This window comes from Spea bombifrons, chromosome 11, assembly GCF_027358695.1.
Source record: "Spea bombifrons isolate aSpeBom1 chromosome 11, aSpeBom1.2.pri, whole genome shotgun sequence".
NCBI lineage: Eukaryota > Metazoa > Chordata > Amphibia > Anura > Pelobatidae > Spea > Spea bombifrons.
The window spans coordinates 14,790,991-14,863,079 of NC_071097.1; the positions used below are offsets into that span (position 1 = coordinate 14,790,991).

The window sequence follows — 72,089 nt, forward strand, 5'->3', positions numbered from 1 at the left end:
CTGTGATGAGGTGGAAGCTTGTCAGCCCCTTTCTTTTCGAAGACGTCAGAAAATGAACGGTACACCAAAGGAAGACAAACAGGCGTTTTGTTACATGGTAACAAGTCCAGAGAAAACAACCGACCCAATGGTGGCTCTTGTGGTAGAAGGCAGGCGTCCAGACAGAAGTGAGAAGAGAAGGTGAGGGTCCCAGTCTCCCAGTTGATGTGTGGGTTGTGTTGTCTCAACCATGGCAGTCCTAGGATGACTGGAAACAATGGTGACTGTACCAGATCAAAACTAATCCGCTCGTGGTGTCTGGTACCAAGGTGCATCATAAGAGGTACAGTCTCTTGGGTCACGGGTCCAGAGGCCAATGGATTGCCGTCTACCTGGTGTATGAGGAGCGCAGTTGTCTTGGTGTGACGGGGTATGTGGTGTCTCGAGGCAAAAACAGTGTCCATGAAGTTACCACTGGCTCCTGAATCCACCATGGCCATGGTGGTTATGGAAGAATCAGTCCACTGCAGGAGAAGAGAGATGGATAAATGAGGGGCTGAACGGGAAACAGTAGGAGGTACAGCAGTGTGGATGGACAACAGCTCACCTCTTGACTTGTTAGGTCTCTCGGGGCATTCACGGAGTACATGTCCAGCTTTGCCGCAGTTAAGACACAAGTGCAATATTCTTCTTCTGGAGCGTTCCACCGCTGAGAGAGGTCCCCTGAAGAGTCCTATCTGCATGGGTTCCTCGGTTGTCTGTGCGGTGGTTGATGATTGTTAATGAACAGGAGGTTGGTACACACGGCGCCTAGGAGGACTAGCCCCCATGGAACGTTCCTGTCTGCGTTCACGTAGCCGACGATCAATCTGTATGGATAAGTCAACTAGGGCCTCTAGTGATAATGGAACACCAGTGAGCGACAATTCGTCCTTCAGAGCCTCAGACAGACCCAAACGGAACTGGTCCAGTAAAGCAGCCTCATTCCAGGCGGTCTCAACTGCTGCTTGACGAAACTCTGTGACGTACTCTTCCACTGGTCTTCTTCCTTGTCGGAGATGACGTAAGGTATTCTGGGCAGAAGCGGCTCTGAGAGGGTCATCGTATATTTTCCCCATAGCATGGTGGAAAGAAGACCAGGACTCGAAGACAGGATCATTGACTCGTAAGAGATGATGAGCTCACTGTTGTGGTTCACCTGTCAGTAACGTAATCACAGTGTGTACCCTAATACGGTCTGATGCATAAGTCCGTGGCTTGAGAGTGAACATCACTTGACAAGCAGTAATGAAAGTACGGTATTGGGACCTGTCGCCAGAGAATTTATCTGGTAGTGCAACGGGGGGCTCAAGTGCTGTGGCCCCTTCCAATACCGCAGAAGGAGGCGTCTCGACTGGCAGGCCTTCGCCCTGAATGTATCTCCTGTAGTTGAAGCTGTACGTCCGCTTGCCCGGCCTGGAGTTCCCCCACGGTCCTATTCAGGGATGTAACTTGGTGGACCAAGGAGGTGATATCATCAGTTAACCCTGCGGACTCCATGGTTTGGCACCTGTGGTGTGAAGGGAGGAGGAGCCCAATATGCAGGGGAGACTATAAATCAAAAATCAGAGTCCATAGGAAAACCGAGGTCAAAGTTCAGGCAGCAATCAGCTAACAAGGTCAGTAGGGAATCCAAGGTCAAAGCTCAGGCAGCAATCCGTAAGCAAGGTCAGTAGGTAATCCGAGGTCAAATTCAGGCAGCAATCCGTAAGCAAGGTCAGTAGATAATCCGAGGTCAGGTTCAGCAAGGTCAAGTTCAGGAAACAATCAAACAGACAAGGTAACTAAGTCACTATAGGAACAGGAGCACAGAACTGAAGACACTCTGTAATGCACTGAGCGTCTCAGAATATCTGAGCACTGACATGATAGTGTTTTATAGACCCGCCCACAGACCCGCCCACAGTACAACCCCTCATACAGTTCAGTGAGGGAGCCAGTGCTGGGAGCACCGCCCCTCCTGTATAGAAAGCCTCCGTCCCGCCCCCTCTGTCTCTTTCCCCATGGACTGCAGAGGGAGGTGGTTTTGGAGCAGCATGCTGCAGCACCACCCCCCACCACCCCCCACCTCGGCGTTCCTGCAACCGCGGCACCCGCGAATCTCGCTCCCTCCGAGGACACGAGGAGAGGAGCTCTGGGGGACACAGCCCGCGAAGGACGCCGGCGATTAACGTGCCTGACACTGCCTGACCTTTATTTAACCCCTATCCCCACAACCACATGCAGCCCTGCCTTTCAGTTGAGCCAGGGCTATCCATACTGGATTTTTGTCTTCTTTTGGATCAACAGCAACACCAATTGACATACCGTATTTGCTTGATTATAAGACAAGGTTTTTTTGAGAGCAAATGCTCTGAAAAATACCCCTCATCTTCTAATCACGGTCATCTTCTAATCAGACCTCAAATGAGGTCTGACTGTGAGACTAAGATCCAGATCCCCAGCAGAGCTGCAGGGGACCTGGATCCTCCTGTCTGGTAACTTCAGCTGCTGCCGCCACTTACACCGGGCGTCTATCACCGCGCACCGGCGAAAGTGCCGGCAGCAGTGGAGGTTGTCTATGCGCATCGCGCATACCTTTCCCGGCTGCCAGAGAGGAGAATTCCCCACAGCGCTGCAGAGAATTCTCCTCTCTGCCAGCCGGCGAACGCCTGGTCGATGAATGCAGACAATCGCACTGGTAAGTGGGGGGGGGGATTATATGGGTGCCATAAGGCTTTTCTTGAGGCAGAGTGCACCATGATATGCCATTTAACCCCCTGTATGGCACCCCGCCTCCAAAAATGCCCGTTAACCCCATATATGCCACTCTGCCTCCAGAAATGCCTTATACCCCCTTATATGCCACTCTGTCCCATGATATGCCTCGTAACCCCCTAGATGCCACTCTGGCATTTTTGGAGGGAGGGTGGCATATAGGGGGTAAAAGGCATTTCTGGAGGCAGAAATATCAATAATGCAGCATTTTATGACTTCCATGTTGCTTTGACCAGCTATGAGGCTCCCAGGACCAGGGATTTTTAAGAAAATTTTGCGGATGACGAAGAACAGGGTCAATATTTTGATGCTGAGGAACCTGAACTCCCTACTCAGTGACTTTACTTTGCACTTTCCATTTGAGATCGCCACTGAATGTTGCGGACTGAACATAGTTCATAGTAGATAGTTTGTTAAGATAGCATTAAAGGACTGTGTTCTATTGTTATGTTGGTTGTGCACTGTATATGTATTTCTGTCTTGTTTTTCCCTTCCCCCTCCTACCCTCTCTTCGCTCTGCTTTCTCTCTCTTTCTCTTTTCTTCTTCTTTTCTTCTAGGACGCGACTGGCTGTGATCTCTCCACTCCTCTGCAGCCTCATCATGCGGTGCCACTATGTCAGCTGTCATGGCTAGTACTCTTAAGGTTATATCTCACAACGTCAACGGTCTGAAGTCGCCCCAGAAGCGTAGAGCTGCGATGCGTTACTACCGTAAACTACACGGGGACATCTTGCTCCTTCAGGAAACTCACCTGCGTAGTGCTCACTTACCTGCCTACTGGGACAAGTCCTACGGATCCCACTTCCACGCCGTGCATCCAAGTCAAAAGAAGAATGGAGTCAGTGTGTTTTTTCGCTCTTCTCTGGGATTTCAACTGCAGTCTATACACAGAGACAAGTGGGGCAGATACATCCTGATCCTGGGGCTCCTTCAAAATAATCCTACAGCAATCCTGAATGTCTATGCTCCTTCTACGGCGGCTGCTGACTTCTATTCGCACATCACGGATCTCCTATTGCCATACCGCAAACACAATCTCATCGTTGGTGGGGACTTTAACACGCTCTGGGATGGCTATCTGGACAGGAAGAGTGACTCTCCTCTTTCCCATGCTCCGCCAAACTCTGGTCGCCTTAAGGACTTTGCCAAGACGGTGGCGCTGGTTGACGTTTGGCGACTGCTCCATCCTAAAGCCCTTGATTATTCTTTTTTTTCCCACCCCCATCGGACATATTCGAGGATAGATTACATTTTTGTTGGTCAACACATGGCTCGTTCCCTTCATGAGGCGCGGATCCATCCTATCATCTGGTCTGACCATGGTGCGGTTGAGTGTGTGCTGCAGCTCACGGATTGTCACGGAGGCGCAAGGCAGTGGCGGCTTGACGAGTTTTTGCTGACGGATCCGTCGTTAGTCTCTGAGATTACGAAGGACTTGTCGGAGTTTTTCGATTTTAATGAGACCCCGGGTGTTGATCCTCTTCTAGTCTGGCAGACACATAAAGCTTACATCAGAGGCTCCTTCCTCAAACTTAAAGCACGGCGCCGGAAACTGCGACAAGCTGAGATTGAGTCCCTCACGTCTCAGCTGGAAGCCCTGGAATCCCGTCACAAACAGCTGCTTGATAACTCGATACTGCATGATATAGTACGGACGAGGGGGGAGCTGAACCTTTTGTTGAGCCAAGATGTTCTATTTTCCCTGAACCTTACCAAACAAAAATTTTTCGACAAAGCGAACAAACCTGACGCCATGTTGGCTAGACGCCTGAGAGCTCAGCGGAAACTTCAGAACATTTCCAGAATTATTGATTCCCATAAGAAATGTTGGGTGCACCCGAAAGACATCGCTGACCAATTTGCCACCTATTATCAGGACTTATATGATGGCAATAAGGCTCCTCAAAATCTCCGGGATCACCGTCCTCTGCACTGCTTTTTGGACTCGGTGGCGCTACCACGTCTCTCGCCTGCTCAACTTGAGGCACTTAACGCTCCTATCTCGGAGAGGGAAGTCCAAGCACTGATCGCCACTCTCAAGTCCTCTAAGGCTCCTGGCCCCGATGGGCTCCCAGGTTCATACTATAAAAAGTTCCGGTCCCTGCTTACTCCTCGTCTGCTGGCTCTCTTTCAGCGTTTCCTCAGAGGTGAACCCCCATCAACTGAAATGTTGCGAGCTAAAATTGTGGTTATACATAAGGACGGTAAAGACCCCTCTGCATGTGGGAGTTATCGCCCCATCTCCCTCATTAATTCGGACATCAAACTCTATGCTAAATTACTTTCGTCCTGTCTAAGCTCGGTTATCTCCTCCCTAATCCACCCAGACCAAGTCGGTTTCATTCCAGGCAGAGAGGCCCCTGACAAATTGATTTGCTTGGGGCTGCCAAGGCCTCCACTCAAAGATCTATGCTGTTGGCGTTGGACGCCGAGAAAGCCTTCGACAGAATTGACTGGACGTATATGTGGGAGGTGATGCATCAATTTGGCTTTCAAGGCAGCTTTCTGGCTGGAGTCCGGGCACTCTACAGTTCTCCTACGGCGACGGTGGCCCTGATGGGTTGTGAGTCTTCAGTGCTGAATATCAAAAATGGCACGCGTCAGGGTTGCCCCTTGTCTCCGCTCCTGTTTGCCCTGTGCCTGGAACCTCTCGCGGCAGCTATTAGGGCCAGTCCAGATGTTCAAGGGATCATGGTCCACGGAGTCCAGTATAAATTAAGCTTGTTTGCCGACGACATTTTGCTCACGCTAACGAATCCCCAGATTTCACTCCCCAACCTTTTTCGCCTCCTGACGGACTTTTTCCGCATCTCCGGGTACAAGATAAATGACGCTAAATGTGAGGCGCTGGATGTCAATTTAGAGCCTTCTGTTCAACAGCTCATTGCTGCTAATTTTAAATTTGCCTGGCAGCCGTCCTCCATCACGTACCTGGGCATACGTTTGACCAAGGATTTTGGCACGTTGTATCATGACAACTACCCGCCTCTCTTGAGGACGCTGCGATCGGAGTTACGTGTGTGGTCCGGGTACAACATATCGTGGCTAGGGCGTATCTACGCCATCAAGATGAACTTATTACCCCGGCTTTTATATCTTTTTCGGGCGCTTCCCATTCCAGTTCTGAAGGATGAGATTGGGGCCTTTCAATCTGCTGTTTTCCAATTTGTTTAGGCCAATAGGAGGGCACGTGTCAACAGGTCTACTATGTTCAAACCTAAACACCTTGGAGGTCTAGCTGTTCCGGACTTCTTCCTCTACTATGTAGCGTCTCGAGTGTCGCAATTGGAGGCTTGGTCATTACCTGCAAACACCCTCCCGTGGGTAGATATAGAACGGTCGTACTTACCACATCAGCCCCTCGATCAGGTATTGTGGCAGGATAACCCGCTGGCACTCGGCTCTCCCACACCTGCAGTCTCTGGCGGACCTGGAGATTCCGTCTTCGCCTAGCGGGGCCTCTGTCCCCACTCACGCCGCTGTTGTCCAACCCCCTCTTCCCGGAGGGAATGCACCGGTTGTCGTTCCACTGGTGGTCGGAAGCTGGCTTATCTACTCTTGGAGACCTTGGGCGAGACGGTCGGATGCTTTCTTTTGCCACGCTCCGGGAATCCAAGCATATATTTCCTTATTGCGGAAACATTTCGCTATCTACAAATTCGTCATTTTATTCGTTCCCTGCTGGCTAAGGGCAGGATGTCAGCTCCCACAGTGTTTGAACGGCGCTTTATGGCTCGGAAACGACTTAAAGGATCGATTTCAGCGCTCTACTCCAGCTTGATCTCTGTTACCTCCGCCTCTCCTCCTTTATATCGTTCCCAGTGGCATGCTGACCTGCTTTCTACTTACCCTGACGACGTCTGGGACTCGGCGGCGACGACTTTGCACAAACTCACGGTCAACACGCTGGTTAAGGAAAGGGCTTATAAAGTCGTTGCGAGGTGGTACACTTATCCCGTGCAACTGTCCCGTATGGTTAGAGGTTCCAGTGATTGCTGCTTCAGAGGCTGCGGCAAACGAGGCACCTATTTTCATGCGTGGTGGGCGTGTGGAGTAGTCCAACCTATATGGTCTTCCTTTTCACTCCAGTTGTCGAGAGTGTTAGCCACCGATGTCCGCTTAACCCCTGAGGTGGCGCTTCTCTTGATGGATGTTCCGGGGGGCGCCTTGTCCGCTCCAAACCAGCAACTTATTCATAGGATCTGCGCTGCGATCAAACAAGCTATTGCTAGGAGGTGGAAGGGAGTCCCTCCGACCTTCGGCGAAATCCAGGCTAATATTTGGCATCTCATCTGTATGGAGAAGATCACCGCCAAGCTCTATGATAATATTACCAAGTTCGAGTCTATTTGGCAGCCTTGGCTCTCTACGTTTACGGCTTCTCGCCCGGTTCATGCAATACTTCGGTGGTAACCCGGCCTAGTCGGTTCTGCCTCTCTGCTCTCTCTCTGTTCTGTCTCTTTTGTCTCTTTCTTCTTTTTCTCTTCATCCTTCCCGCCCCTTTTTCCTTCCCCCTATCATGAGAAGTGTTTGACAGTAGGATGCTCGCCTTGCCTTACCATGTGTTGGCTCACTGCTTACACCCGGTACCCCCCGGGGTCTGGGAGTCGGTATCTGTATCCATTGATGCATTTATGTGGCTTTAATCTGCATTTGCCTGCGGTTTTGTAACATGGTAATGGTGCAGTGTTTATGCGTCTCTGATTTCTGCTCAGTACTGCTGTTAACACTTTGGTCTTGACATCTATTGCTTTTTTTTTATTCATGTTTAAATGCAAATAAAATACTTTAAACAAAAAAAATACATAGCATTAAAGGAGTCTTAAACTCATGTTCGCATTTTACTTCATTCTTTATAATATATTTTTATTTTATTAATGACAAAGAACGTTCACAAATTCGATGCGTTTTTCTATTAGGTGTCCAGTTTTAAACGGGACTGCCTAGTATTTGGGCATGGTGTCCAAGGAAAATGGTGGCATAAACTTTGCTGACAAGTGCAGTGTTTTAAAGGGAACATTTAGACTGAATAACAGTATACTGGCGTTTCATTTAACCCCTTGACGACAACTGATTAGTAAAATAACTAACAAAAATATTATGATCAGGTGTCAAAATTCCAAGTTGAAAAACTGCAATCCTCATGTCCCAAATGTTTCCTTTTAGTCCCCAACCTGATGGGTTCTCCATCAGATCGCAAAGCCTTCTTTGTTGTTCATCTGAGGTTGCATTTACCTCAGTTTTATACCTGCTAATCTTTCTATTTTACACAACTGTACATGGAACACACATGTCAATTTCCAATAGACAACACGCAGTCTCAAAACGTTTAATATTTTTATGATTTTATTATCAATGACTAGGTTATCACATATTCTTATAAGCTACAGAACTATTGCATGGTAGGGGGTACAATTTAGGTTTTGTGCTGTGCTCCACGTTTGTCTCTTCTAACTGGGCCACTTCTGCATTCATCTCCCACAGGCAATGATGACATAAGACAAATCTGTTGGACAGCTTCTTCTGTGGGAAGTTCTTAGGAAGCCAATGATTCTGTCTGTTCCACGGCAAGATCTGGTAATCTGGCAAAAATGCTTAGTGGTTAGTAAAAATTAAGTGTAAGAATTTGTGTATGTACAATGTGTTTTAATAACAGGTTTTAATGACATCTTAATGTTTTGGATTTTGTAATTTGTAATCTCTGTAACTGGTGTCTGAAAGGCCCAGTATGTGAAAGCAGAGTTGATATCAGGCTGTGATACTATGAAATAATTCAACTTAAGTCAAGTTACAAAGTGAGCAAATATTATACAGCAGTGTGGAATATGATACTACTATTTTAATTAATAATAATAATGAATAAGTAAAGGGCCAATCACACAAGACTGTATGACATTTACTGCGTATAGGGTGCCTTTTAAAATTGTTTTGTAGATATAAGAAAAGCTGTTTTATATATTTATAGAGTGGTCAGTTAAATGTACAATTACTGGATCATAATAATCTCAATCCAAACATTTAATAATCTCATGCAAGAAAGAAAAAATCAAACTGATATGTTTCATGTATGGAAGAGCACCTACTTTGAAACAGCCTGAGACTCCTTTATTGGGGTGAGCATCTTAGTCCCTTTCTCTGCCGCCGAGGTGGTAATTGCGGCTTGAAGGGCAAGTAGCAATGGCATCTGCAAGTAATAGAGAAAGATTTGAAATTCTAACAGTTAGATACCCAATTCACTTGATCTATCACAACTGTGTTCTAGGTTATTTTTTACCTGAGAGCATGAGTGTAAAATCGCTCCATCTTAATGAAAAACGTCAATAAGAGTACCACAATAATACCCCAATGATATTAGTGAGCATATGATGCCAGAGCCCTGACATCAAATGTGTAGATCAGGTTAAATATTTTATGCTCCACACCTGGTTTTAGAGAGATATACCTTTATGGGTACGTCCATGAGGTGGGTTCCATAAAATATAAGTATGAAAATAAACAATTGTAAAATTCAAGTAAATGTGTTGTGCTATTTAACTATTTCAAAAACATCTGTACTATAAATTAGGGTAATCTGACATTAGAGAGAGAACCCATGCATTGCACATACACAGCATACAAGATTTAACCCACAAATGACACGGGGGGCAACTGGGCATATGGTTGGAAAACAATATTTTTCAATATTATGTAAAATAAAAATCACACATTTTATATGGCAATTCTAATAAGGCCCAAAGTATATACAGTATATAACGTTATATCAACACATTACTCATATTCTAATTCCCTTCCCAGTGCTAATGATATGCTATCATACTGTAACGGCAGGTAAATCACCCTCATTATTCCAATGGTTATTCCAAAAGTTTTACATTCCAGGATTTAATGTTCTCTCCTCTAAATATGTCAAGCCTGTCACCTCGTCTCTTACCTGGCTGAAGGAGTCTGGGTGGGTTTTCCCTTGTTTTGTTGTTCATAGAGCCATTTTTTATATTTTTTTTTCATTACTTTATTTTTAGGTTTAATAAAGCATTGCATGAGGCAACAGAGTAAAATAAGAGCATAAATGAAGAATAAAATCCCCATTTTCACAGATTGCAAATAGAAATACTTGACCAGTCTCTATTCACTCGCAAGATATGGAATTGTGGCCAGGTGTCTGTATTTAAGCAGATAAGTGACATCACAGAAGGTGAAGCTATAACACAACAGAAGTAAAGGTTCTGTGTAACATTTATATTTTGATGTAATATGTACAGGGGAGGTAAAGTGACAGATTTGTTAATATCAAGGCTGCAAAAAATAATAAAAACAGCTAATGCTTATGTATGTACATATAGGTGGTGGTTAGTGAGGATACTTTATTTTCACAATGTTTTGGAGGAAGAGCTACCATCAGAAATATACCTGCAGCTTCTCTTCTAATGGATGCATATTTTACACTATAAAGTAACATAAAGGTCTAGCAAGAAAAACAATAAAATGATATTTTTAAAAAATATATTTGTTCTGTTATTAAATGATATTTATCAAGTGGATGAGTGGAACTGTCTCCCAGGTAGCGGCTGTGACAGTTAGGGAATTCACACAAGCATCGCATAGAAAAATGATTACTAGACTTCTGCGCTGGGAGAAAGTTCGTGTTTGCGTTGGGGGGGATTCCTTCTTATTCAATGTAATTCGTCGTACATTTTCGTTTTCGGAATTACCGTTTGTCCATCTGGGTGCCATGGAAACAAGAAATAAACATGCAGGAGCAGTTAAATTTAAGGACAACTGCAGTTGGGCTTGGGAGGTTTTCTTTAAATCGTTTAAACTGTCATAACCTCCGAGCTGCTGTAAAACTCATCTGCTCAGCTATTCACATGTAACAAAGTAACGCTGAACAAATTAGCATAAAACAGCAGCAGCAGGAGCCAGAGAATATGTGTGTTTGTATAACGTGTTTAACAGTAAAATATTCCTGCCCATATTTATAATATCAAATGAATAAAACAAGTCCTTTAGAAGCAACATGGGTGCAGGTGCATTTCTTTTCATTATGGGTGCAGTGGAAATTTATGTAGGTGCAAAGGGGGTACAAAGGGGATGCAAACTGGGTGAAAAGTGAATGCAATGGCAAATATTTATTTTCATTATGCGTGCAGTGGAAATTTGTGTGGGTGCAAAATGGGTGCGATGGCGAATCTTTTTTTTTATTATTTGTTCAGTGAGAATTTATTTGGGTGCAAAGTGGGTGCAATAGCCAAACATTTTTTTTTATTATGGGTACATTGGAAATTTCTACGGGTGCAAAGTGAGGACAAAGTGGATGCAATGGCAATGTATGTTTTTTTTTTTATTATGGCTACTGTGGAAATATGTGCATGTAAAATTGGAGCAATGACAAGCCATTTTGTGTCATTATGAGTGCAGTGGAAATTTATGTGAGTGCAAATTGGGTGCACTATGGGTGCAATAGCAAGTCATTACTTTCATTATGGGTGTGTGACATAGACCTGTACTCAAACTGAGTAGCGGCGCAGTAGAAATCCTCCTTGCCATGAATGCTCAGTTGCTCAAGGGTTAATCCTCTGTAACCAAGCACCAAGATTTAGTAAAAAAAGAACTCTCTTTACTGAGGACATCACAGATAATATTTCTACACAAAACAAAATAGGATTGGGAGTATAATCCCACCAACTACCAGACAGTCCGGCACCACAATAAAGATCTATGGCCAGCAATCCCCACCCAACAAACAGCCACTATTTCAGGATGATTCGGAGGGAGTGGCATCAATCCTAGGGTACCCTGGGCGTCAATCCCAGGGTACCAATTTAGACATCAGGGTCCGAGGATGTTATGGTCCAAAAAGCGCCGTGATCCGCCGTCTGAACCCTGAGCAACAGTCTCGGAAACTTTCCCTAGAATGGTCCGCACGGTTGCCAGGCCAGAGTTCCATAGGCTCGGTTGGGCCAACCCACGTCCTAAATATTGGTAATAAAACCAGTGTTACCAAACGAGGTCCCTCTTTTTAACCACCACTGGGCTGTTTTTTGGACAAAGATGTCTTCTGCTGGGCTGTTGAAAGTGGGGTCAAAGTTAACTCAGGCTGGGCTGTGTAGGGACAATGATGCCAATTCCTATGTGTGTAATCTGGGTGTTGGTCAGGTTCTTTGTTGGCAATGTGGACCACAGGGCTGGCCTTTGGCGTGTGCAACCTGTGATATATGCTGTACTGTAGGTTCTATATCTATACCTTTAATGCTGTTTTAATTTGAATTCCACTTGATCTATAGCTGCAAAGCCGGGTTTGTGTTGATCTATATTTGCTATGCTATGTTTCCATACATTATTTATGTATACATGCAAAAACAGGATTTGTATGTCTGATTCTGTTTATTTGATCTATACTTTCAATGCTGAGTTCGCATGTGAATCAACAATGTGCAATGCCAGTCAGCAGTTGCTAAGTGATAAGTAAGGTATTGTCATGTCTGAAAAGTGGATTCAAAATATAAATCTCTATATAAACCTCTTTATAAATCAATTATAAGACCACTCCTTGAATATGCTGAGCAATTTTGGGCACCTATTCTAAAAAAGGATATTATAGCAGTGGAAATAGTGCTGAGGCAGGCTACCAAATGAGTAAATGGAATGGAGTACTTTAGTTTAAACTGTTTAGTTTAGAAAAGCAGCGCCTCAGAGGGAATATGATAGCATTATCAGAGTCTGTACAGACGTTTCAACAGCAACTGAATGAAGACTTGCAAAAACATAATATTCAGGTATATAATTTTTAAATGATGGGAAAATAGCTTCTTGATCCAAGAGAGATCTGACTGTCATTCTGGGGTCAAGAAAGATTTCTTTTTTCCTAGTTTGTTGCAAAATTGGAAAGAGCTACATGAGCTGCAACAAATACTTAATGACATATATATAAACGCATTGTAACACATTGTAACCACATTACACTCTTGGTCCAAACCCAGGCCAACCACCCTAAAACCAGAATGTCCATTAACCACTGGTTCACCCTTTCTATTCATTAATATTTATATTTTTTTATATATAAAAAGGGTAACCTTAACCACAATAAAAGCCACGATAATTTAATACAAATCTCATCATAATAAACTTTTTTGCCTGCAAAGAAGCTCTTCCATCTTCTACCTTCGGCTCTCCTGCTATGCTGCTGATCACCAGACGCTCGTACGAGGTCAATGCAGACAGCTTTGCAATTTGCCTCAGGTATGCGCAGCACCTCCAAAACGGTGCTATTTATAGCACAAATTCCTGCCTTTTGGGCAGCGCGAGACACACGCGAGCACAAGGCGGGCAAAAAAACCCTGGGCAGTGCATTTTTTGTTCTTTTTTACACTGAACTTTTGACCCTAACCTGCCTTACCTGCCTGACCTTTATTTAACCCCTATCCCCACAACCACATGCAGCCCTGCCTTTCAGTTGAGCCAGAGCTATCCATACTGGATTTTTGCCTTCTTTTGGATCAACAGCAACACCAATTGACATACCGTATTTGCTTGATTATAAGACAAGGCTTTTTTGAGAGCAAATGCTCTGAAAAATACCCCTCATCTTATAATCACGGTCATCTTCTAATCAGACCTCAAATGAGGTCTGACTGTGAGACTAAGATCCAGATCCCCAGCAGTGCTGCAGGGGACCTGGATCCTCCTGTCTGGTAACTTCAGCTGCTGCCGCCACTTACACCGGGCGTCTATCACCGCGCACCGGCGAAAGTGCCGGCAGCAGTGGAGGTTGTCTATGCGCATCACGCATACCTTTCCCGGCTGCCAGAGAGGAGAATTCCCCACAGCGCTGCAGGGAATTCTCCTCTCTGCTAGCCGGCGAACGCCTGGTCGATGAACGCAGACAATCGCACTGTAAGTGTGTGTGTGTGTGGGGGGGGGTTTCTATGGGTGCCATAAGGCTTTTCTTGAGGCAGAGTGCACCATGAGAAGTGCCATTTAACCCCCTCTATGGTACCCCGCCTCCAAAAATTCCCGTTAACCCTATATATGCCACTCTGCCTCCAGAAATGCCTTATACCCCCTTATATGCCACTCTGTCCCATTATATGCCTCGTAACCCCCTAGATGCCACTCTGGCATTTCTGGAGGCAGGGTGGCATATAGGGAGTAAAAGGCATTTCTGGAGGCAGAGTGACATATATGGGGGGTAAAAGCAGGGAGGTAGAGTGGCAAGCCTGGGGGCAGATGTGCATAACTGGGGGGCAGGATGGCAAATAAAAACAATAACAATATTTTTCTCAATCATAGCTTTTAACCCCTTCGTGACAAAGGCTGATTTTACTTTTTGTACCCTTCGTGACAATGGCCGTTTTAACATTTCTGCACTACTCGTGTTTAGCTGTAATTTTCTTCTTTCCCGTTTACTGAACCCACACACATTAGATATTGTTTTTTTTTCAGGACAAGAAGGGCTCTCTTTTGTTTTGATTGTATCATATTATTTACTATTAAAAAAAAGTATAAAAAATGGTGAAAAATTTAGAAAAAAATGACTGTTTCTAACTTTTAGTTGAAAAATCTTTTACTCATCTGTAAAAGGTAATGAAAAAACCTGCTAAATAGATTCTACTATTTGTCCTGAGTTTGCTTTTTTCTACACATTATGGGGCAATATGTACAGGTAGCGTTTTGCTATTTCAAAGCCATTTTTTTCCAAATCTGGTAATTCTTCCCCCCATGTGCCATTTCGGGTATATTTGAAGCCAGCCAATGCAATTTACCCCATCAAGTCATATATTTTTGAAAACTAGACAGCCCAGGGTATTCCAAATGCTAGTATTTTAACCCTTTCCAATCACAAATTCTACCATCAGCCTTTTGCAAACTTTATAGTAGTAATTATTTTTTTTTTTTGCAATTTACCCCATCAAGTCATATATTTTTGAAAACTAGACAGCCCAGGGTATTCCAAATGCTAGTATTTTAACCCTTTCCAAGCACGAATTCTACCATCAGCCTTTTGCAAACTTTATAGTAGTAATTTTTTTGCATTTGTTTTTTCACACACATTTTACTTCAGGTATGAATAAACAGGTTCTGGTATATGTCACTATCATAAAACACCCCAATATGTGTTTAGCAACATCTCCTGAGTACAGCGATACCTCACATGAATGATTTTGCCTGGCTGTTTGGGGGCAAAAGGGCCACATTTGGGGCATGCGCATTTTTCAATGTTGAACTTTGGCATTTGGGGATCCACTGCCCATGCCCTATTTGGTACATCTTTGAGCCGGGCCATTTCAGTGTGCCCAATAAAGCCATATATTTTTGAAAACAAGACACCCCAGGGTATTTCATATGCTAGTATTTTAACTCTTTCCATGCACCATATCTACCACCAGTCTTTGTCAAACTTTGTGGTAGTCATTTTTTTGCATTTGTTTTGTCACGCACATTTTACTTCAGGTATGAATTAAAAGGTTCTCGTATATGTCACTATCACAAAACACCCCAATATGTGTTCAGCAACATCTCCTGAGTACAGCGATACCTCACATGAATGATTTCTCCTGGTTGTTTGGGGGCAAAAGGGCCACATTTGGGGCATGCGCATTTTTCAATGTTGAACTTTGGCATTTGGGGATCCACTGCCCATGCCCTATTTGGTACATCTTTGAGCCGGGCCATTTCAGTGTGCCCAACAAAACCATATATTTTTGAAAACTAGACACCCCAGGGTATTTTAAATGCTGGTATTTTAACTCTTTGCATGCACACATTTTACCACCAGAATTTTTTCAAAGTCTGCAGTAGTATTCTTTTGTGTGTATTTTTCCCCCACACACCTATGTTATGTATGAATTTACAGCTCCTGGTATATGCCGCTGTCACACGACACCCCAATATGTGTTCAGCAACATCTCCTGAGTACAGTGATACCCCACATGCATGGGTTTGTCATTTTTGGGGGGAACTAAAAGGCCACATTTGGTACGTGTGCATTTTTCGAATTGGAAATTAGATGTGTGGCCATCCTTCCCCCGTGTTAATTGGGACATTGTTGAACCCGGCCAATTCAATTTACCCCATCAAATCATACATTTTTTAGACACCCCATGGGCATTTAATATGCCAGTATTTTAACTCTTTCCATGCGAGAATTGTTTTAAGCTAATATGCTAATTTTAGGACTTGCTCACAAAAATATATTTTTTACATATATATTTTATTTTTTTTGCCTTTTTTTTAAAAAAAAATAACATTTTTTTCATCTTGAAGGTTTCCCACATCAGTGGGAAATTATTTTTATATTTTACTGTTTTTTTACTATTTTTTTCTAATTATTATTAATTTTTTTTTTTTTATTATTTATTTTTACTAATCACACTGTGATTAGAAAGCTGGGCTCCATTGACTTGCATGGTTGAATGCAGTACCTGTATTCAACCTGCAAGTGGAGCCAGAGTTCTCTAGAGGGTCTGGCGACCATCTAGCGAACTTTTTTCTACTTTATTGTTTTTTTTTCCCGGAGAGGTCACAGTCCATCCCGAGGTAAGTGTTTGGTGTCGCTGGATGCCTCCTGATCGAGGCATTCCAGCGACACCATTTAAGTTTAGGAGGCGATCGTGCCCGGACCGGCAATTGTCATCAAGGGGTTCAGAAATATGAAAAAATAGTTTATATGAATTCATATTTAATAGTAAAACTTTTTTCCTATAGGGTTGTCTTATATTCAGGATTTTTTCTTTTTTTCCTAAATGAATATTCAGATTTTGGGGGGTCGTCTTATAATCAGGGTCATCTTATAATCGAGGAAATACGTTATGCAAGAAAGGCTGAACATGATGGACGCATGTCTTTTTTCAGCCTATGTAACAATGTAACTATGATTCCAGCTGCAACATTCAGATGGCAGGGTTAGACTTTGGAGTAAACATCATGAAAGCATGGACCCATCCTGCCTTGTGTCATCTTTTAATATATATATATATATATATATATATATATATATATATATAATATATATATAGTGTATATGTAGCGTTTTATAATTGCCTCCCCACTTTGGTCCCTTGCACCCCTAAATATGACACATACAACAGGGAGGGAGGGATGAAAAAGGTAAAAGTGACCTTACTTTCACTGGCTGGTCCCTCTTCTCTGCACCCCACAACTCGATGGCCACAGCAATAGGAAAAAGCTTGAGTAAAGCCAAATTCTTGAAGATGTCAGATCCTAGCCATTCCATTGTCCACCGTTTGGCACACCTCTGGCCCTTAAAGTACACTCCCATACCCCGGGACCTAGCGGAAGTCATGTAGACAGCCTTTCCCGGCAACGACAGGCGCAACCTAAGCAAATAACCCGGCTTACAACCGTATAGGCAGAGGCCCTTCTTCCTCCGTTAGTCTGTCTCCTCCACTGAAAGGCAGGTGAACACCAGCTGCATCGGTTCTACCTGTTTGGAATAGTCAGGTCCAGGAGGCATGGGATGTGAAGGAGACACAGGAGGGGAAGACACCGGAGAAAGTGCCGGCAGCAGTGGAGGTTGTCTATGCGCATCGCGCATACCTTTCCCGGCTGTCAGAGAGGAGAATTCCCCACAGCGCTGCAGGGAATTCTCCTCTCTGCCAGCCGACGGACGTCTGGTCGATGAACGCAGACAATCGCCGTTACTGCTTTTACTTCCGCCGTAGCTCCTATGACGCAGCACCGGCATCACATGACCTTCCGGTGCTCATAGAAGTTCCGGTGGATTCTATGGGTGCCATAAGGCTTTTCTTGAGACAGAGTGCACCATGATATGCCATTTAACCCCCTGTATGGCACTCCGCCTCCAAAAATGCCCGTTAACCCCATATATGCCACATCTTTGCGGATGACGAAGAACAGGGTCAATATTTTGATGCTGAAGAACCTGAACTTTACTTTGCACATTCCATTTGAGATCGTCACTGAATGTTGCGGACTGAACATAGTTCATAGTAGATAGTTTGTTAAGATAGTTTGTTAAGATAGCATTAAAGGAGTCTTAAACTCATGTTCGCATTTTACTTCATTCTTTAAAATATATTTTTATTTTATTAATGACAAAGAACCACGGTTCACACATTCAATGCGTTTTTCTATTAGGTGTCCAGTTTTAAACGGGACTGCCTAGTATTTGGGCATGGTGTCCAAGGAAAACGGTGGCATAAACTTTGCTTACAGGTGCAGTGTTTTAAAGGGAACATTTAGACTGAATAACAGTATACTGGCGTTTCATTTAACCCCTTGACTGATTAGTAAAATAACTAACAAAAATATTTAATTTAAGATTATAAATAAGAGGAGGTAAAGTTCATTTTTATGAGCACTGTACTTTCACAAAAATCCTGACATAGAAAGAGTTTGGGGGCAGGATGATCAGGTGTCAAAATTCCAAGTTGAAAAACTGAAATCCTCATGTCCCAAATGTTTCCTTTTAGTCCCCAACCTGATGGGTTCTCCATCAGATCGCAAAGCCTTCTTTGTTGTTCATCTGAGGTTGCATTTACCTCATTTTTATACCTGCTAAAGAACAGATGATCATTGTTATGTCCTGATATGTAAAACAATACAATTCAAAGAGTGTAAACTTTCTGTTTTACACAACTGTACATGGAACACACATGTCAATTTCCAATAGACAACACGCAGTCTCAAAACGTTTAATATTTTTATGATTTTATTATCAATGACTAGGTTATCACATATTCTTATAAGCTACAGAACTATTGCATGGTAGGGGGTACAATTTAGGTTTTGTGCTGTGCTCCACGTTTGTCTCTTCTAACTGGGCCACTTCTGCATTCATCTCCCACAGGCAATGATGACATAAGACAAATTTGTTCGACAGCTTCTTCTGTGGGAAGTTCTTAGGAAGCCAATGATTCTCTCTGTTCCACGGCAAGATCTGGTAATCTGGCAAAAATGCTTAGTGGTTAGTAAATATTAAGCGTAAGAATTTGTGTATGAACAATGTGTTTTAATAACAGGTTTTAATGACATCTTAATGTTTTGGATTTTGTAATTTGTAATCTCTGTAACTGGTGTCTGAAAGGCCCAGTATGTGAAAGCAGAGTTGATATCAGGCTGTGATACTATGAAATAATTCAACTTAAGTCAAGTTACAAAGTGAGCAAATATTATACAGCAGTGTGGAATATGATACTACTATTTTAATTAATAATAATAATGAATAAGTACAGGGCCAATCACACAAGACTCTATGACATTTACTGCGTATAGGGTGCCTTTTAAAATTGTTTTGTAGATATAAGAAAAGCTGTTTTATATATTTATAGAGTGGTCAGTTAAATGTACAATTACTGGATCATAATAATCTCAATCCAAACACTTAATAATCTCATGCAAGAAAGAAAAAATCAAAAAGATATGTTTCATATAAGCACCTACTTTGAAACAGTCTGAGACTCCTTTATTGGGGTGAGCATCTTAGTCCCTTTCTCTGCCGCCGAGGTGGTAATTGCGGCTTGAAGGGCAAGTAGCAATGGCATCTGCAAGTAATAGAGAAAGATTTCAAATTCTAACAGTTAGATACCCAATTCACTTGATCTATCACAACTGTGTTCTAGGTTATTTTTTACCTGAGAGCATGAGTGTAAAATCGCTCCATCTTAATGAAAAACGTCAATAAGAGTACCACAATAATACCCCAATGATATTAGTGAGCATATGATGCCAGAGCCCTGACATCAAATGTGTAGATCAGGTTAAATATTTTATGCTGCACACCTGGTTTTAGAGAGATATACCTTTATGGGTACGTCCATGAGGTGGGTTCCATAAAATATAAGTATGAAAATAAACAATTGTAAAATTCAAGTAAATGTGTTGTGCTATTTAACTATTTCAAAAACATCTTCTTTAAAATCTGTACTATAAATTAGGGTAATTTGACATTAGAGAGAGAACCCATGCATTGCACATACACAGCATACAAGATTTAACCCACAAATGACACGGGGGGCAACTGGGCATATGGTTGGAAAACAATATTTTTCAATATTATGTAAAATAAAAATCACACATTTTATATGGCAATTCTAATAAGGCCCAAAGTATATACAGTATATATATATATATATATATATATATATATATATATATATATATATATATATATATATACATACTTTTGTATATTCTTGTGTTTTCTGTAATTGTCCTTTATGTACAGCCGTTATATAACTTTATATCAACACATTACTCATATTCTAATTCCCTTCCCAGTGCTAATGATATGCTATCATACTGTAACGGCAGGTAAATCACTCTCATTATTCCAATGGTTATTCCAAAAGCTTTACATTCCAGGATTTAATGTTCTCTCCTCTAAATATGTCAAGCCTGTCACCTCGTCTCTTACCTGGCTGAAGGAGTCTGAGTGGGTTTTCCCTTGGTTTGTTGTTCATAGAGCCATTTTTTATATTTTTTTTTCATTACTTTATTTTTAGGTTTAATAAAGCATTGCATGAGGCAACAGAGTAAAATAAGAGCATAAATGAAGAATAAAATCCCCATTTTCACTGATTGCAAATAGAAATAGTTGACCAGTCTCTATTCACTCGCAAGATATGGAATTGTGGCCAGGTGCCTGTAGCAGATAAGTGACATCACAGAAGGTGAAGCTATAACGCAACAGAAGTAAAGGTTCTGTGTAACATTTATATTTTGATGTAATATGTACAGGGGAGGTAAAGTGACAGATTTGTTAATATCAAGAAAAATAAAAAAACAGCTAATGCTTATGTATGTACATATAGGTGGTGGTTAGTGAGGATACTTTATTTTCACAATGTTTGGGAGGAAGAGCTACCATCAGAAATATACCTGCAGCTTCTCTTCTAATGGATGCATATTTTACACTATAAAGTAACATAAAGGTCTAGCAAGAAAAACAATAAAATGATATTTTTAACCCCTTAAGGACCGGGCTCATTTTTCGTTTTCTACCCTGTGGGACCGAGGCTGTTTTGACACTTTTGTGGTGCTTGTGTTCAGGTGTAATTTTCTCCTCACCCATTTAGTGTACCCACATAAGTTATATATTGTTTTTTTCAGGACAAGATGGGCTTTCTTCAGATACCATTATTTTGATCGTATCATCTTATTTACTATAAAAAAAATAAAAAAAACATGGTGAAAAATTGAAAAAAAAGACATTTTATGACTTTTATTTGAAAAATCTTTTACTCACCTAAAAAAAGCAAGTAAAAAAACTAGCTAAATAGATTCTACTACTTGTCCTGAGTTTAGAGATACCCAATGTTTTTATGTTTTTTTGCTGTTTTTTGTAAGTTATAGGGCAATAAGTACAAGCAGCGTTTTTATTTCCAAATCTTTTTTAACAAATCTGGTCAGTCTGCCTACATCTCCTCTTTGGAACATCTTTGAAGCCGGTTAACTCAATTTAACCCATTCAAACCATATATTTTTGAAAACTAGACACCCCAGGGTATTCCAAATGCTGTTATTTTAACCCTTTCCATGCACCAATTATACAACTACACTTTGTCAAACTTTGTAATAGTATTTTTTTTTATTTTTTTTTCCACACAAATTGTACTTTAGTTATAGATATACAGGTTCTGGTATATGTCACTATCAAACAACACCCCAATGTGTGTTCAGGAACATCTCCTGAGTACAGCGATACCCCACATGCATGGGTTTGTCAGATTGTTTGGCTGGTAAAAGGCTACTTTTGGGGCATGCGTAATTCAGGTGGTCATTTGGTCATTCTGCCTCCATCTCCTCTTTGGAATATCTTTGAAGCCGGTTAACTCAATTTAACCCATTCAAACCATATATTTTGGAAAACTAGACACCCCAGGGTATTCCGAATGCTGTTATTTTAACCCTTTCCATGCACCAATTATAGAACTACACTTTGTCAAACTTTGTAATAGTAATTTTTTTTCACACAAATTGTACTTTAGTTATAGATATACAGGTTCTGGTATATGTCACTGTCAAACAACCCCCCAATATGTGTTCAGGAACATCTCCTGAGTGCAGTGATACCCGACATGCATGGGTTTGTCGGGTTGTTTCAGATTTAAAATGCCACATTTGGGAAGTGAGCTTTTTTTCTCCATTTTGGTCAGTCTGTACCTATGCCCTATCTGTGAGCTAGGCCACTCCAATTTACCCCACCAGCCATTTTTTTATATATTAGACACCCCTTGGGTATTTGAAGTGCTTTTATTTTAACTCTTTGAGATTTTTGAGAAATTTTAGCACTTGCTCAAAATAATAAACTTTATTTTTTTATTTTTTTTATTTTTTTTAATACTTTTTTTATATTTTTTTTTACACATTTTGCTGGTACTGGATGGTTCATCTAGTGACATCACTGCATAATTATTTTTAAATGTTAGCACATTTTTTTTTTTTCCATTTTTTTTTTTTTTGGAATATTTTACTAATCACATAGTGATTAGAAAGCTGGGCTCCATTGACTTGCATGGTTGAATGCAGTACCTGTATTCAACCAGCAAGTGGAGCCAGTTCTCTAGAGGGTCTGGAGACCATCTAGCAAACTTTTTCTTGTTTGTTTTTTTTTACAGAGCGGCGGCCATCTTACTTGATGGCGAAGATCACCGGCAGCTGCGGCTGTGACCGCTCTCCGGAGCGGTCACAGCCCACCTAAAGGTAAGTGTTTGGTGTCGCTGGATGCCTCCTGATCGAGGCATTCCAGCGACACCATTTAAGTTTAGGAGGCGATCATTGATCGCCTCCTAAACGCTTTTAAAACGGGCGTCCGCCGCCATACAATGTATGGCGGCTGTTGACGCCCCGGGGAGGGGCCAGACATGGCCCCCGATGCCGATCTCGGCCTTGCTGAATGCCTCGACATCGAGGCATTGCAGCAAGGCCGTTTAAGCGAAGAAAGTGATCCTTGATCACTTTCTAAGCTTATTTAACTTTTTGACGGTTCAGGACCGTCAAAGGTCATTTAGTGACCTTCTTGTCATGACGGTCCTGAACCGGCAAAGGTCGCGAAGGGGTTAAAAAATATATTTGTTCTGTTATTAAATGATATTTATCAAGTGGATGAGTGGAACTGTCTCCCAGGTAGAGGCTGTGACAGTTAGGGAATTCACACAAGCATCGCATAGAAAAATGATTACCAGACTTGTGCGCTGAGAGAAAGTTCGTGTTTGCGTTGGGGGGGATTCCTTCTTATTCAATGTAATTCGTCGTACATTTTCGTTTTCGGAATTACCGTTTGTCCATCTGGGTGCCATGGAAACAAGAAATAAACATGCAGGAGCAGTTAAATTTAAGGACAACTGCAGTTGGGCTTGGGAGGTTTTCTTTAAATCGTTTAAACTGTCATAACCTCCGAGCTGCTGTAAAACTCATCTGCTCAGCTATTCACATGTAACAAAGTAACGCTGAACAAATTAGCATAAAGCAGCAGCAGCAGGAGCCAGAGAATATGTGTGTTTGTATAACGTGTTTAACAGTAAAATATTCCTGCCCATATTTATAATATCAAATGAATAAAACAAGTCCTTTAGAAGCAACATGGGTGCAGGTGCATTTCTTTTCATTATGTGTGCAGTGGAAATTTATGTAGGTGCAAAGGGGGTACAAAGGGGATGCAAACTGGGTGAAAAGTGAGTGCAATGGCAAATATTTATTTTCATTATGCGTGCAGTGGAAATTTGTGTGGGTGCAAAATGGGTGCGATGGCGAATCTTTTTTTTATTATTTGTTCAGTGAGAATTTATTTGGGTGCAAAGTGGGTGCAATAGCCAAACATTTTTTTTTATTATGGGTACATTGGAAATTTCTACGGGTGCAAAGTGAGGACAAAGTGGATGCAATGGCAATTTATGTTTTTTTTTTATTATGGCTACTGTGGAAATATGTGCATGTAAAATTGGAGCAATGACAAGCCATTTTGTGTCATTATGAGTGCAGTGGAAATTTATGTGAGTGCAAATTGGGTGCACTATGGGTGCAATAGCAAGTCATTACTTTCATTATGGGTGTGTGACAGAGACCTGTACTCAAACTGAGTAGCGGCGCAGTAGAAATCCTCCTTGCCATGAATGCTCAGTTGCTCAACAGGGGGAGAGATTAAATAAAAGATATTCACATCAGGTAGGGAATAGGTCAACATATCGGGACTATGCTCATAACACTGAATATCAGGATAAGCTTGAAACCAGGGATAGACCTAATACTCTCTTTAGAAGATACAACAACCACCAAACCCCCATAGAAAAGACAACTCATTTTTTAGATCAGGGCAAGGAGTGGAAGGATCGCTGGCATACAGGGATACATGCCACCCCTTCCAAAAGACAGAGAAGTATAGAAAGAGTAAAGAGAGGAGGAAGACAAGAGACTAATGAGGTAGGAATATTTAATCTAAGCTCAAAGGAACTAACAAGCGAACAGATTAGTGTCCTAAATAAAGGATTAAAATATGCCCCCACATTGAAATTAGATAATTTTAATATTTTTATTGACATTAATAAATTCTTACGTAATTTATGTTTAAAAAAACATTATGCAAAGAATGTTTTTAAGAATACCCCTTCGGTCCAGGAATCAAAGTATATTCATACGGGTTTAAAAGAAAAGTCCACTTTTTTTCCAAGATCACAAAAATCACCAGCAATGGATATGTTTTTGGTTATGGTAATGGACGACGTCAACAAATTGGAACATAAGTTTATATATAAATACAATTTAACGAAAAAGGAACAAATGGCACTAAAGGAATTACAAAGTGACGATACAATAATCATAAAACCAGCAGATAAGGGAGGGGGCATAGTTATCCTCTCTAAAGATGAATATGTGAAGGAGGCACTGCGACAGTTAACAGACAATGAGACCTATGTTAAACTAAATAAAGACCCCACAAATGAATATAAAAAGCTTTTAATTCGTCTATTAGAGAAGGGTTATGCTAAGGGTATCTTGAATAAGAAGGAATATGACTACTTGTCTATCACTTATCCTAGAATCCCAGTTTTTTATTTACTGCCGAAAATCCACAAAAACATTCAGAACCCTCCAGGCAGACCGATAGTGTCAGGTATAGGATCTTTAACATCAAGACTATCAGAATATATAGACCACTTACTACAATCTACAGTAGTTTTGCAGAAATCTTACCTGAAAGATACAGGGGACATCTTACGGATTTTGAACGAAATAGAATGGCAATCCAACTACATCCTAGTAACGTGTGACGTAACTAGCTTATATACTACTATAGATCACGCTAAAGGATGTGAAGCAGTCGGAAAGATTTTGGAGAAGGAGTCTGCATTTCAACAAGAACAAATAGATTTTATCATTGATGGGATCAGGTTCGTTCTGGAACATAATTATTTTTGGTTCCAGGATGATTTTTATCTCCAAATTAGAGGGACGGCTATGGGTACCAAATTTGCCCCGAGCTATGCCAATTTATTTATGACAGCTTGGGAAGAGACCTATATGTATGCGGGTAATGAGCTTGGGGCAAATTTGGTGACCTATAAGCGCTATATTGATGACCTGTTTTTTATTTGGAGTGGGACGATTGACGAATTAAATATTTTTTTGGCTAGACTAAATGACAATCAATATGGGGTTCAATTGTCCTCTACATATAGCGAAGAGAAGGTGGATTTTTTAGATTTGAGCATTTATGTAGAGAATTTTAGATTGAAAACTAGAACATTTTTTAAACAAGTAGACGTTAATAGCTACATTTTTTCAGATAGCTGTCACTACACCCCTTGGCTTAAGAATATCCCTAAAAGTCAATTCACAAGAATAAGAAGGAACTGTACGGATCAAGAACAGTACATTACACAAGCCACAATAGTTAGGGATTCTTTTATTGAGAAGAAATATGATCCACAACATCTGAATCATGTAATGAATGAGGTGGCCATAAGAGAACAAAAAGATATCCTATACCCCACATATAAAAGGAAAAGCCAACAAATGTCAAATAAGGTGCCTCTTATTTTGGATTATAACGGAGCAGGGGGGAAATTAAAGAAAATCATCAAACGACATTGGAACCTGCTACAAAAAGATCATGATTTAAGAGGTATATTAGAGGAACACCCTATTATAGTATTCAGGGGAGCACCTAAAATAAAGGATAAATTGGTGAAGAGTTACTTTAAGGAGAAAAAACAAATAGTTAATAAAGATAATTTTTTAACTAGCATTAATGGTTTTTTCAAATGTGGACTTTGTTTGGCCTGCAGAACTGCAAAGAAGGGCAACAATAAGATAACCGAGTTTAAATCAAATAGCACAAACTATAAATATAATATTAAAAAACAAATTACTTGTCACTCTAAAAACGTGATATATTTACTGAGTTGTCCCTGTGGGCTACAATATGTGGGGCGCACGACGAGAGCCCTACACACTATAGTAGAAGAACATCAGAGAAACATCAGAAATGGATACGATAAACATAGTGTTCCTATTAACTTTTTAACCCACCATAACCAAGATCCAAAAGATCTTGAATTTATTGGCATAACACAGGTTGGTAAATTTTGGAGAGGGGAGGATTTTATTAAGAAGTTGGGACAGCAGGAGATGGAATGGATGTTTAGACTTAAGACCTTGACTCCTAATGGGTTAAACAGTGATTTTGAATTGTGTAACTTTTTGTAATATGTATTCTTATCTATTTATTTATATTTATTCAGAACATTGTGGAGTTGAGAGGTGGAATTTTTGAATATCGATAGTCGGATTTCCATATGTATTTTTAAATATTTTATATTTTATAAACATAAGTATATTTGTATCTATTTTATATTTATTCTATGATTCCTGAGAACCCTGCATATATAACTATATGGATTAATCTATGTGGGGGTTTTATATGCATTTATTGTATGTCATTTTTATATGGATTTTTAAGAGAATTTGTATATGCATATAGGACATATACATAGGGGTTAAATTAAAGGAACCATAGTGAATACTCACCTGAAACAAATTATTGGCATCAGCTGTTTGATTTCCTCAGCGGCCCTACACCAATTCGGATAGACCGGCTGCTTTTTATATATGAACCTTTTGGATACTGTGTGTGGGAACTCTCGCTGGAAGGGTATTTTTGTACATATTATTTTTGTGTTGCACATATAATTTACTCACTTATTATTTGGGTGCGCAGACACTTGTGTGGTTTTGATTGTATTTAATTTGGAACATTTTGGGGAGTTTGTTCCTGTGTTTTTGCAGCACCACTTCACCAGAAGGTGTAACATTTATATTTAATTAGAATATTGCGCTTCACTTTTTTTGTATTTTCAGTTGCTCAAGGGTTAATCCTCTGTAACCAAGCACCAAGATTTAGTAAAAAAAGAACTCTCTTTACTGAGGACATCACAGATAATATTTCTACACAAAACAAAATAGGATTGGGAGTATAATCCCACCAACTACCAGACAGTCCGGCACCACAATAAAGATCTATGGCCAGCAATCCCCACCCAACAAACAGCCACTATTTCAGGATGATTCGGAGGCAGTGGCATCAATCCTAGGGTACCCTGGGCGTCAATCCCAGGGTACCAATTTAGACATCAGGGTCCGAGGATGTTATGGTCCAAAAAGCGCCGGAGTTCCATAGGCTCGGTTGGGCCAACCCAGGTCCTAAATATTGGTAATAAAACCAGTGTTACCAAACGAGGTCCCTCTTTTTAACCACCACTGGGCTGTTTTTTGGACAAAGATGTCTTCTGCTGGGCTGTTGAAAGTGGGGTCAAAGTTAACTCAGGCTGGGCTGTGTAGGGACAATGATGTCCCTATTATCACACAAGTCCTATGTGTGTAATCTGGGTGCTGGTCAGGTTCTTTGTTGGCAATGTGGACCACAGGGCTGGCCTTTGGCGTGTGCAAACTGTGATATATGCTGTACTGTAGGGTTTATATCTATACCTTTAATGCTGTTTTAATTTGAATTCCACTTGATCTATAGCTGCAAAGCCGGGTTTGTGTTGATCTATATTTGCTATGCTATGTTTCCATACATTATTTATGTATACATGCAAAAACAGGATTTGTATGTCTGATTCTGTTTATTTGATCTATACTTTCAATGCTGAGTTTGCATGTGAATCAACAATGTGCAATGCCAGTCAGCAGTTGCTAAGTGATAAGTAAGGTATTGTCATGTCTGAAAAGTGGATTCAAAATATAAATCTCTATATAAACCTCTTTATAAATCAATTATAAGACCACTCCTTGAATATGCTGAGCAATTTTGGGCACCTATTCTAAAAAAGGATATTATAGCAGTGGAAAAAGTGCCGAGGCAGGCTACCAAATGAATAAATGGAATGGAGTACTTTAGTTTAAACTGTTTAGTTTAGAAAAGCATCGCCTCAGAGGGAATATGATAGCATTATCAGAGTCTGTACAGACGTTTCAACAGCAACTGAATGAAGACTTGCAAAAACATAATATTCAGGTATATAATTTTTAAATGATGGGAAAATAGCTTCTTGATCCAAGAGAGATCTGACTGTCATTCTGGGGTCAAGAAAGATTTCTTTTTTCCTAGTTTGTTGCAAAATTGGAAAGAGCTACATGAGCTGCAACAAATACTTAATGACATATATATAAACACATTGTAACACATTGTAACCACATTACACTCTTGGTCCAAACCCAGGCCAACCACCCTAAAACCAGAAGGTCCATTAACCACTGGTTCACCCTTTCTATTCATTAATATTTATATTTTTTTATATATAAAAAGGGTAACCTTAACCACAATAAAAGCCACGATAATTTAATACAAATCTCATCATAATAAACTTTTTTGCCTGCAAAGAAGCTCTTCCATCTTCTACCTTCGGCTCTCCTGCTGATCACCAGACGCTTGTACGAGGTCAATGCAGACAGCTTTGCAATTTGCCTCAGGTATGCGCAGCACCTCCAAAACGGTGCTATTTATAGCACAAATTCCTGCTTTTTGGGCAGCGCGAGACACGCGAGCACAAGGCGGGCAAAAAAAACCCTGGGCAGTGCATTTTTTGTTCTTTTTTACACTGAACTTTTGACCCTAACCTGAATTACCTGCCTGACCTTTATTTAACCCCTATCCCCACAACCACATGCAGCCTTGCCTTTCAGTTGAGCCAGAGCTATCCATACTGGATTTTTGCCTTCTTTTGGATCAACAGCAACACCAATTGACATACCGTATTTGCTTGATTATAAGACAAGGTTTTTTTGAGAGCAAATGCTCTGAAAAATACCCCTCATCTTATAATCACGGTCATCTTCTAATCAGACCTCAAATGAGGTCTGACTGTGAGACTAAGATCCAGATCCCCAGCAGTGCTGCAGGGGACCTGGATCCTCCTGTCTGGTAACTTCAGCTGCTGCCGCCACTTACACCGGGCGTCTATCACCGCGCACCGGCGAAAGTGCCGGCAGCAGTGGAGGTTGTCTCTTGCGCATCGCGCATACCTTTCCCGGCTGCCAGAGAGGAGAATTCCCCACAGCGCTGCAGGGAATTCTCCTCTCTGCCAGCCGGCGAACGCCTGGTCGATGAACGCAGACAATCGCACTGGTAAGTGTGTGTGTGGGGGGGGTTTCTATGGGTGCCGTAAGGCTTTTCTTGAGGCAGAGTGCACCATGAAAAGTGCCATTTAACCCCCTGTATGGCACCCCGCCTCCAAAAATTCCCGTTAACCCTATATATGCCACTCTGCCTCCAGAAATGCCTTATACCCCCTTATATGCCACTCTGTCCCATTATATGCCTCGTAACCCCCTAGATGCCACTCTGGCATTTTTGGAGGCAGGGTGGCATATAGGGAGTAAAAGGCATTTCTGGAGGCAGAGTGGCATATAGGGGGTAAAAGGCATATCAGGGAGGCAGAGTGGCATATATGGGGGGTAAAAGCAGGGAGGTAGAGTGGCAAGCCTGGGGGCAGAATGGCAAATAAAAACAATAACAATATTTTTCTCAATCATAGCTTTTAACCCCTTCGTGACAAAGGCTGATTTTACTTTTTGTACCCTTCGTGACAATGGCCGTTTTAACATTTCTGCGCTACTCGTGTTTAGCTGTAATTTTCTTCTTTCCCGTTTACTGAACCCACACACATTAGATATTTTTTTTTTTTCAGGACAAGAAGGGCTTTCTTTAGATGACATTGTTTTGATTGTATCATATTATTTACTATTTAAAAAAAAGTATAAAATATGGTGAAAAATTTAGAAAAAATGACTGTTTCTAACTTTTAGTTGAAAAATCTTTTACTCATCTGTAAAAGGTAATGAAAAAACCTGCTAAATAGATTCTACTATTTGTCCTGAGTTTAGAAATACCTAATGTTTTTATGTTTTTTTTTGCTTTTTTCTACACATTATGGGGCAATATGTACAGGTAGCGTTTTGCTATTTCAAAGCCATTTTTTCCAAATCTGGTAATTCTTCCCCCCATGTGCCATTTCGGGTATATTTGAAGCCAGCCAATGCAATTTACCCCATCAAGTCATATATTTTTGAAAACTAGACAGCCCAGGGTATTCCAAATGCTAGTATTTTAACCCTTTCAAAGCACAAATTCTACCATCAGCCTTTTGCAAACTTTATAGTAGTAATTTTTTTGCATTTGTTTTTTCACACACATTTTACTTCAGGTATGAATAAACAGGTTCTGGTATATGTCACTATCATAAAACACCCCAATATGTGTTTAGCAACATCTCCTGAGTACAGCGATACCTCACATGAATGATTTTGCCTGGCTGTTTGGGGGAAAAGGGCCACATTTGGGGCATGCACATTTTTCAATGTTGAACTTTGGCATTTGGGGATCCACTGCCCATGCCCTATTTGGTACATCTTTGAGCCGGGCCATTTCAGTATGCCCAATAAAGCCATATATTTTTGAAAACTAGACACCCCAGGGTATTTCAAATGCCAGTATTTAAACTCTTTCCATGCACCATATCTACCACCAGTCTTTGTCAACCTTTGTGGTAGTCATTTTTTGCATTTGTTTTGTCACGCACATTTTACTTCAGGTATGAATTAAAAGGTTCTCATATATGTCACTATCACAAAACACCCCAATATGTGTTCAGCAACAACTCCTGAGTACAGCGATACCTCACATGAATGATTTCTCCTGGTCGTTTGGGGGCAAAAGGGCCACATTTGGGGCATGCGCATTTTTCAATGTTGAACTTTGGCATTTGGGGATCCACTGCCAATGCCCTATTTGGTACATCTTTGAGCCGGGCCATTTCAGTGTGCCCAACAAAACCATATATTTTTGAAAACTAGACACCCCAGGGTATTTTAAATGCTGGTATTTTAACTCTTTGCATACACACATTTTACCACCAGAATTTTTTCAAAGTCTGCAGTAGTATTCCTTTGTGTGTATTTTTCCCCCACACACCTATGTTATGTATGAATTTACAGCTCCTGGTATATGCCGCTGTCACACGACACCCCAATATGTGTTCAGCAACATCTCCTGAGTACAGTGATACCCCACATGCATGGGTTTGTCATTTTTTGGGGGAACTAAAAGGCCACATTTGGTACGTGTGCATTTTTCTAATTGGAAATTAGATGTGTGGCCATCCTTCCCCCCGTGTTAATTGGGACATTGTTGAACCCGGCCAATTCAATTTACCCCATCAAATCATACATTTTTTAAAAGTAGACACCCCATGGGCATTTAATATGCCAGTATTTAAACTCTTTCCATGCGAGAATTGTTTTAAGTTAATATGCTAATTTTAGGACTTGCTCACAAAAATATATTTTTTATATATATATTTTATTTTTTTTGCCTTTTTTTAAAAAAAAATTAACATTTTTTTTCAACTTGAAGGTTTCCCTGATAGTGACATCAGTGGAAAATTATTTTTACATTTTACTGTTTTTTTACTATTTTTTTCTAATTATTATTAATTTTTATTTTATTTTTTTATTTATTTTTACTAATCACACTGTGATTAGAAAGCTGGGATCCATTGACTTGCATGGTTGAATGCAGTACCTGTATTCAACTTGCAAGTGGAGCCAGAGTTCTCTAGAGGGTCTGGCGACCATCTAGCGAACTTTTTTCTATTTCATTGTTTTTTTTTCCCGGAGCGGTCACAGTCCATCCCGAGGTAAGTGTTTGGTGTCGCTGGATGCCTCCTGATCGAGGCATTCCAGCGACACCATTTAAGTTTAGGAGGCGATCGTGCCCGGACCGGCAATTGTCATCAAGGGGTTAATTAATATGAAAAAATAGTTTACATGACCGGCAATTGCCCGGACCGGCAATTGTCATCAAGGGGTTAATAAATATGAAAAAATAGTTTACATGAATTCATAGTTAATAGTAAAACTTTTTTCCTATAGGGTTGTCTTATATTCAGGATTTTTTCTTTTTTTCCTAAATGTATATTCAGATTTTGGGGGGTCGTCTTATAATCAGGGTCATCTTATAATCGAGGAAATACGGTATGCGGGAAAGGCTGAACATGATGGACGCATGTCTTTTTTCAGCCTATGTAACAATGTAACTATGATTCCAGCTGCAACATTCAGATGGCAGGGTTAGACTTTGGAGTAAACATCATGAAAGCATGGACCCATCCTGCTTTGTGTCATCTTTTACTATATATATATATGTATGTATATATATATATATATATATATATATATATATATATATATATATATATATATATATATATATATATATATATATATATATATATATAGTGTATATGTAGCGTTTTATAATTGCCTCCCCACTTTGGTCCCTGGCACCCCTAAATATGACACATACAACAGGGAGGGAGGGATGAAAAAGGTAAAAGTGACCTTACTTTCACTGGCTGGTCCCTCTTCTCTGCACCCCACAACTCGATGGCCACAGCAATAGGAAAAAGCTTGAGTAAAGCCAAATTCTTGAAGATGTCAGATCCTAGCCATTCCATTGTCCGTTTGGCACACCACGGGTCATTAAAGTACACTCCCATACCCCGGGACCTAGCGGAAGTCATGTAGACAGCCTTTCCCGGCAACGACAGGCGCAACCTAAGCAAATAACCCGGCTAACAACAGTATAGGCAGAGGCCCTTCTTCCTCCGTTAGTCTGTCTCCTCCACTGAAAGGCAGGTGAACACCAGCTGCATCGGTTCTACCTGTTTGGAATAGTCAGATCCAGGAGGCATGGGATGTGAAGGAGACACAGGAGGTGAAGACACCGGAGAAAGTGCCGGCAGCAGTGGAGGTTGTCTATGCGCATTGCGCATACCTTTCCCGGCTGCCAGAGAGGAGAATTCCCCACAGCGCTGCAGGGAATTCTCCTCTCTGCCAGCTGACGGACGTCTGGTCGATGAACGCAGACAATCGGCGTTACTGCTTTTACTTCCGCCGTAGCTCCTATGACGCAGCACCGGCATCACATGACCTTCCGGTGCTCATAGAAGTTCCGGTGGAACATCCGCTGCCCCCACCAGACACCAGGGAGTCAGAAGCACTGGTAAGTGGGTGGGGGGGATTCTATGGGTGCCATAAGGCTTTTCTTGAGGCAGAGTGCACCATGATATGCCATTTAACCCCCTGTATGGCACTCCGCCTCCAAAAATGCCCGTTAACCCCATATATGCCACTCTGCCTCCAGAAATGCCTTATACCCCCTTATATGCCACTCTGTCCCATTATATGCCTCGTAACCCCCTAGATGCCACTCTGGCATTTTTGGAGGCAGGGTGGCATATAGGGAGTAAAAGGCATTTCTGGAGGCAGAGTGGCATATAGGGGGTAAAAGGCATATCAGGGAGGCAGAGTGGCATATATGGGGGGTAAAAGCAGGGAGGTAGAGTGGCAAGCCTGGGGGCAGAATGGCAAATAAAAACAATAACAATATTTTTCTCAATCATAGCTTTTAATCCCTTCGTGACAAAGGCTGATTTTACTTTTTGTACCCTTCGTGACAATGGCCGTTTTAACATTTCTGCGCTACTCGTGTTTAGCTGTAATTTTCTTCTTTCCCGTTTACTGAACCCACACACATTAGATATTTTTTTTTTTTCAGGACAAGAAGGGCTTTCTTTAGATGACATTGTTTTGATTGTATCATATTATTTACTATTTAAAAAAAAGTATAAAATATGGTGAAAAATTTAGAAAAAAATGACTGTTTCTAACTTTTAGTTGAAAAATCTTTTACTCATCTGTAAAAGGTAATGAAAAAACCTGCTAAATAGATTCTACTATTTGTCCTGAGTTTAGAAATACCTAATGTTTTTATGTTTTTTTTTGCTTTTTTCTACACATTATGGGGCAATATGTACAGGTAGCGTTTTGCTATTTCAAAGCCATTTTTTCCAAATCTGGTAATTCTTCCCCCCATGTGCCATTTCGGGTATATTTGAAGCCAGCCAATGCAATTTACCCCATCAAGTCATATATTTTTGAAAACTAGACAGCCCAGGGTATTCCAAATGCTAGTATTTTAACCCTTTCAAAGCACAAATTCTACCATCAGCCTTTTGCAAACTTTATAGTAGTAATTTTTTTGCATTTGTTTTTTCACACACATTTTACTTCAGGTATGAATAAACAGGTTCTGGTATATGTCACTATCATAAAACACCCCAATATGTGTTTAGCAACATCTCCTGAGTACAGCGATACCTCACATGAATGATTTTGCCTGGCTGTTTGGGGGAAAAGGGCCACATTTGGGGCATGCACATTTTTCAATGTTGAACTTTGGCATTTGGGGATCCACTGCCCTTGCCCTATTTGGTACATCTTTGAGCCGGGCCATTTCAGTATGCCCAATAAAGCCATATATTTTTGAAAACTAGACACCCCAGGGTATTTCAAATGCCAGTATTTAAACTCTTTCCATGCACCATATCTACCACCAGTCTTTGTCAACCTTTGTGGTAGTCATTTTTTGCATTTGTTTTGTCACGCACATTTTACTTCAGGTATGAATTAAAAGGTTCTCATATATGTCACTATCACAAAACACCCCAATATGTGTTCAGCAACAACTCCTGAGTACAGCGATACCTCACATGAATGATTTCTCCTGGTCGTTTGGGGGCAAAAGGGCCACATTTGGGGCATGCGCATTTTTCAATGTTGAACTTTGGCATTTGGGGATCCACTGCCAATGCCCTATTTGGTACATCTTTGAGCCGGGCCATTTCAGTGTGCCCAACAAAACCATATATTTTTGAAAACTAGACACCCCAGGGTATTTTAAATGCTGGTATTTTAACTCTTTGCATACACACATTTTACCACCAGAATTTTTTCAAAGTCTGCAGTAGTATTCCTTTGTGTGTATTTTTCCCCCACACACCTATGTTATGTATGAATTTACAGCTCCTGGTATATGCCGCTGTCACACGACACCCCAATATGTGTTCAGCAACATCTCCTGAGTACAGTGATACCCCACATGCATGGGTTTGTCATTTTTTGGGGGAACTAAAAGGCCACATTTGGTACGTGTGCATTTTTCTAATTGGAAATTAGATGTGTGGCCATCCTTCCCCCCGTGTTAATTGGGACATTGTTGAACCCGGCCAATTCAATTTACCCCATCAAATCATACATTTTTTAAAAGTAGACACCCCATGGGCATTTAATATGCCAGTATTTAAACTCTTTCCATGCGAGAATTGTTTTAAGTTAATATGCTAATTTTAGGACTTGCTCACAAAAATATATTTTTTATATATATATTTTATTTTTTTTGCCTTTTTTTAAAAAAAAAATTAACATTTTTTTTCAACTTGAAGGTTTCCCTGATAGTGACATCAGTGGAAAATTATTTTTACATTTTACTGTTTTTTTACTATTTTTTTCTAATTATTATTAATTTTATTTTATTTTTTTATTTATTTTTACTAATCACACTGTGATTAGAAAGCTGGGATCCATTGACTTGCATGGTTGAATGCAGTACCTGTATTCAACTTGCAAGTGGAGCCAGAGTTCTCTAGAGGGTCTGGCGACCATCTAGCGAACTTTTTTCTATTTCATTGTTTTTTTTTCCCGGAGCGGTCACAGTCCATCCCGAGGTAAGTGTTTGGTGTCGCTGGATGCCTCCTGATCGAGGCATTCCAGCGACACCATTTAAGTTTAGGAGGCGATCGTGCCCGGACCGGCAATTGTCATCAAGGGGTTAATTAATATGAAAAAATAGTTTACATGACCGGCAATTGCCCGGACCGGCAATTGTCATCAAGGGGTTAATAAATATGAAAAAATAGTTTACATGAATTCATAGTTAATAGTAAAACTTTTTTCCTATAGGGTTGTCTTATATTCAGGATTTTTTCTTTTTTTCCTAAATGTATATTCAGATTTTGGGGGGTCGTCTTATAATCAGGGTCATCTTATAATCGAGGAAATACGGTATGCGGGAAAGGCTGAACATGATGGACGCATGTCTTTTTTCAGCCTATGTAACAATGTAACTATGATTCCAGCTGCAACATTCAGATGGCAGGGTTAGACTTTGGAGTAAACATCATGAAAGCATGGACCCATCCTGCTTTGTGTCATCTTTTACTATATATATATATATGTATGTATATATATATATATATATATATATATATATATATATATATATATATATATATATATAGTGTATATGTAACGTTTTATAATTGCCTCCCCACTTTGGTCCCTGGCACCCCTAAATATGACACATACAACAGGGAGTGAGGGATGAAAAAGGTAAAAGAGACCTTACTTTCACTGGCTGGTCCCTCTTCTCTGCACCCCACAACTCGATGGCCACAGCAATAGGAAAAAGCTTGAGTAAAGCCAAATTCTTGAAGATGTCAGATCCTAGCCATTCCATTGTCCACCGTTTGGCACACCACGGGTCATTAAAGTACACTCCCATACCCCGGGACCTAGCGGAAGTCATGTAGACAGCCTTTCCCGGCAACGACAGGCGCAACCTAAGCAAATAACCCGGCTAACAACAGTATAGGCAGAGGCCCTTCTTCCTCCGTTAGTCTGTCTCCTCCACTGAAAGGCAGGTGAACACCAGCTGCATCGGTTCTACCTGTTTGGAATAGTCAGGTCCAGGAGGCATGGGATGTGAAGGAGACACAGGAGGTGAAGACACCGGAGAAAGTGCCGGCAGCAGTGGAGGTTGTCTATGCGCATTGCGCATACCTTTCCCGGCTGCCAGAGAGGAGAATTCCCCACAGCGCTGCAGGGAATTCTCCTCTCTGCCAGCTGACGGACGTCTGGTCAATGAACGCAGACAATCGGCGTTACTGCTTTTACTTCCGCCGTAGCTCCTATGACGCAGCACCGGCATCACATGACCTTCCGGTGCTCATAGAAGTTCCGGTGGAACATCCGCTGCCCCCACCAGACACCAGGGAGTCAGAAGCACTGGTAAGTGGGTGGGGGGGGATTCTATGGGTGCCATAAGGCTTTTCTTGAGACAGAGTGCACCATGATATGCCATTTAACCCCCTGTATGGCACTCCGCCTCCAAAAATGCCCGTTAACCCCATATATGCCACTCTGCCTCCAGAAATGCCTTATACCCCCTTATATGCCACTCTGTCCCATGATATGCCTCGTAACCCCCTAGATGCCACTTTGGCATTTTTGGAGGCAGGGTGGCATATAGGGGTAAAAGGCATTTCTGGAGGCAGAAATATCAATAATGCAGCATTTTATGACTTCCATGTTCCTTTGACCAGCTATGAGGCTGCCAGGACCAGGGATTTTGAAGAAAATTTTGCGGATGACGAAGAACAGGGTCAATATTTTGATGCTGTAAGAAAATATAGGCCAAACACAAACTTCGTATCAGGAACAACACATAAATATGTATATGCGTCAAAAATAGGCAGAGTCACTTAGATGCAAACAAAGGTAAAACATTTAATACGAACAAAAATAGAAGAAGAATATAAAAAGAAGATAACAAAAATAATACGAAACAAGTCTTACAAAACCTTGGAAAGGAATTTAGTTGATGGCATCTGTCCTATGCATTCCTGAGGATGGAGGGAGGGAGTGTTGGGACAAGAAGAGTCTGTGGATGGCAAGTACATCTCTCCTCTACCTCTCCTCCCATGCCTCTCGTACACCAAGCTTATATACAATTTGAAAATGATGTCAGTCTATTGGTCTTCACCTAATTAGGTGTTCAAACATGTTCACTTAGGTCTTACACGCCTAAACCCTATTTTAGGTGGTCGCTGTACGTATATTGTAATGCCCTTTTAGAGTTACAACTATACCATGCATTAGCAAGCTACTATCCTATCTATAGACTGCATGTTCAGCAAATCCTTCATTCTATATTTAAGGTCAAGGAAACCTTGAAGCTTATTATTGAAACCTATTAATATATCTTAATTATCATTTATTTATGCCCAATAATTACATATCTTTGACTATTGCCTATACTAATAATTATATATGGTCCATTTCTTAATTGAGGTTAGAAAATGTATTAGAATATTTTACAATTCCCCCTGATGATAGGATAATATCCTTATCATATCTTTTCAAATATACACATTTACTCACCATTCGTATCACATTCGTATCACATTTATACTACAATCACATCACACTTTACCTGGGACCATATGATAATCATTAGCATGAGACACCCTTTTCTCTACATTTGTTATGGAATGAGAGGATTGTGCTCTTTTTATCAATTCCCTTAATATTCCATCTCCCTTATCTACTTCATACTTAACATGTTTATATATCTTACTTATTCTACACATAAGAAAACTTTGATAAATAATACATAATAAAACAAGTATAGCTATAATAACAATTGGATTCAACATTATATTCCCAGCTGCGGATTTTACCGAAGATTGTGACCACATATTTACTGATTTTTTTAAATTTGACCACCAACTAACTCCAGACATATCATTCCATTGATGTTGAATTTGTTCTAATTCACCTTGTTTATGTTGGAAAACAATTTCGGCATCTTTCAATTGTTGTTTTAATATAGCCAATAATCCCTTATCTTTCTTTATTTCTTCAGTCCATGTTTTCCAAGGAAAATGGTCTATCTGTGTGAGACTCTCTATTAAGTCTAAAGTGGCATCCTGTAAGTGAGATACAGACGACCCAATCACAGTAGCAGAACTTAGAACCATTTGTTCCAATAACTGATTTAACCCTTTTTGTACTTTTGCTCCCTGACTTCCTACATAACTTACGGATCCCAAATCGGATTTAAGAGTATTTATATCCATAGTATTCAGTAAGCTTCCTACCGAACCAACACCCCCCAAGATTCCCTCAATAACACCTCGTCTACTTCTTGTCATTCTCAATGGATTTTGTCCAAACCATTGGGCAAGACCTTTTTCCATATTAGTAAGGTGTGACAAACATCGAGGAAACCAAGTGGATATTTTCCAATCAGTCATGTTAAAAGTCCAAACTAGGGTTACAAACGATCCATTCCTCAATAATGGTTTAGATTGAAAGTAATTAACCTGAAAAGGATTGGATGGTTTGAGTGTAGTACCAGTACACAAATTATCTTCAGGGGACCAAACACTGACATTTGCTCTGTCGCAGTGTTTGTAATCTCCTTTCAGTAATACACAACATTCATATATCCCAGAGTCTTTACGAGTTGGACTATCTAATCTAAGCATAAAATGCATACCATTCCAATGTACATCCCCCATTTGACCCTTATGAAGTATACAAGTTGGATATTATTCGTAAAACTTCCTAAAGATGTTTTCCCTTTTGACCAAACGAGCGATGCTTCCTGAGGTAATGGTAACCTTGTCCCACATTGTAGTTCTATAGGTTCCAATTCCTCTTGGACACTACGGGGATTAACTCTAACTTCAGGTGCTATAGAATTAGTTACCGTAAACACAAAAGATACTTTGACCAAAGCTGTCTCTCTTTCCACCTGAAAGTTCCAAACCCTAGTCCAATCATCATCCCCTGCTGATATAGAAAGCAGTGAAGGATCTAAGATTTTCCCATAAGACTGAGTCTTATACCAAATCTCTGTCTTAGATCTTCCCATTTTCCCTGATGTTAACATCTCATTGGTAACATCACCTGTCCATTGTGCATGTTCTTCTCCCTTAATTGTTATAGACCACCACATGGACTCAGTAGGATGACATTCCCAAACACCTGTCTGATTATTATGGGTATAATTCCCCTGTGACTGTGTGAATTTGGCTTTTGGTCCTACTTTTGCATGAACCGTGATTTCTGAGGTATGCTCAAAAAATATAGTCAAACAAGGTTGATCTCTGGAGCCATAACCGAATCTAATTTGTCCAACAATGTCTCTTGATGTATCAATGTCTGATGTCAGGAGTCGATCCACCTGAACTTCTCTTATTTTATGTGATAACAATGTCTTCTGTGGTAAATCCTTTGTCGGATCATCAATTCCAATTGGCTTCTGGTATAGTTCAAACAACACAGCAACCAAAAAACTCAGCACCAACAACCATGGAAGTAATATGTAGCACGCTATCTTGATGTCATGCTTCTTGTATTGCTGTTTCTCTGGAGATTCTCTGTCCAATAGTAAACAGTTTTGTTCCTCCATTTTCTTGCAGAACTGTGTTCCTGCAAGAACAGAATTTAGTTAGAAACATACAATTTACACTGGTCAACATGTACCCACAGCTTCTGCTGCCTACGGGTATTTTTCACAGTCTTTTCTGTCCTTTGAACAAGGATCATAACTTGACCCATCGTATCGATTATTTCAAACAGTCCTTCCCAATTACTTTCCCAAGGTCCCGCCTTCCTAAAAGTCTTAATCATTACTGATGCTCCTCTCACAAATTTAGAAGAGTGAGGCGGTACCATACGCTGCATTCTAGACGCTGCGTGAGGAAGAATTGTTTTTAAATTCTCCTGAAGTATCTGTAACCACTTAGTTCTTGCAATGGCATCTTTCTGTGGAGTAGACAAAAACGGTTCATGAGGAAAGATCAATGGCATTTTCCTTCCTGTCATTAATTCAAAAGGTGTATACTGGGTAGTTGAGGAACTTGTTCCCCTAATACTCATCAATACCAGAGGTACTGCATCAACCCAAGTATTTCCTTTATCAAGTAACATTTTTGCAATTCTAGACTTAATCGTTCTGTTCATTCTTTCTACAACACCTGCGGACTGAGGATGGTATGGAACATGGAATTGTTGACGTACCCCCAGGATTGCGCAAACAGCCTGCATGACTTTGCCGGTAAAATGGCTCCCCCTGTCAGATGAAATCATCCTTGGGATTCCCCAAGTACAAAAAACATGATTCACTAATGCTTTTGCCGTAGACAAAGCATCATCTTTCCTGACAGGCAACAGTTCTACCCACTTAGAAAATACATCTACCACAACCAATGCGTACCTGAGACCTTGTTTACCTGAAGGTAGGGGACCTACGTAGTCAATCTGCAATGTAGACCACGGACCGTCTGCAGGTGCAATTCTTAGAAGTGGAGGCTTTTGTCCTTTAGGCCTGGGGTTTACTTAAGCACAAATGAGACATGACTGAACAACATTTTGTACAGAGTCCTCCATTTTGTCCCAATAAAACTTCTCTTTGAGAAATTCCAGCAACTTTTGCTGACCCACATGACCTAAACTTTCATGATTATAGCGGGTGAATTCCGTCTGCAAGTGTTTAGGCACAACTGGAAGTAAATTACCTTGCATTTCATAACAAATCACTCCATTTTCGAAAACAAAAGGAGGTGTTATCTTATTCTTACATTCCACAATGAACGGATCTTTCATCTGTTCATCACTAAATGAAAGTAAATTTGCTTCCTTACTCTTTACTGGTAGTACTTCCAACGGTTCTAGTTCCATCACTATCTCTCCTGTCAAAGCTGCTTCCTTGGCTAGAGAATCTGCTTTCTCATTTCCCAAAGCTAAATCACTAGTTCCTCTGCTATGGCCTGGTACTTTGACAATAGCATATCGGTTAGGATTTTTAGAAGCAAGCTCAAAGATAGTCTGCAATGTATCAACATGACTTAAGATTTTGTTAGATGAATCCACAAAACCTCGTTTTTTACACACAGGTAAGTAGTCTGTTAGTGAACGTACGACATATGAACTATCGCTATAGATTACCAAAGGATCATTATTTTCTTTCTCATTAATTTCCAATACTGTTTTAACAGCTTCAATTTCTGCTCTCTGTGCAGAAAAATGTCCTGGTAGTCTATGCTGAATAGCTCGGCCTTTCTTTGGAAACCAAATGGCATATCCGGTATAATATTGTCCTTTCAAACAAAATCTAGAACCATCTACAAATACTGGTTCATCAGTTTCCTCTACTTCTTTTCTAAAAAGAGATGGAAAATCCCCCTGAAATGTCTCAGCACACTCATGTGATTCACCCTCATATTGCATTAGTTGAGGGAGCACATATTTAGCTTTATGATCCACTTCAATCTGTTTTGGAGATAAAGACAACAACCAATGTGCAAATCTTTGATGTGACACTCCTGGGATACTTTTTTCAAGAAGCAATTTCAAGGTGGAGTGAGGGGTCTGCAGAATTAGTTTATTAAACCCAACAATATGTTCAGTCGCCTTGACTGCAAAGTGTACACCCACCAGATGTCTTGCACACGTTTCAAACCCTTTTTCCACAGGTGAAAGGAGTTTGGAAAAATAGCCAACTATTCTCCATTCCTTTCCCTGTAGCTGCAGTAAAACTGCCGAGACAGCCGTCTCCGAGGTATGAACTTGTAAAGCAAAAGGCTTAGATGGATACACAGTTGTCAAAGCTGGTGCTCTCTGTAAATCAAGTTTAAGTTGTTCAAACGCTTTCTGCTGCTCATCTCCCCATGGACCAAACAAATTGTCATCATCAGTACTTTTTAGTAAGTCATATAAGGGTTTAGCTTTTTCAGCAAAGCCCTCTATGAAGTCTCTAGAAAAATTTACAAGTCCCAGGAATTGTCTTAAAGCTTTAAAAGTTGTAGGTACAGGCAAAGCTGCTACTGTTGCTACTCTTTCCTGCAAAGGACGTCTCTGGCCTGGACTTATCAAAACTCCCAAGTACTGAACCTCTTGTTTCAGTAATTGGACCTTCCTTGGATTTAATTTCAATCCTGACTCGTACAACAGATTAAACAATTCTGCTAGCAAGGTGAGGTGTTCCTCTCTACTCTCTGTTACCAACAAGATATCATCCACATACTGTAGAATACAATCTTGCCTTGAGAATTTTGATAACACTTTTGCCAATGCCTGATGAAACAGACTAGGTGACATGTGCGCCCCTTGTGGTAATCTGCAAAATACATATTGCTCATTCAGAAAAGTAAAAGCAAATTTGTATTGACAACTCCTCTCTATCTGAATACTGAAAAAACCATTACTGATATCCAGTACCGAGAAAAACTTTGCCTTAGCATTCAATCGAGACATGATGTCGGGGGTATCTGCTACAATTGGCGCCACATTTGGGGTACATTTATGAAACATACGCAGATCTAGAAGCATTCTATAAGAATTATCTGGTTTCTTAACTGCCCATAACGGATAGTTTGTCACCGAATTTGATTTGCGTATGACGCCTCGTTGAAGTAGTTCTTCAATAATTTTGGACAAAGGCTCAATTGAATCTGGAGGCAATCGGTACTGTTTCTGAGCTATGGGATCTGTTCCTTCCACTTTAACAACAACATCTTTCATTGTCCCTACCTCATTCTTAGATTGAGCCCATAATGAGGGATATTTATGCACAATTTCTACAAGAGTCAAGTCATTACAATCCATTTGTGGCCATACATGATTTGGGGATACCTCCTCAATTAAATTGATGACGGCCAATACACTGTAGTCACTTGGATCAATTACTACAGGCCCTTTAAGGTTATTACTTCTCCAAATCACTTGATTCCCTAAGTCAATGACCCAACCTCTTTCTCTCATTACATCAGCCCCTAAGATATTTTCTGAGCTAGGACAATGCCAGATATCAATTTCAGTACACAAATAGCCAGGAATCTCAAACAAAACACCAGTAACCAAAGTTGCTGAAGTATTACCTTTACCACTAAAACCTACAATCGTGCAAACAGGTGAGTTAGATGTTATAGGTAAAGCTTGATTAGTCACACTTAATTGAGCTCCTGTATCAATTAGGAATGTAATCTCTTTTCCCTGTAATTTTCCCTTGACGTATGGTCTGCCACAGTTGTCAGTTGACACCGGAGCTACATAGGTCAACTTACAGAGTGATTGATTCTTATCTAGTCACTGAGAGGGTGTCAGACCCCTCCTGACATTCTTTCCTGTTACATTAGTAGCAGTACTATTTGTTGTGAGCTCTTGCACCTGTCTTATTAGTGGAGTGTATGGGGACGTTGACTTAAATTGTTCACCAGTAGGTGGGGCTGTTGGCATCAGCCCATTTTCTTTCCCAAAATTTTGTGTTCTAGGGACAAATTTTCTATTTTTAAGAAATTGTTTACACTGCCACTTCAAATGTCCTCTTTGACCACAATGATAACAACTAACATTTGGTCTGAATATCTTTTGGTTAGTATTATCAAATCGTTCAAAATTAGTAGGATTAGTTTGTGGCTTGTGACAGTCATTCTGAGTTAATTCTCGCCGTTTGTCAATTAGTTCCTGTACTGTAGATACTTTTACCTTTACAGTTGACATTTTCATTGCTCTTCTAATACGATCAATGAATATGGCTGCTTCTTGCAAACTAGGTTTTTCAGAGGCAAGCTGAACTGATACAGGATCTAGATATTTAAATTTCCTTACAAATGCTGTAATCATTGCCTGTGTTTCATCTCCATCATCAACTCCCATTACCATTCTATAGGCTTTCTCAAATTTCAACAAAAATGCAAAGGGATCATCTTGAAGATTTACTTTTAGAGATTCAATTAAGTCAAGAGAAGGAGATGAGTCACCAGTTGTAAACAGAATTAATTGTTTCAATCTATCCCCTTCATTTGCATGCACTACTTGACCTAATGCGTCCTCTGTGGGTGTGTCCTGTAACCTTTTGGACATATGTGAAGGTATCCAAAGCCTAAAAATGGTGTTTCTTTGTTTATTATTTAATTGGAATTTGTATTTGTTTCAAATACATCAATATTATGGAATGCATCCATCTTATCGTCATATTTAGGAATATCTTTGGCAATTTTTATTAATTGATCATTAATTTTTAAAGTCAATTTTGTTGCACTGTCTCTGAGCTTTTGTCTCTCAACTCCTCCTACGTCAAGTTCCTCATCAGAATCTATTGTTGAGGTACCAGCTATTTCAGGGACAAAAGATGCGCCCTTCTTACCTTCTTGTTTGGTGATAACTGACACCTTCTTATTTTCTAAACATAGTTTAGACAGTAACTGAGCTTGTCTGTCCCTAGCCCTCTCCAAGTTCTCTAATTGCTGAGCTAAAACAAAACAGTCGGGACAGCTGTTAAAGTCGTCAGTATTGTCATCAGGGTTAGATTCTGGTACAACTTTGTTAATCATGCAAATACTTTGTCTAGGTTGTAAATCCTCCACAATCAAGTCATTAAATGTTTTAAACATGCTTAGGACATTTTGCAGTTTCTTCTTAAGTTTATCAATACATAACAATTTCTTATCTATCTTCATATTCTCTAGCTCACATTGTTTGTACATACTAGCCCATAACTGTGCATTAGTAGGACAATTATCAAATTGAAAAGTTATTTTACTTTTGTTAGCATATGTTTTTATAAAATCCATGACTTACCCTGTTTAGTGAACTCTCCTTGAGTGGCTGTTGTTTCACGCTGTATGGCTTTCTTGCGTCTGCCGTTAATAGCGTCTTTTAGCAGTTCCAGTTCGTGTAGTTCCAATAAGTCTGTATTCTCAAAGGTCCTTTTCTTAATTTTCTCCCGACAGTTTGCAAAAAGTGGACAGATATATCTGCCCTTCCCCCTGAGCAAGCTGGAGGGCAAAGGTCAGGAAAAAATACGCAGGGCCGGCACGCCAGATATGTAAGAAAATATATAGGGCCAATACAAACTTCAAATAATTGGATCACATATAAATGTATGTGCGTCAAAAATAGGCAGAGTCACTTAGATGCAAACAAAGGTAAAACATTTAATACGAACAAAAATAGAAGAAGAATATAAAAAGAAGATAACAAAAATAATACGAAACAAGTCTTACAAAACCTAGGAAAGGAATTTAGTTGATGGCATCTGTCCTATGCATTCCTGAGGATGGAGGGAGGGAGTGTTGGGACAAGAAGAGTCTGTGGATGGCAAGTACATCTCTCCTCTACCTCTCCTCCCATGCCTCTCTTACACCAAGCTTATATATCATTTGAAAATGATGTCAGTCTATTGGTCTTCACCTAATTAGGTGTTCAAACATGTTCACTTAGGTCTTACACGCCTCAACCCTATTTTAGGTGGTCACTGTACGTATATTGTAATGCCCTTTTAGAGTTACAACTATACCATGCATTAGCAAGCTACTATCCTATCTATAGACTGCATGTTCAGCAAATCCTTCATTCTATATTTAAGGTCAAGGAAACCTTGAAGCTTATTATTGAAACCTATTAATATATCTTAATTATCATTTATTTATGCCCAATGATTACATATCTTTGACTATTGCCTATACTAATAATTATATATGGTCCATTTCTTAATTGAGGTTAGAAAATGTATTAGAATATTTTACAGTCCCGCCCCCTCTGTCTCTTTCCCCATGGACTGCAGAGGGAGGTGGTTTCGGAGCAGCATGCTGCAGCACCACCCCCCACCTCGGCGTTCCTGCAACCGCGGCACCCGCGAATCTCGCTCCCTCCGAGGACACGAGGAGAGGAGCTCCGGGGGACACAGCCCGCGAAGGACGCCGGCGATGAACGGACGGACGCCCTGCCGTTCGTCGGCGCCTTCCCTGTCGGAGGCGGGCAGCGGGTGCAGGCTGCTGCCGGTAGGTACGTGCCTGACACTGCCTGACCTTTATTTAACCCCTATCCCCACAACCACATGCAGCCCTGCCTTTCAGTTGAGCCAGGGCTATCCATACTGGATTTTTGCCTTCTTTTGGATCAACAGCAACACCAATTGACATACCGTATTTGCTTGATTATAAGACAAGGTTTTTTTGAGAGCAAATGCTCTAAAAAATACCCCTCATCTTATAATCACGGTCATCTTCTAATCAGACCTCAAATGAGGTCTGACTGTGAGACTAAGATCCAGATCCCCAGCAGCGCTGCAGGGGACCTGGATCCTCCTGTCTGGTAACTTCAGCTGCTGCCGCCACTTACACCGGGCGTCTATCACCACGCACCGGCGAAAGTGCCGGCAGCAGTGGAGGTTGTCTATGCGCATCGCGCATACCTTTCCCGGCTGCCAGAGAGGAGAATTCCCCACAGCGCTGCAGAGAATTCTCCTCTCTGCCAGCCGGCGAATGCCTGGTCGATGAATGCAGACAATCGCACTGGTAAGTGGGGGGGGGGGTTTCTATGGGTACCATAAGGCTTTTCTTGAGGCAGAGTGCACCATGATATGCCATTTAACCCCCTGTATGGCACCCCGCCTCCAAAAATCCCCGTTAACCCTATATATGCCACACTGCCTCCAGAAATGCCTTATACCCCCTTATATGCCACTCTGTCCCATTATATGCATCGTAACCCCCTAGATGCCACTCTGGCATTTTTGGAGGCAGGGTGGCATATAGGGAGTAAAAGGCATATCAGGGAGGCAGAGTGGCATATATGGGGGGTATAAGGCAGGGAGGTAGAGTGGCAAGCCTGGGGTCAGATGTGCATAACTGGGGGGCAGGATGGCAAATAAATACAATAACAATATTTTTCTCAATCATAGCTTTTAACCGCTTCGTGACAAAGGCTGATTTTACTTTTTGTACCCTTCGTGACAATGGCCGTTTTAACATTTCTGCGCTACTCGTGATTAGCTGTAATTTTCTTCTTTCCCGTTTACTGAACCCACACACATTAGATATTGTTTTTTTCAGGACAAGAAGGGCCTTCTTTAGATGACATTGTTTTGATTGTATCATATTATTTACTATTAAAAAAAAGTATAAAATATGGTGAAAAATTTAGAAAAAATGACTGTTTCTAACTTTTAGTTGAAAAATCTTTTACTCATCTGTAAAAGGTAATGAAAAAACCTGCTAAATAGATTCTACTATTTGTCCTGAGTTTAGAAATACCTAATGTTTTTATGTTTTTTTTTGCTTTTTTCTACCCATTATGGGTCAATATGTACAGGTAGCGTTTTGCTATTTCAAAGCCATTTTTTCCAAATCTGGTAATTCTTCCCCCCATGTGCCATTTCGGGTATATTTGAAGCCAGCCAATGCAATTTACCCCATCAAGTCATATATTTTTGAAAACTAGACAGCCCAGGGTATTCCAAATGCTAGTATTTTAACCCTTTCCAAGCACTAATTCTACCATCAGCCTTTTGCAAACTTTATAGTAGTAATTTTTTTGCATTTGTTTTTTCACACACATTTTACTTCAGGTATGAATAAACAGGTTCTGGTATATGTCACTATCATAAAACACCCCAATATGTGTTTAGCAACATCTCCTGAGTACAGCGATAACTCACATGAATGATTTTGCCTGGCTGTTTGGGGCAAAAGGGCCACATTTGGGGCATGCGCATTTTTCAATGTTGAACTTTGGCATTTGGGGATCCACTGCCCATGCCCTATTTGGTACATCTTTGAGCCGGGCCATTTCAGTGTGCCCAATAAAGCCATATATTTTTGAAAACTAGACACCCCAGGGTATTTCAAATGCTAGTATTTTAACTCTTTCCATGCACCATGTCTACCACCAGTCTTTGTCAAACTTTGTGGTAGTCATTTTTTTGCATTTGTTTTGTCACGCACATTTTACTTCAGGTATGAATTAAAAGGTTCTCGTATATGTCACTATCACAAAACACCCCAATATGTGTTCAGCAACATCTCCTGAGTACAGCGATACCTCACATGAATGATTTCTCCTGGTTGTTTGGGGGCAAAAGGGCCACATTTGGGGCATGCGCATTTTTCAATGTTGAACTTTGGCATTTGGGGATCCACTGCCCATGCCCTATTTGGTACATCTTTGAGCCGGGCCATTTCAGTGTGCCCAACAAAACCATATATTTTTGAAAACTAGACACCCCAGGGTATTTTAAATGCTGGTATTTTAACTCTTTGCACACAATTTACCACCAGAATTTTTTCAAAGTCTGCAGTAGTATTCTTTTGTGTGTATTTTTCCCCCACACACCTATGTTATGTATGAATTTACAGCTCCTGGTATATGCCGCTGTCACACGACACCCCAATATGTGTTCAGCAACATCTCCTGAGTACAGTGATACCCCACATGCATGGGTTTGTCATTTTTTGGGGGAACTAAAAGGCCACATTTGGTACGTGTGCATTTTTCTAATTGGAAATTAGATGTGTGGCCATCCTTCCCCCCGTGTTAATTGGGACATTGTTGAACCCGGCCAATTCAATTTACCCCATCAAATCATAAATTTTTTAAAAGTAGACACCCCATGGGCATTTAATATGCCAGTATTTGAACTCTTTCCATGCGAGAATTGTTTTAAGCTAATATGCTAATTTTAGGACTTGCTCACAAAAATATATTTTTTATATATATATTTAGTTTTTTGCCTTTTTTAAAAAAAAAATGTAACATTTTTTTCAACATTTTACTGTTTTTTTACTATTTTTTTCTAATTATTATTAATTTTATTTTATTTTTTTATTTATTTTTACTAATCACACTGTGATTAGAAAGCTGGGCGCCATTGACTTGCATGGTTGAATGCAGTACCTGTATTCAACCTGCAAGTGGAGCCAGAGTTCTCTAGAGGGTCTGGCGACATCTAGCGAACTTTTTTCTACTTTATTGTTTTTTTTCCCGGAGCGGTCACAGTCCATCCCGAGGTAAGTGTTTGGTGTCGCTGGATGCCTCCTGATCGAGGCATTCCAGCGACACCATTTAAGTTTAGGAGGCGATCAGCGCTTTTAAAACGGGCGTCCGCCGCCATACAATGTATGGCGGATGTTGACGCCCAGGAGAGGGGCCAGAGATGGCCCCTTAGTGCCAATCGTGGCGTTGCTGAATACCTCAAGGTCAAGGCATTACAGCAACGCCGTTTGGGTGCAGAAAGCGCAAGTAGATCGCTTTCTGCACCCGTTTAAAGGCATGCCGGTCCTGGCACGTCAATTGTCGTAAACGACATGTTTTTCCGTGACATGCCCGGACCGGCAATTGTCATCAAGGGGTTAATAAATATGAAAAAATAGTTTACATGAATTCATATTTAATAGTAAAACTTTTTTCCTATAGGGTTGTCTTATATTCAGGATTTTTTCTTTTTTTCCTAAATGAATATTCAGATTTTGGGGGGTCGTCTTATAATCAGGGTCATCTTATAATCGAGGAAATACGGTATGCGGGAAAGGCTGAACATGAAGGACGCATGTCTTTTTTCAGCCTATGTAACAATGTAACTATGATTCCAGCTGCAAAATTCAGATGGCAGGGTTAGACTTTGGAGTAAACATCATGAAAGCATGGACCCATCCTGCCTTGTGTCATCTTTTACTATATATATATATGTATATATATATACATATATATATATAGTGTATATGTAGCGTTTTATAATTGCCTCCCCACTTTGGTCCCTGGCTCCCCTAAATATGACACATACAACAGGGAGGGAGGGATGAAAAAGGTAAAAGTGACCTTACTTTCACTGGCTGGTCCCTCTTCTCTGCACCCCACAACTCGATGGCCACAGCAATAGGAAAAAGCTTGAGTAAAGCCAAATTCTTGAAGATGTCAGATCCTAGCCATTCCATTGTCCACCGTTTGGCACACCATGGGCCCTTAACGTACACTCCCATACCCCGGGACCTAGCGGAAGTCATGTAGACAGCCTTTCCCGGCAACGACAGGCGCAACCTAAGCAAATAACCCGGCTTACAACAGTATAGGCAGAGGCCCTTCTTCCTCCGTTAGTCTGTCTCCTCCACTGAAAGGCAGGTGAACACCAGCTGCATCGGTTCTACCTGTTTGGAATAGTCAGGTCCAGGAGGCATGGGATGTGAAGGAGACACAGGAGGTGAAGACACCGGAGAAAGTGCCGGCAGCAGTGGAGGTTGTCTATGCGCATCGCGCATACCTTTCCCGGCTGCCAGAGAGGAGAATTCCCCACAGCGCTGCAGGGAATTATCCTCTCTGCCAGCCGACGGACATCTGGTCGATGAACGCAGACAATCGCCGTTACTGCTTTTACTTCTGCCGTAGCTCCTATTACGCAGCACCGGCATCACATGACCTTCCGGTGCTCATAGAAGTTCCGGTGGAACATCCGCTGCCCCCACCAGACACCAGGGAGTCAGAAGCACTGGTAAGTGGGTGGGGGGGATTCTATGGGTGCCATAAGGCTTTTCTTGAGGCAGAGTGCACCATGATATGCCATTTAACCCCCTGTATGGCACTCTGCCTCCAAAAATGCCCGTTAACCCCATCTATGCCACTCTGCCTCCAGAAATGCCTTATACCCCCTTATATGCCACTCTGTCCCATGATATGCCTCGTAACCCCCTAGATGCCACTCTGGCATTTTTGGAGGCAGGGTGGCATATAGGGGGTAAAAGGCATTTCTGGAGGCAGAAATATCAAAACTGCAGCATTTTATGACTTCCATGTTCCTTTGACCAGCTATGAGGCTGCCAGGACCAGGGATTTTGAAGAAAATTTTGCGGATGACGAAGAACAGGGTCAATATTTTGATGCTGAGGAACCTGAACTCCCTACTCAGTGACTTTACTTTGCACTTTCCATTTGAGATCGTCACTGAATGTTGCGGACTGAACATAGTTCGTGGTAGATAGTTTGTTAAGATAGTTTGTTAAGATAGCATTAAAGGAGTCTTAAACTCATGTTCGCATTTTACTTCATTCTTTATAATATATTTTTATTTTATTAATGACAAAGAACCACGGTTCACACATTCAATGCGTTTTTCTATTAGGTGTCCAGTTTTAAACGGGACTGCCTAGTATTTGGGCATGGTGTCCAAGGAAAATGGTGGCATAAACTTTGCTTACAGGTGCAGTGTTTTAAAGGGAACATTTAGACTGAATAACAGTATACTGGCGTTTCATTTAACCCCTTGACGACAACTGATTAGTAAAATAACTAACAAAAATATTATGATCAGGTGTCAAAATTCCAAGTTGAAAAACTGAAATCCTCATGTCCCAAATGTTTCCTTTTAGTCCCCAACCTGATGGGTTCTCCATCAGATCGCAAAGCCTTCTTTGTTGTTCATCTGAGGTTGCATTTACCTCAGTTTTATACCTGCTAAACTTTCTATTTTACACAACTGTACATGGAACACACGTCAATTTCCAATAGACAACACGCAGTCTCAAAACGTTTAATATTTTTATGATTTTATTATCAATCACTAGGTTATCACATATACTTATAAGCTACAGAACTATTGCATGGTAGGGGGTACAATTTAGGTTTTGTGCTGTGCTCCACGTTTATCTCTTCTAACTGGGCCACTTCTGCATTCATCTCCCACAGGCAATGATGACATAAGACAAATCTGTTGGACAGCTTCTTCTGTGGGAAGTTCTTAGGAAGCCAATGATTCTGTCTGTTCCACGGCAAGATCTGGTAATCTGGCAAAAATGCTTAGTGGTTAGTAAATATTAAGTGTAAGAATTTGTGTATGTACCATGTGTTTTAATAACAGGTTTTAATTACATCTTAATGTTTTGGATTTTGTAATTTGTAATCTCTGTAACGGGTGTCTGAAAGGCCCAGTATGTGAAAGCAGAGTTGATATCAGGCTGTGATACTATGAAATAATTCAATTTTAGTCAAGTTACAAAGTGAGCAAATATTATACAGCAGTGTGGAATATGATACTACTATTTTAATTAATAATAATAATGAATAAGTAAAGGGCCAATCACACAAGACTCTATGACATTTACTGCGTATAGGGTGCCTTTTAAAATTGTTTTGTAGATATAAGAAAAGCTGTTTTATATATTTATAGAGTGGTCAGTTAAATGTACAATTACTGGATCATAATAATCTCAATCCAAACATTTAATAATCTCATGCAAGAAAGAAAAAATCAAAAAGATATGTTTCATATAAGGAAGAGCACCTACTTTGAAACAGTCTGAGACTCCTTTATTGGGGTGAGCATCTTAGTCCCTTTCTCTGCCGCCGAGGTGGTAATTGCGGCTTGAAGGGCAAGTAGCAATGGCATCTGCAAGTAATAGAGAAAGATTTGAAATTCTAACAGTTAGATACCCAATTCACTTGATCTATCACAACTGTGTTCTAGGTTATTTTTTACCTGAGAGCATGAGTGTAAAATCGCTCCATCTTAATGAAAAACGTCAATAAGAGTACCACAATAATACCCCAATGATATTAGTGAGCATATGATGCCAGAGCCCTGACATCAAATGTGTAGATCAGGTTAAATATTTTATGCTCCACACCTGGTTTTAGAGAGATATACCTTTATGGGTACGTCCATGAGGTGGGTTCCATAAAATATAAGTATGAAAATAAACAATTGTAAAATTCAAGTAAATGTGTTGTGCTATTTAACTATTTCAAAAACATCTTCTTTAAAATCTGTACTATAAATCAGGGTAATTTGACATTAGAGAGAGAACCCATGCATTGCACATACACAGCATACAAGATTTAACCCACAAATGACACGGGGGGCAACTGGGCATATGGTTGGAAAACAATATTTTTCAAATATTATGTAAAATAAAAATCAGAGTGTATAAGGCATATCTGGGGGTAGAGTGGCATATCTGGGGTAGAGAAGTGGCATGTCTGGGAGGCAGGGTGGCATGTCTTGAAGGATGGAGTGGGGTATCAGGGGATATAAGGCGTATCAGGCGCAGTGGCAGATGTGGGAGGCAGCGTGGAGTGGCAGATGTGGGAGGCAGCGTGGAGTGGCAGATGTGGGAGGCAGCGTGGCATATGTGGGAGGCATTGTGGAGTGGCAGATGTGGGAGGCAGCATGGCGTGGCATATGTGGGGAGGGCAGGGTGGCATGTCTGGGGAGGATGGAGTGGTGTTTCAGGGGGTATAAGGCGTATCAGGCACAGTGGCATGTGGGGGGTGGAGTGGCAGATGTGGGAGGCAGCGTGGCGTGGCAGATGTGGGAGGCAGCGTGGAGTGGCAGACGTGGGAGGCAGCGTGGAGTGGCAGATGTGGGAGGCAGCGTGGAGTGGCAGATGTGGGAGGCAGCGTGGAGTGGCAGATGTGGGAGGCAGCGTGGAGTGGCAGATGTGGGAGGCAGCGTGGAGTGCTGTGGTAGGCAGCGTGGCATATGTGGGGGGGCAGCATGGCATGTCTGGGAGGCAGCGTAGCAAGCCTGGGCTCAAATGTGCATATATTGGGGGCTGGTTGGGAAATAAAGACAAGAAATGTATTATCAAAGTTTTTTTATTCTGCTGTTTGTATTTAACATCATTTGTTTAGTAAATTATTTTAAATAAATGAAAAATTTACATTCATTTTTTTTATCCGATTAATCGATTAATCGAAAAAATAATCGGCCAACTAATCGATTATTAAAATAATCGTTAGTTGCAGCCCTAGTGCTAATGATATGCTATCATACTGTAACGGCAGGTAAATCACCCTCATTATTCCAATGGTTATTCCAAAAGCTTTACATTCCAGGATTTAATGTTCTCTCCTCTAAATATGTCAAGCCTGTCACCTCGTCTCTTACCTGGCTGAAGGAGTCTGGGTGGGTTTTCCCTTGTTTTGTTGTTCATAGAGCCATTTTTTATATTTTTTTTTCATTACTTTATTTTTAGGTTTAATAAAGCATTGCATGAGGCAACAGAGTAAAATAAGAGCATAAATGAAGAATAAAATCCCCATTTTCACAGATTGCAAATAGAAATACTTGACCAGTCTCTATTCACTCGCAAGATATGGAATTGTGGCCAGGTGCCTGTATTTAAGCAGATAAGTGACATCACAGAAGGTGAAGCTATAACACAACAGAAGTAAAGGTTCTGTGTAACATTTATATTTTGATGTAATATGTACAGGGGAGGTAAAGTGACAGATTTGTTAATATCAAGGCTGCAAAAAAATAAAAAAACAGCTAATGCTTATGTATGTACATATAGGTGGTGGTTAGTGAGGATACTTTATTTTCACAATGTTTTGGAGGAAGAGCTACCATCAGAAATATACCTGCAGCTTCTCTTCTAATGGATGCATATTTTACACTATAAAGTAACATAAAGGTCTAGCAAGGAAAACAATAAAATGATATTTTTAAAAAATATATTTGTTCTGTTATTAAATGATATTTATCAAGTGGATGAGTGGAACTGTCTCCCAGGTAGAGGCTGTGACACTTAGGGAATTCACACAAGCATCGCATAGAAAAATGATTACCAGACTTGTGCGCTGGGAGAAAGTTCGTGTTTGCGTTGGGGGGGTTCCTTCTTATTCAATGTAATTCGTCGTACATTTTCGTTTTCGGAATTACCGTTTGTAATAAACATGCAGGAGCAGTTAAATTTAAGGACAACTGCAGTTGGGCTTGGGAGGTTTTCTTTAAATCGTTTAAACTGTCATAACCTCCGAGCTGCTGTAAAACTCATCTGCTCAGCTATTCACATGTAACAAAGTAACGCTGAACAAATTAGCATAAAGCAGCAGCAGCAGCAGCACCAGGAGCCAGAGAATATGTGTGTTTGTATAACGTGTTTAACAGTAAAATATTCCTGCCCATATTTATAATATCAAATGAATAAAACAAGTCCTTTAGAAGCAACATGGGTGCAGGTGCATTTCTTTTCATTATGGGTGCAGTGGAAATTTATGTAGGTGCAAAGGGGGTACAAAGGCGATGCAAACTGGGTGAAAAGTGAGTGCAATGGCAAATATTTATTTTCATTATTCGTGCAGTGGAAATTTGTGTGGGTGCAAAATGGGTGCGATGGCGAATCTTTTTTTTATTATTTGTTCAGTGAGAATTTATTTGGGTGCAAAGTGGGTGCAATAGCAAAACATTTTTTTTTTTATTATGGGTACATTGGAAATTTCTACGGGTGCAAAGTGAGGACAAAGTGGATGCAATGGCAATGTATGTTTTTTTTTTATTATGGCTACTGTGGAAATATGTGCATGTAAAATTGGAGCAATGACAAGCCATTTTGTGTCATTATGAGTGCAGTGGAAATTTATGTGAGTGCAAATTGGGTGCACTATGGGTGCAATAGCAAGTCATTACTTTCATTATGGGTGTGTGACAGAGACCTGTACTCAAACTGAGTAGCGGCGCAGTAGAAATCCTCCTTGCCATGAATGCTCAGTTGCTCAAGGGTTAATCCTCTGTAACCAAGCACCAAGATTTAGTAAAAAAAGAACTCTCTTTACTGAGGACATCACAGATAATATTTCTACACAAAACAAAATAGGATTGGGAGTATAATCCCACCAACTACCAGACAGTCCGGCACCACAATAAAGATCTATGGCCAGCAATCCCCACCCAACAAACAGCCACTATTTCAGGATGATTCGGAGGGAGTGGCATCAATCCTAGGGTACCCTGGGCGTCAATCCCAGGGTACCAATTTAGACATCAGGGTCCGAGGATGTTATGGTCCAAAAAGCGCCGTGATCCGCCGTCTGAACCCTGAGCAACAGTCTCGGAAACTTTCCCTAGAATGGTCCGCACGGTTGCCAGGCCAGAGTTCCATAGGCTCGGTTGGGCCAACCCAGGTCCTAAATATTGGTAATAAAACCAGTGTTACCAAACGAGGTCCCTCTTTTTTAACCACCACTGGGCTGTTTTTTGGACAAAGATGTCTTCTGCTGGGCTGTTGAAAGTGGGGTCAAAGTTAACTCGGGCTGGGCTGTGTAGGGACAATGATGCCAAGTCCTATGTGTGTAATCTGGGTGCTGGTCAGGTTCTTTGTTGGCAATGTGGACCACAGGGCTGGCCTTTGGCGTGTGCAACCTGTGATATATGCTGTACTGTAGGGTTTATATCTATACCTTTAATGCTGTTTTAATTTGAATTCCACTTGATCTATAGCTGCAAAGCCGGGTTTGTGTTGATCTATATTTGCTATGCTATGTTTCCATACATTATTTATGTATACATGCAAAAACAGATTTTGCATGTCTGATTCTGTTTATTTGATCTATACTTTCAATGCTGAGTTTGCATGTGAATCAACAATGTGCAATGCCAGTCAGCAGTTGCTAAGTGATAAGTAAGGTATTGTCATGTCTGAAAAGTGGATTCAAAATATAAATCTCTATATAAACCTCTTTATAAATCAATTATAAGACCACTCCTTGAATATGCTGAGCAATTTTGGGCACCTATTCTAAAAAAGGATATTATAGCAGTGGAAAAAGTGCCGAGGCAGGCTACCAAATGAATAAATGGAATGGAGTACTTTAGTTTAAACTGTTTAGTTTAGAAAAGCAGCGCCTCAGAGGGAATATGATAGCATTATCAGAGTCTGTACAGACGTTTCAACAGCAACTAAATGAAGACTTGCAAAAACATAATATTCAGGTATATAATTTTTAAATGATGGGGAAATAGCTTCTTGATCCAAGAGAGATCTGACTGTCATTCTGGGGTCAAGAAAGATTTCTTTTTTCCTAGTTTGTTGCAAAATTGGAAAGAGCTACATGAGCGGCAACAAATACTTAATGACATATATATAAAAACATTGTAACCACATTACACTCTTGGTCCAAACCCAGGCCAACCACCCTAAAACCAGAAGGTCCATTAACCACGGGTTCACCCTTTCTATTCATTAATATTTATATTTTTTTCTATATAAAAAGGGTAACCTTAACCACAATAAAAGCCACGATAATTTAATACAAATCTCATCATAATAAACTTTTTTGCCTGCAAAGAAGCTCTTCCATCTTCTACCTTCGGCTCTCCTGCTATGCTGCCGATCACCAGACGCTCGTACGAGGTCAATGCAGACAGCTTTGCAATTTGCCTCAGGTATGCGCAGCACCTCCAAAACCGTGCTATTTATTGCACAAATTCCTGCCTTTTGGACAGCGCGAGACACACGCGAGCACAAGGCGGGCAAAAAAACCCTGGGCAGTGCATTTTTTGTTCTTTTTTACACTGAACTTTTGACCCTAACCTGCCTTACCTGCCTGACCTTTATTTAACCCCTATCCCCACAACCACATGCAGCCCTGCCTTTCAGTTGAGCCAGGGCTATCCATACTGGATTTTTGCCTTCTTTTGGATCAACAGCAACACCAATTGACATACCGTATTTGCTTGATTATAAGACAAGGTTTTTTTGAGAGCAAATGCTCTGAAAAATACCCCTCATCTTATAATCACGGTCATCTTCTAATCAGACCTCAAATGAGGTCTGACTGTGAGACTAAGATCCAGATCCCCAGCAGCGCTGCAGGGGACCTGGATCCTCCTGTCTGGTAACTTCAGCTGCTGCCGCCACTTACACCGGGCGTCTATCACCGCGCACCGGCGAAAGTGCCGGCAGCAGTGGAGGTTGTCTATGCGCATCGCGCATACCTTTCCCGGCTGCCAGAGAGGAGAATTCCCCACAGCGCTGCAGGGAATTCTCCTCTCTGCCAGCCGGCGAACGCCTGGTCGATGAACGCAGACAATCGCACTGGTAAGTGTGTGTGGGGGGGGGTTCTATGAGTGCCATAATGCTTTTCTTGAGGCAGAGTGCACCATGAGAAGTGCCATTTAACCCCCTGTATGGCACCCCGCCTCCAAAAATCCCCGTTAACCCTATATATGCCACTCTGCCTCCAGAAATGCCTTATACCCCCTTATATGCCACTCTGTCCCATTATATGCCTCGTAACCCCCTAGATGCCACTCTGGCATTTTTGGAGGCAGGGTGGCATATAGGGAGTAAAAGGCATTTCTGGAGGCAGAGTGGCATATAGGGGGGTAAAAGGCATATCAGGGAGGCAGAGTGGCATATATGGGGGGTAAAAGCAGGGAGGTAGAGTGGCAAGCCTGGGGGCAGATGTGCATAACTGGGGGGCAGGATGGCAAATAAAAACAATAACAATATTTTTCTCAATCATAGCTTTTAACCCCTTCGTGACAAAGGCTGATTTTACTTTTTGTACCCTTCGTGACAATGGCCGTTTTAACATTTCTGCGCTACTCGTGTTTAGCTGTAATTTTCTTCTTTCCCGTTTACTGAACCCACACACATTAGATATTGGTTTTTTTCAGGACAAGAAGGGCTTTCTTTAGATGACATTGTTTTGATTGTATCATATTATTTACTATTAAAAAAAAAGTATAAAATATGGTGAAAAATTTAGAAAAAAATGACTGTTTCTAACTTTTAGTTGAAAAATCTTTTACTCATCTGTAAAAGGTAATGAAAAAACCTGCTAAATAGATTCTACTATTTGTCCTGAGTTTAGAAATACCTAATGTTTTTATGTTTTTTTTTTGCTTTTTTCTACACATTATGGGTCAATATGTACAGGTAGCGTTTTGCTATTTCAAAGCCATTTTTTCCAAATCTGGTAATTCTTCCCCCCACGTGCCATTTCGGGTATATTTGAAGCCAGCCAATGCAATTTACCCCATCAAGTCATATATTTTTGAAAACTAGACAGCCCAGGGTATTCCAAATGCTAGTATTTTAACCCTTTCCAACAGTGGCGTCGGCAGGGGGGGGCCAGAGGGGGCCATGGCCCCCCCAACATCATGCTGTGCCCCCCGGTGTGCCCCCCCAATTGAAACGCCGGCTTTTTTTTTAATAGACCCGGAGGAGAGAAAGAGAGGCGCCGAGCGGTCGCTGAGGATTAAGTTCTCAGCAACCGTTTGGCGCCTCTCACTCTTCTCCGCGACCGCGAGGCCTCTGCCTTGGTCGCAGTGCCGGCATTTCAAGCCGGGCGCCGGTATATGTCGTCATATCCGGCGCCCGGCAGTGAAGCCGCGCACACTGCAGAACCAGGGATACAGAGACCTCGCGATCTCACCGCTGGACTAGCCCAAGGTAAGTGAACTTCAAAGGGGGGTAGAAAGTTAGGAGGGGGTTAGAGAGTCAGAAGAGGTAGATAGGAAGTGAGAAGGGGTAGATAGGTATAGATTGGGAGGGAGAGGGGGTAGATGGGATATATATGATAGATAGGGAGGGAGATGGGGGTAGATGGGATAGATTGGGAGGGAGAGGGGGTAGATGGGATAGATAGGGAGGGAGAGGGGTAGATGGGATAGATAGGGAGGGAGAGGGGGTAGATGGGATAGATAGGGAGGGAGAGGGGGTAGATGGGATAGATTGGGAGGGAGAGGGGGTAGATGGGATAGATTGGGAGGGAGAGGGGGTAGATAGGATAGATTGGGAGGGAGAGGGGAGTACATAGGATAGATTGGGAGGGAGAGTAGGTATATAGGGAGGCAGAGGTGGTAGATAGGGAGGGGAGGGGGTAGATGGGATAGATTGGGAGGGAGAGGGGGTAGATAGGATAGATTGGGAGGGAGAGGGGGTAGATAGGATAGATTAGGAGGGAGAGGTGTTTATGGGACAAACTTGGCGTACGTTCAGCTGTTTGGGGACAAAGTTGACACAATATGTAATTTGGGTGCTGGTCGGGTTTTATGTGGGAAGTGTGGACACCAGGGTTGGCTTTGGGGTGTGTGACCAGTGATCTATGCCTGTAATTTAGGGTGTTTTATCTATACCTTTAATGCAGAGTTTATATGTAATTTCCAATTGATTTATATCTGCAAAGCTGGGTTTTGTGTCATTCTGTTCATCTGTATCGGCTATATTTCCATACATTATTTATGTTTACCTGCAAATATAGGATTTGTATGTCTTATTCAGTTGATCAATACCTGGAGTGCTGTTTCCATGTGTTGTTTATTTGATCTATACCTTCAGTGCTGAGTGTAGATGTGATTTCCAGTTGATCTATACCTGCAATGCTGGGTTTGTGTGTTCTGTTGGTTTATAACTGCAATGCTATGTTTCCATACATTATTTATGTATACCTGCAAATACAAGTTGTTTTTTTTATATCTCATTTAGTTGCATGTGCTGTTTCCATGTGTTGTTTATTTGATCTATACCTGAACTACAGGGTGTAAGTAAAAGAGCGGTATGGTTTAGTGAATGAGGGGATAAAGGGACTCTGGGGATGATTACAGGGGAGAGGACCTCTCAATGTCACGGTGCAGGACTGACTCTCACGGTCTTTCCCTGATCTGCAGTCAGTGTGGGAAATATTTCTTTTTTTTCGTTGTGGTAGCGGAGGGAGTGATTGCATGCAAGGAAGTGTTGAGCGGGGCCCAAGGAAATGCTTGGATAGGGTCCAATTTTTTCACTATAAAATATATTGGCAGCAGGGGCAAATATTTATATATGTTTTGGCAGCAGGGTCTAATATTTATATATTGGCAACAGGGTCTAATAAATAATATATATATTGGCTGCAGGGGCTAATATTAATATATATATAGGAAGCAGGGACCAATACTATATATATCGGCAGCAGGGTCTAATATTAATATATATCGGCAGCAGGGTCCAATATTAATATATACCAGCAGCAGGGGCTAATATTAATATATATCGGCAGCAGGGGCTAATATATATTGGCAGCAGGAGCTTGTCAGATATTTTATGCTAGAAAACATGTATTCTATATATTCTGTATTTACATGAGCACAAAATGGAGTCAGAGCCATTTTATTTTATTTAATCATGTAGTGATTATTTCTGTTTGTCCTTGTTCCCTCTATAATTGAGAACAAAGGAGTATTCATGTATAATGATGTTTCAGCGTATATATGATCCAATTAATGTTATCTTCCATGAGAAAGTTAAGGAGTAGACACTACATATCCTTAGGAATGTAAATTGGAATGGGGGATACGTCGTAAGACCACCAAAACCTGATTTACTACCTAGGAGGTAACATCTAAAGATAAGGGTGACCATGAATGAATTCCTAACACATATCTAATGGTCTTAAGTTATTTCTTAGACCAGAGCGTCTCTCGCTGGTAAATTAAGAAATTACAAGGATGTAAAAATGAGTGGAAGTCCTAATTATAATGGGTAAAACCCACCGTTATGATTGGAGAATTCCAATCAAGAGGTGGAGGCTATGATAATAAGCTCTGTCTTTAAAAGCTTATGTCTTTAATAATTGGAAAGACTGACCTTAAAAAAAAAAACGGAACCTAAAAGGCTGACCTGAAAAACGCATCCTGAAACAGACAGACCCTGACGGACTCATTTCATTTAATTTACCCCAAAGAATTGGAATCTCAAGATCCTGGCACCATAATCTTACTCTTAGAATTACTTTGAGTCCCAACCTATATAACTTTTAGTAAGTTATATTTCTTTCCACTTAATTTCTTGCCACTGAACCTGGATTAACTTCTACAAGGACCAGTTGGACAACAGCAACAAGTGGTGGTAAATATAATTGTTTTATTATTCTAAATAGAGGTGAATTTTGTCTTCTTCGTATAGAATTCCCTGTTTCTGGGAAGTACTATATTGCATTATTGTATATGACGGCTTGTGAGACTGCAGCTTATAACCCGTGATAATGACAATAATGAAAAGGTATTTTTACCTGTAGATGAAGTTTGACATTATTTGCATCTATTAGGAATTTCACTAAATACTCTTAGACATTATTAAATTATTTTTAATTGTCATATTAGTTAAACTAATATAATAGAGTTAGTGATCTTTTTATTACCGCCCTGATTATTATTTTGGTTGCTGAGTGGGATGGAAATTAATTGTGTTTTAGACTCATAAAGTAGTAATTCATATTGATAACTATCGATAATATACCGTATTTGGATATACTGCAATTTGACATGTTTAAGAACTTTGTATTTTGTATTCTGCACTGTGTGACTTATATATAGATTTTATAAATTGCCTTCACAATAAATAATATTTTTGATTGATTATCGTTGTGATATATATCTAATTTGAATTATAATTTTCGGCGATCTGAAAGGATTTAGGATCGGAGATAAAATATAGGGTATCTCCTTAAATTAATATTGTGGATGTGGTACTACAATATTTGGTAGCGTCGTTATTTTGCGTGTGTGATAAAATATTGGTTTTGCCTATTTTGTCTCATTAATATCCCTATCATGCTGATATTAACATATATTGGCAGCAGGAGCTAATATTAACACATATTGGCAGCAGGGTCTAGTATTTATATATATATCGGCAGCAGGGGTTAATATTAATATATATTGGCTGCAGGGGCTAATTATATATATTGGCTGCAGGGACTAATAATATATATTGGCAGTAGGGGCTAATAGTAATATATACTGGCAGCAGGGTCAAATATTTATATATATCAGCAGCAGGGTATAATTTTTATGTATATCAGCAGCAGGGTATAATATAAGTATATATCCGCAGCAGGGGCTAATATCAACACATATCCCCAGCAGGGGTTAATATTAATATATATCAGAAGCAGGGTTTAATATTCCTATATATCGGCAGCAGGGTCTAATATTTATATATATTGTCAGCATGGGCTAACTTCAAAGAGATAAGTGCATATTATGTAGTTAAAAATGCACGTCTAACGTGTGTGTGTGTGTGTGTATATATATATATATATATATATATATATATATATATATATATATATATATATATATATATATATATAGTGTATATGTACCGTTTTATAATTGGCCCCCCTACTTTGGTCCCTGGCCTCCCATGTGCCCCCCCTAAATATGAAAGCTGGAGACGCCACTGCTTTCCAAGCACTAATTCTACCATCAGCCTTTTGCAAACTTTATAGTAGTAATTTTTTTGCATTTGTTTTTTCACACACATTTTACTTCAGGTATGAATAAACAGGTTCTGGTATATGTCACTATCATAAAACACCCCAATATGTGTTTAGCAACATCTCCTGAGTACAGCGATACCTCACATGAATCATTTTGCCTGGCTGTTTGGGGGCAAAAGGGCCACATTTGGGGCATGCGCATTTTTCAATGTTGAACTTTGGCATTTGGGGATCCACTGCCCATGCCCTATTTGGTACATCTTTGAGCCGGGCCATTTCAGTGTGCCCAATAAAGCCATATATTTTTGAAAACTAGACACCCCAGGGTATTTCAAATGCTAGTATTTTAACTCTTTCCATGCACCATATCTACCACCAGTCTTTGTCAAACTTTGTGGTAGTCATTTTTTTGCATTTGTTTTGTCACGCACATTTTACTTCAGGTATGAATTAAAAGGTTCTCATATATGTCACTATCACAAAACACCCCAATATGTGTTCAGCAACAACTTCTGAGTACAGCGATACCTCACATGAATGATTTCTCCTGGTTGTTTTGGGGCAAAAGGGCCACATTTGGGGCATGCGCATTTTTCAATGTTGAACTTTGGCATTTGAGGATCCACTGCCCATGCCCTATTTGGTACATCTTTGAGCCGGGCCATTTCAGTGTGCCCAACAAAACCATATATTTTTGAAAACTAGACACCCCAGGGTATTTTAAATTCTGGCATTTTAACTCTTTGCATGCACACATTTTACCACCAGAATTTTTTCAAAGTCTGCAGTAGTATTCTTTTGTGTGTATTTTTCCCCCACACACCTATGTCATGTATGAATTTACAGCTCCTGGTATATGCGGCTGTCACACGACACCCCAATATGTGTTCAGCAACATCTCCTGAGTACAGTGATACCCCACATGCATGGGTTTGTCATTTTTTGGGGGAACTAAAAGGCCACATTTGGTACGTGTGCATTTTTCTAATTGGAAATTAGATGTGTGGCCATCCTTCCCCCCGTGTTAATTGGGACATTGTTGAACCCGGCCAATTCAATTTACCCCATCAAATCATACATTTTTTAAAAGTAGACACCCCATGGGCATTTAATATGCCAGTATTTGAACTCTTTCCATGCGAGAATTGTTTTAAGCTAATATGCTAATTTTAGGACTTGCTCACAAAAATATATTTTTTATATATATATTTTATTTTTTTTGCCTTTTTAAAAAAAAAAAAAACATTTTTTTTTCAACTTGAAGGTTTCCCTGATAGTGACATCAGTGGGAAATTATTTTTACATTTTACTATTTTTTTCTAATTATTATTAATTTTATTTTATTTTTTTATTTATTTTTACTAATCACACTGTGATTAGAAAGCTGGGCTCCATTGACTTGCATGGTTGAATGCAGTACCTGTATTCAACCTGCAAGTTGAGCCAGAGTTCTCTAGAGGGTCTGGCGACCATCTAGCGAACTTTTTTCTACTTTATTGTTTTTTTTTCCCGGAGCGGTCACAGTCCATCCCGAGGTAAGTGTTTGGTGTCGCTGGATGCCTCCTGATCGAGGCATTCCAGCGACACCATTTAAGTTTAGGAGGCGATCGTGCCCGGACCGGCAATTGTCATCAAGGGGTTAATAAATATGAAAAAATAGTTTACATGACCGGCAATTGCCCGGACCGGCAATTGTCATCAAGGGGTTAATAAATATGAAAAAATAGTTTGCATGAATTCATATTTAATAGTAAAACTTTTTTCCTATAGGGTTGTCTTATATTCAGGATTTTTTCTTTTTTTCCTAAATGAATATTCAGATTTTGGGGGGTCGTCTTATAATCAGGGTCATCTTATAATCGAGGAAATACGGTATGCGGGAAAGGCTGAACATGATGGACGCATGTCTTTTTTCAGCCTATGTAACAATGTAACTATGATTCCAGCTGCAACATTCAGATGGCAGGGTTAGACTTTGGAGTAAACATCATGAAAGCATGGACCCATCCTGCCTTGTGTCATCCTTTACTATATATATTGTGGTAAAGTGTATGGGAGAGTGGTTGATGGGATATATATCTCACCTGGTTTCCTCAGCCAGGAGCCCTCAGGTGCGGCTTCCTAAGCTCATTACTGGGGAGGAAGCCTTAAAAGAGAGGGCTGTTAGGTTTGAAGGGGAAGGAGAAACTAAATGAAGGAGCAGCTACAGCCAGCGCTGCAGCCCACCAGGTATGAAGCTTTACCCCATGCAAAACTTGTTACTTTGCTTTGCGCCAGACCTTAGGCTGCTAGAGAGGTATCCTGCTGTTTAGTTAGAGCCGGACAGGCTTATAGTTTGTTTTGTTTACAAGGTGCTCTGTGACTACAACATCTAAATAAACACGCTTTTACGTTTGAAACCTGTGTGAAACTGTCATTGCCGCCCCATGCGTGACCTGTCCCCTACAATTGGTGGAGAATGCGGGCACAGTTGTTCTAGGAGCAACGGCAGGACAAAACACAGCATCTGAATTTTGTGGACATTTAAAGGGCCGGAAGCATATGTCCTGAGTGAAGGCTGCAGCACTGTAAAGCCCATCCGGCACAGTGGAGGAAGTGATAAAGCAGCTGATACAGGCTAACCTGAGACATGAGCAGGCCTTGGAACAGCAACGGAAGTTTCATGCAGAGGCTTTTCACGCCCAGCAACATGCGCAACAGCAGACTATGGCCCAACAACAGGAAACGAATCGCCTGTTAATGGAGCAGATTGCTGCTCTCAGAGAGTCTGTTGTGGCTCAGCCCCAACAAGTGGAGGCAAGCCCCCTTGAGACTGTTAACGTGAGGAGGGCCGTTCAGCGGGGCTTACAAAAAATGACACCCGACGACGACGTTGAGGCCTACCTGTAAGGACTTACCTGCCTCTCCGGTCCCGCGACGCTGCCTCCTCGACCGGCTTCCCGGGCAGCTAGTACCAACGCCACCGCGTCTTCACAAACAGGTAGCACAGCGCCACCGTGTGGCCAAAAAGTAAAATTACAAGTTACATACGTAACGTGTTTTTATAACCTCGGGTGACCTCCTTAATGCAAGACACACCTCCACCTGTCCCTATTTAAACCTGGACTTCCTCTTCCCGCCGCTACACCACCATACTCACCATCGTGGACCGCTTTTCCAGGATGGTTCATTTTGTTCCGCTAGTTAAACTTCCCTCGGCCAGAGAACTCGCGGACATCTTCATGAGAGAAGTTGTTAGACTCCACGGAATTCCCCAGGATATCGTATCTGACCGTGGAGTCCAGTTCATCTCCCGGTTCTGGAGGTCCTTCTGTAAAGCCATAGGTATCACCCTGTCCTTTTCCACGGCTTATCACCCCCAAACCAACGGGGCAGCGGAACGTTCTAATCAGCGCCTTGAACAATATCTACGAGCTTTTGTTAACGACAACCAGAACGACTGGGCTGACCTCCTCCCACTTGCGGAGTTCGCCCTCAATAACTCCGTGCAAGGCTCCACCCAACACACTCCCTTTTATTGTGTCTACGGTTTCCACCCGGTTGTTTTGCCTACAGACACCCCAGAGGTAGGGGTACCTGCTTTGGACGCACACCTAAAACACCTGTCTTCTGTTTGGTCCTCTGCCCGCTTTGCGTCCATAGCTGCTTCTCAGACACAAAAGAAGTATTATGACCGTAAAAGGTTACCTGCCCCTTCCTATATGCCTGGAGACAAGGTGTGGCTCTCTACCCGTCACATACGCCTTCGCTGTCCTTCGCAAAAACTAGCACTGTGCTTTATTGGACCATACTCCATCCTACGCCGTATTAACCCTGTCACATATGAACTGAACCTGCCACGTAACCTTCGTATTCCCTGCACGTTTCATGTCTCCCTCCTGAAGCCAGTGTTGTTCTCCCGTTTTACTCGTCCTCTGGCCAGCCCTGGTCCCGTTTCGGTCACCTCCTCGGAGAACTACGAGATCCGTTCCATCCTCGATTCCCGCATCTTCCGGGGTGCTCTGCAATATCTGGTTCACTGGAAGGGTTATGGACCTGAAGAAAGATCTTGGGTGCCCGCCTCTGAAGTCCGCGCGCCTCGGCTGGTCCGCCTCTTCCATTCCAAATACCCCGGGACGCCTGGCAGGGGTCCTGGTCGCCCTTCGGGCGGTTCTCGAGGGGGGGGTACTGTAAGGACTTACCTGCCTCTCCGGTCCCGCGCCGTGGCCGGTCCCGCGACGCTGCCTCCTCGACCGGCTTCCCGGGCAGCTAGTACCACCGCTACCCGGTCGGCGTCTTCACCGCGTGGCCGACCACGCGGCAAACAGGTAGCACATACGTAATGTGTTTTTATAACCTCGGGTGACTTCCTTAATGCAAGACACACCTCCACCTGTCCCTATTTAAACCTGGACTTCCTCTTCTGGTTCACCCTTGGTTGGTGTATTTTGCTATTTGCTTGTGCATTGATTGTGACTACTGCTCCGGTTTGACTTGGCTTGTTGACCTCGTTCCTGTCTCCTGATTCGGCTCCTGATTCCTGCTCGTCTGGTATTGATTCGGCTTGTTGACCTCGTCTCTGGATTCTGATTTGGCTTATCCTGATTACCTGTCTGACCTGGTTGGTTCTCTGACTTTCTGGTTCCTGTTTGGCCTGGCTACCTCCGCCATCTGGGGTCCTGCCTCATCATACCATTACACTACCTCACCGTATTTGAGAGAGACTGCCAGTTGCAGAGTAGGCAGAAGTGATTGCACCCTTCCTGACTGGTGAACCGCAAAAGGCCTACTATGACTTCGGGGAGCAGGATGTCCGGGACTTTACAAAACTAAAAATGGAGATCCTTGCTCGCCTGGGTGTTACGCCCGCTGTTCGGGCCAAGAGAGTCCACTGTTGGAAATACACCATGGACAAGCCTGCCAGGTCCCAGATGTATGATCATCTTGTACGCAAGTGGCTGGAACCAGAATCCACTACACCAGCCCAGATTGTGGAAAAGGTGGTAGTGGACCACTACCTCCGCGCCCTCCCGGCGGAGCTACAACGGTGGGTTGGGCATGGAGACCCCAGAACTGCTGAGCAGCTTGTCAACATGGTGGAAAGGTTCATAGCAACCGAGGACTTCCTCCGTGAGGTCCCTGCGGCACCAACACCTTCCAAGACTGTCAGACCCGCGACATCTTTGGGTAAGAGAGTTCCAGCTGGAGGTGTATGGAAAAATGTGAGAGAGAGCAGGGCTCTAGAGTTTGGGCAAGGGCAAAAGACTGATCCTGAACCCCTGGGACCCCACAATCCTAGAAAGGGCTCCCTACTAAGGAGGCCAGGGACCCCCCAGTGCTGGAGGTGCCATGAGTGGGGACACGTAGCCGCCTATTGCCCTCTTAACTCAGAGCCCATGGTGTGTGACGCTAGTCGGCGTCAGTCCCTGTTTGCAGAACCTGTTTGTGCAGCCGTTCCAGAATCAGAGACTGAGCCGCATTTTCGTATGGTGAAGATAAGTGACTGCTCCGTGAAGGCACTTTTGGACTCGGGTAGCCTGGTGACTTTGGTTCAGGCCGGCCTTGTGACTATGGACTTCGTGCCGAACAAGCACATAAGAGTGGCCCCCATTAAGTTGGTGACCCCATCTGGAACTGTGACCTACGAAGTCGGAGTTGTAAAAAGACTTATGCATGCGGTTATATTAGGCCGCGATTTCCCCTTGTTCTGGGAGTTGTGGAGAAGGGGGAGCATTTCTGCAGCTGGGGAACAAACTCCGGCAGAGTCTGTACCCCTCCCTGTAAATAATGGGTCAGGTGAGACGGCCATTGGGAACAATGATACCAGTAAGGGGCATGATGAAAAGGATGTAGGCCCACCTGAAATGTATAGTGAAGATTCTTTCCCCTTGCAGGTGTTAGCTGGGGAGGAAGAAGAAGAAACTTCCCTACCCGGCCAACAGGTCTTAGATTTAGAAATGTCTCGGGGTAACTTCGGGGCCGAGCAAGTGAGAGACCCCACTCTGGGAACTGCACGGGCAAATGTCACGGTAGTAAATGGGGTACCACAGGAACCCGAAGCTGACCAGAAATTTCTGCATTTTGCCATGAATGGGGATCTAGTGTACTGGGTCACCAAAGTTAACAAGGAAATTGTGGAACAGCTTCTGGTGCCAAAACCATACCGACACCTGGTGCTGGACATAGCCCATAACCATGTGTTTGGGGGGCACTTGGGGACTAATAAAACACAAGAGAGGGTCCTCCAAAGGTTTTATTGGCCTGGGGTATATGAAGAAGTAAAAAGGTATTGTGAGTCATGCCCCACATGCTAGAAGAGTGCCCCAACACCACACTTCCGTAGCCCCTTGGTGCCACTTCCCATCATTGAAGTACCATTTGAGAGAGTTGCCATGGATTTGGTAGGGCCCATTGTCAAATCTGCTAGGGGACACCAATACATTTTGGTTGTCTTGGATTATGCTACCCGGTACCCAGAGGCGGTACCCTTAAGAAACATGGCCTCCAAAAATATTGCTAGGGAGTTGTTTTACATGTTCTCTCGCACGGGGATCCCTAAAGAAATTCTTACTGACCAGGGTACGCCCTTTATGTCACGGGTCATGAAAGACCTGTGTAAGTTGTTTAAAATCACTCACCTCCGTACCTCAGTGTACCACCCTCAAACAGACGGGTTAGTGGAGAGGTTTAACAAAACCCTAAAGCATATGCTAAAAAAGGTGGTAGAAAGGGATGGTCGGGATTGGGACTGTCTATTACCCTACCTCATGTTCTCTATCCGGGAGGTGCCCCAAGCGTCTACAGGGTTTTCCCCCTTTGAGTTAGTCTATGGCCGACATCCACGGGGTTTGTTAGATATTGCCAAAGAAACTTGGGAGACCGAGGCCACCCCTCGTTATGTGGCTCAGATGCAGGAGCGAATATCGACGGTGATGCCTATAGTTAAAACGCATCTGCAAAGAGCGCAGGAGGCCCAGAGCAGAATTTATAACAGATCTGCCAGGTTGAGGGCCTTTAATCCTGGGGACAGGGTCCTGGTTTTAGTGCCCACCGTCGAAAGTAAGTTTTTAGCCAAGTGGCAGGGTCCCTATGAGGTTGTAGAGAAGATGAGTGAGGTGAACTACAAGGTCCATCAACCGGGCAGGAGAAAACCCTTCCAGGTTTACCACGTAAACCTGATCAAGCCGTGGAAAGAGCGGGAGTCTTTGGGGGCAACCCAGGCAGGGGTCAAAGAAGTGGGGCAACCAGTTCCTCCAGTAACAATAGGAGAGGCACTGTCAGTGCCCCAGAAGCAGGAGGTGAGGGAGTTCCTGCAGGAAAACAGACGCAAGTTTTCGGTCCTACCTGGCCGTACCCACCTCATAAAACACCATATTAAAACTGAGCCTCACGGTAAAGTGAACCTGAAGCCATACAGGATACCAGAAGCACGTAGAGAGGCGGTATCCACGGAGGTCAGGCGCATGCTTGAATTAGGTGTTATTGAGGAATCTACTAGTGAATGGTCAAGCCCCATAGTGCTAATCCCAAAGCCCAACGGGATGTGGAGGTTCTGTAATGACTTCAGGAGATTAAATGAGGTCTCAAAGTTTGATGCATACCCCATGCCCCGAGTGGATGAAATGGTTGAGAGGCATGGGAAGGCAAGGTACATTACAACACTTGACCTTACAAAGGGCTATTGGCATATACCGTTAACTGAGGAGGCTAAAGAGAAGGCTGCCTTTTCCACTCCAGAGGGCCTGTTCCAGTATGTTGTGATGCCATTTCGGTTACATGGGGCCCCTGCTACCTTTCAGAGGCTGATGGATCTGATTTTGAGACCACATCGTGATTATGCCACTGCTTACCTGGACGATGTGGTAATTTTTTCGTCTGACTGGAAAAGTCACCTCGGTAAGGTACAGGGCGTGTTAGACTCCATTAGTGATGCAGGCCTAACCATAAACCCTGAAAAATGTGCAGTGGGTCTGGAGGAAGCAAGATACCTGGGTTATATCATTGGTAGGGGGCTGGTTAAACCCCAGATCAATAAGATTGAGGCGATACAGAACTGGCCTAGGCCAGTAACAAACAAACAAGTGAGGGCTTTCCTTGGCATAACCGGGTACTACCGTCGGTTCGTGCCCAATTTTGCCTCCATGGCCACACCATTGACAGACTTAACAAAGGGTGGTAAGTCAGTGATGGTAAAGTGGAACCCCGAGGCAGAAAGGGCTTTTCAGAGTCTGAAGTCTGCCCTGTGTGACCAGCCAGTGCTCGTTTCCCCAGATTTTAGGAAACCATTTCTGGTTCAGACAGACGCGTCTGCTACAGGTTTGGGAGCAGTTTTGTCGCAAGTGGTTAATGGGGAAGA

The 72,089-nt window shown here is 41.6% G+C and overlaps 1 protein-coding gene and 2 long non-coding RNA genes across 3 annotated transcripts; all 3 read right to left on the reverse strand.

Annotated features, from left to right (window-relative positions):
• Positions 1-8,096: 8,096 nt before the first annotated feature.
• Positions 8,097-9,043, reverse strand: LOC128469134 (uncharacterized). The gene is made up of 2 exons (XR_008345921.1): positions 8,860-9,043; positions 8,097-8,358 (listed from the first exon to the last, which is right to left on the reverse strand). It is a non-coding gene; the product is annotated as an uncharacterized LOC128469134 (long non-coding RNA).
• A 9,395-nt stretch (positions 9,044-18,438) lies between these two features.
• On the reverse strand, positions 18,439-19,290 carry LOC128469316 (uncharacterized). Its single transcript, XR_008345932.1, has 2 exons — positions 19,196-19,290; positions 18,439-18,700 (listed from the first exon to the last, which is right to left on the reverse strand). It is a non-coding gene; the product is annotated as an uncharacterized LOC128469316 (long non-coding RNA).
• A 17,534-nt stretch (positions 19,291-36,824) lies between these two features.
• LOC128468227 (uncharacterized) lies at positions 36,825-50,712 on the reverse strand. The gene is made up of 5 exons (XM_053449919.1): positions 50,597-50,712; positions 46,528-46,746; positions 45,581-45,777; positions 39,626-40,429; positions 36,825-37,000 (listed from the first exon to the last, which is right to left on the reverse strand). Exons 1-5 carry the CDS (start codon positions 50,710-50,712, stop codon positions 36,825-36,827), a joined length of 1,512 nt encoding a protein of 503 aa, XP_053305894.1.
• Between the last annotated feature and the right edge of the window lie 21,377 nt (positions 50,713-72,089).

What these genes read in the sequence shown, in the direction of transcription:
- LOC128468227 (XM_053449919.1), bottom strand. Translation starts at nt 50,712, where the DNA reads ATGGAATGGCTAGGATCTGACATCTTCAAGAATTTGGCTTTACTCAAG. An exon ending in GAGACAGAGGGGGCGGGACT is followed by an intron (nt 45,778 to 46,527) that starts GTAAAATATTCT and finishes TTTGCCCTCCAG; the next exon opens with CTTGCTCAGGGGGAAGGGCA. An exon ending in GGAACCTATAGAACTACAAT is followed by an intron (nt 37,001 to 39,625) that starts GTGGGACAAGGT and finishes CCTCTCTGGCAG; the next exon opens with CCGGGAAAGGTATGCGCAAT.